This window comes from Panicum virgatum, chromosome 2N, assembly GCF_016808335.1.
Source record: "Panicum virgatum strain AP13 chromosome 2N, P.virgatum_v5, whole genome shotgun sequence".
NCBI lineage: Eukaryota > Viridiplantae > Streptophyta > Magnoliopsida > Poales > Poaceae > Panicum > Panicum virgatum.
Window position 1 is genome coordinate 4118335 of NC_053146.1, and position 71549 is coordinate 4189883.

General features: G+C 47.1%; 5 protein-coding genes across 5 annotated transcripts; 2 read left to right on the forward strand and 3 right to left on the reverse strand.

Annotated features, from left to right (window-relative positions):
• Positions 1-3203: 3203 nt before the first annotated feature.
• LOC120662276 lies at positions 3204-5791 on the forward strand. Its single transcript, XM_039941458.1, has 5 exons — positions 3204-3551; positions 3626-3882; positions 3966-4384; positions 4603-5545; positions 5630-5791. The coding sequence occupies exons 1-4, from the start codon at positions 3215-3217 to the stop codon at positions 5534-5536; spliced, it is 1947 nt and encodes a 648-aa protein (XP_039797392.1). The 5' UTR covers positions 3204-3214; the 3' UTR covers positions 5537-5545; positions 5630-5791.
• Positions 5792-9013: 3222 nt separating this feature from the next.
• LOC120659351 (protein LATE FLOWERING-like) lies at positions 9014-10012 on the reverse strand. The gene is made up of 2 exons (XM_039937467.1): positions 9867-10012; positions 9014-9771 (listed from the first exon to the last, which is right to left on the reverse strand). Exon 2 carries the CDS (start codon positions 9740-9742, stop codon positions 9203-9205), a length of 540 nt encoding a protein of 179 aa, XP_039793401.1. The 5' UTR covers positions 9743-9771; positions 9867-10012; the 3' UTR covers positions 9014-9202.
• A 22440-nt stretch (positions 10013-32452) lies between these two features.
• On the reverse strand, positions 32453-34182 carry LOC120658682 (zinc finger MYM-type protein 1-like). The gene is made up of 2 exons (XM_039936925.1): positions 32759-34182; positions 32453-32669 (listed from the first exon to the last, which is right to left on the reverse strand). Exon 1 carries the CDS (start codon positions 34058-34060, stop codon positions 32762-32764), a length of 1299 nt encoding a protein of 432 aa, XP_039792859.1. The 5' UTR covers positions 34061-34182; the 3' UTR covers positions 32453-32669; positions 32759-32761.
• Positions 34183-38130: 3948 nt separating this feature from the next.
• LOC120659352 lies at positions 38131-39513 on the reverse strand. The gene is made up of 2 exons (XM_039937468.1): positions 38669-39513; positions 38131-38330 (listed from the first exon to the last, which is right to left on the reverse strand). Exon 1 carries the CDS (start codon positions 39259-39261, stop codon positions 38710-38712), a length of 552 nt encoding a protein of 183 aa, XP_039793402.1. The 5' UTR covers positions 39262-39513; the 3' UTR covers positions 38131-38330; positions 38669-38709.
• A 28389-nt stretch (positions 39514-67902) lies between these two features.
• On the forward strand, positions 67903-70216 carry LOC120659353 (9-cis-epoxycarotenoid dioxygenase NCED4, chloroplastic-like). The gene has a single exon (XM_039937469.1). The coding sequence runs from the start codon at positions 68076-68078 to the stop codon at positions 69834-69836; it is 1761 nt and encodes a 586-aa protein (XP_039793403.1). The 5' UTR covers positions 67903-68075; the 3' UTR covers positions 69837-70216.
• The last annotated feature ends 1333 nt before the right edge of the window (positions 70217-71549 follow it).

The following is a 71549-nucleotide window of genomic DNA, read 5'->3' on the forward strand; positions in this document are numbered from 1 at the left end:
GAGTTTCATATGTAATTAATTTTGCTAATCTAGTAGAATATTTATAAAGAGAGAGAATGGAGTTTCATGAGATCTGAAAGAAGTTTCATCCTTATAAGACTCATCCAGCAGCACGAGTTACCTAGTTTTTTTATCTAGGTAACTATGCAATGAAAACCATCCATTGAGGGGAGGATCTTTATTCTCATTAAGTAGAGTACCATGTGAGCGTGTTTTTAATAATGTACCAAAGAGTAAACAAATAGAGAGGTTTAACGAGTTTCATAGGACAAATACTATATATATTGTACTAAGACAGCTTATGTCTTGCGTGTAGTTTACAAAATAATAAATAAAATAATTCATTGTATGAAAACTATTTCACCTACTAACTAAATGACCTTTTTGCTTATGTGACATTCTTGGGAACACAAATATGAAATCTCTTGTTGAAAATGATCTTAAAATAGTCCCAACCCTCCACCTCAGCTTGTTTCCCCTCCGTTTCAAATTCTAAGTCACTACAACTTGCTTGGAGAGTCAAACAATTTTTATATTTGATCAAAGTTGTAGAAAAGGTTACAAAGATTTAGCACCAAATATATATACTATGTAAGTATAATAATGAAATTGTAATAATACTTAATTGGTATCGTAAATGTTAGTACTTTATTGAATAAACTTGGTCAAACTTGTAATATTTTGACACTCCAAAAATTGGAGTGACTTGCAATTTGAAATGGAGAGATCGTATAACATTGAATATATTGTCATGTTTAAGGAAAAGCTAAGGTAACAAGAAAGTTAACGAGGCCAGAGAGGAAAAAAAAGGAATTTGTTTCTCATGTGAAAAATAATTTATGTAATAAGTAGGAGGAGACTTTCGTGATCAATATTTTCAGGCATCTAATATCTCCTTTAATTTTACTAATCCCTGGAGATGGAATTTTTAGGGGCGGGTGATGTCGTCACCCGCCCCTAAAAATGGAGCGGGTCAACGGCTCAGTACCCGCACTCCTTTGAGTAACCGCAGTCCTTTCGTAGGAAAGGGTTACATTTTGATCCACCCCTGAAAAATAAACAAGACATTGTAGTAGTGCCCATCATAATCTTTTCCACGAATTTGAGTAACAGTCAAGTGATGGCTGATAAGTAAAGACTGGATTGCTGCCTTAAGCTCCAAAGAAGTGGTACCAACTACATGAACTGCAGCTATATATTCATATATATATAAGGAATTAATCTCTCATACACCCTTTCAAGTTTATCAACATAACACAGGCAAACAACCAATTGTTCTTTATATGATACATCACTAGATTGACCAGCTAAAATTGCATAGTGGTCATCTAGTATCCAAATAATGTGTCGGATATCTGATTGATATCAACAACTTTTCATTTGTATCCAATATTCGAGTCTGTATGCGATATCCAAAAAAATATCCAGAATATGTTGACCGTCAGTTAGAAAATACCCGCACTATTTGCAGCCTATATGCGACTGAAGGTAAGCTATATAGCTAGGATGAGAATCACTAAACCGGTGATGACTAACCATGGATCAGAACTCTGTAAGGGCGTGTTTAGTTCGTGAAATTTTTTGGGTTTGGCTATTGTAGCATTTTTATTTTTATTTGATAATTAGTGTCCAATCATGGACTAATTAAGCTCAAAAGATTCATCTCATCATTTCCAGCTAAACTATGCAACTAGTTATTTTTTTAAACTACATTCAATACTCTATGCATGTGTCCAAAAATTCAATGTGACGAATAATCTTGAAAATTTTTGGGAACTAAATAGGGCCTAAATAACCTAACTCACTTCTGATTTTAAGTACTACTGCTGGTTAGTAGGCGACATGCATTGACTGCAACAGAGAGAGAGAGAGCAGCATAAGAGCAAGTATTATAAAGGGCGGGGAATGGGCGGAATCCGACGTGGTTGAGAGAGAAATTAGGAGAGAGAAGCGAGTGAACGACTCGCCGGCAAGGTTTAAAATTTCGGTGAAATTTCGGTATTTTTTTCGTTTTCGGTAGTTACCGGGAAGTGGAATTTCGGTAAATTTCGTTTCAAAATTCAAAAATTCAAAAAAAATTGTAAAAAAATATGTAAAAAATATGATTAAAAACTAGGTGTTTTTCTGAGCAATTAGCACTTGAAGTAATTGAAAAATAAGTTGATTTGGTTGGTTAAAATCACTAAATGGTTTCGGACCCGTTAACCAATAATAAACCCGTTAAGCGTTTTAACCTACCCAACTCACCTGGGTCCGCCCCGACGCAGCTCGTCACTCTTCCAGTGCCTTCCTCGCTCTCCTCTCTTTTCCCCTTCGTCCCTTCGCCCTTCCGCCGCCGCCAGCAGTAGATTTCGGCGCGTAGCACCGAAATTTCGGCGGAAAAACACCGGATTTCGGCCGGAATGTAGAGGATCCCGCTGCTGGGAAGGCGCGGTGGCATACCGCTGCATCTCGACCGGATTTCGCTGTCTTACCGGCGAAAAAACGCTACTTCTGTCCGGATTTCGGCGCTGGCTCCGGGAAAGAAAGGTATGAGAGAGTATTTTTGTGATGGTGATGCTTGTTGATGTTGATCTAAGTTAGTTACTGCTGATATGTGATGAACTTCATGCTAGTTAGAGGAAATTGGGAAGCTAGGGTTAGAGGAAATGTTAGGATTTGTTAGTTGATTTGGCATGGAATGTATAGAAAAAATCATTCAAACATTTTGGATATGAATTGTATTGAATATTAGTGATGAATTTAATAGCCGATTCATGAACTTACACCGTGCTAGTTTGTATGATGAAAAAGAGCACGAATTGTAGATACTATGTGATATTCATGAACTTACACCGTGCTATTTTTCTGTAATTGTAGGACAATGCCAGACGTAGTTTGGGAGCATGGCCAAAAGGTCGGGGGTGGTTTCAAATGCAAGTATTGCAGGGAGGAGAAGGGTGGGGGAGGAGCAACACGGTTCAAAGAGCATTTGGCACATAAGGGGAAAGATGTGAAGGACTGCCCTTCGGTTCCGATCGAAGTTAAGCAATTCTTTAGTGAGCAGTTGGACAGGAACAAGGTTAGAGCAAAAGCAAGGGCCCGAGAAAGAGTGCTGAGGGACCAAGTAGCAAGGGGGCGGCACACTGACCTAGAGGAGGAGGGTGGCTAGGGGCACGACGAGGATGCAGAGCTACAGGCTGCCTTACACCAGTCCTGCCAAGAGTATGACTTTATGCAGCAAGCTGGGCCACGATACGAGAGGGGTGGCGGATCTGGAGCTGCTTCTGGATCTATAAGTGGTGGTGTTGGAGGCAGTGGTGGACCACAGCCTTCGATGTTCAGAAGGAGTCAGTCACAAGTCCCCGAGAGGGTTAGGGACTACCACCTAGGTTTGAGCAGTGCTCCACGACAGCAAAGGATTGATACCGGCCCATGGACTGTCAAGGGGAGGACATCAAGAGAGCTTCTAGGGAGGGCATGGGCGAAGGCGTGCCATGCTGTCGGTATTCCCGGCCGGAAAGTCGATGACCCATACTTTAAAGCTGCGATCGTGGAGACCCAGAAACAAGGTAACAATGTATATTTTGAGCTACATTACATATCCTTTATTGTGATCTTAATGCTTTCTCTTCTATGACCGCAGGTGTTGGAATCAAAATACCATCAGGGAGGGAGATAGATGGAAAATATTTGGATGAGAATGTGAAGGAGATAGAGAAAGAGATAGAGAAGTGGAAGAACGAGTGGGATGAATGTGGAGTCACGATCATGTGTGATTCGTGGACGGGGCCTATGCGTAATTCGGTCATTAATTTCTTGGTGTATAGCGGTGGCACCATGTATTTCTTGAAGTCCATCAATGCGTCCGACAAAATACAGGACCATCAATACTTGTTGAAGGTAAGTCCATGTATCGATGCATTGTTCTCACGTTGGCATAAAATATAGTACCATACGCATATCACATTGGCAATGTTGTGCAGGAGATACGAGCAGTGGTCATGAAAGTGGAGCCTCACAATGTGGTTCAGCTTGTCACGGATAATGGTTCGAACTACAAAAAAGCCTGCAAAATTCTCTGTCAGGAGTTCCCTACCATTGCATGGCAGCCTTGCCTTGCCCATACCATCAACCTTATGCTGAAGGACATAGGGAAGTGGCCGGAGCATGATGCTTGTATTCGAAGCGCGCAACGAATTTGCAGCTGGCTCTACAACTCCAACAGTTTACACAGCATGATGAGGGAAGCCATCGGTGGAGAGTTGGTCAAGTGGAATGTAACAAGATTTGGGACCAACTACATGTTCCTTGAAAGCATGTATAAGAAGAAGGACCAGTTCATGACATGGTTAGTGTCACCTGAGTTCCGACAGTCCCGCCACTTCAAAAGTGAAACTGGAAGGTACATTTACGAATGTATCACAAGTCTTGAATGGTGGGCGAATATGGAGTATGTGATCAATGATGTTGAGCCTCTGTACATTTTTTTGAGATTTGCTGACACAGACAAGACACCTAATTTGAGTGAGGTGACAATGGAGTATCAAAACATGAGGCAGACATATGCCAGCAAGTTCAGCAGTGACTACCCCCGGTTTGAAAAGATCATGGCTGTGATAGATGCAAGGTTTTTGTGAACTACAACCTCCGCTTGCGTCTGCAACGTGCTACTAGAGGGGTCGATCCATATGACTATGATCCAGTTAGCAGTTTCATGGATCTTTCTTTGTACCGGCAGTCATCAGCAATTCAAGATTGGATGAAGCAATCAAGGTCCAATGGAGACCCAGCATTTGATGAAGACTCTGACTTCACTGACACTCCATTGCCGAGCCAGATGTTCACTGACATAGGCTCTTCTTATGGTCACGATGAAGATGTGGAGACATGGGCCGAAGAAACAATTGGGGACACACATCTGGGAAAAAGGAAGACTAAGATTGGTCCCGAAATGAGAAAAGGGAAGAAACCACGCACTGAGGAGGAGTTAGGTAGTGACGATACCACACCTGAGCCTAGTGGTGGTGAGGACATTGGTGATGATGATGATGATGATGATGATGATGATGATGATGATGATGATGATGATGATGATGATTCCAGTAGCAGTGAAGGTGATGGCAATGATGGCAACGAAAGTGGTGGTTATCGTATATCTCCTACTATAAGGTTCACTGGGGAGGAGGACTTCACCCATGCAACACAAGATACAGATCATGGAGCACCTACTTCACAACGACAAACAACATCGACACATCGACATGGTCGACATGCCCCACTTGCATATGATGAAGATAGCTCCAACTCTGCCTCCAGTGGTCAGTACTACAACCCTTACAGTACTTCTCCCCCTGCAGGGGGCTTTCTGTGGCCACCACCAGGGGTGGTGAACCCGCCACTTCCGCAGGCAGTTGCAGCATTGACTTATTTGGATTATCACGGCTACCTACCATATGGAGCTCCACAGTTGCAATATCGCCCACCTACATACGTGTATTTGCCACCAACAGACGAGCCGTATGAGGGACCACCGGGAGAGAGATTTGAGGACTGAAGAATGCAGGTACTTATCCTATCAACAGAACTTATCTATACGTTTTGCTTCCTCTACTTATTCAATTTATTTCACATAAATATTTAAATGCAGAGAATATGCTACATGGATTATTCTGGACTATGTCTTTGCCTCTGTTGTATCTTTGGATTGTAATAATTCTAAGGGACTTTGGATGTATTGCGTTCTATGTGTGGACTTTGGACATGAGTTATGTGTAATAATTCTAATGGACTTTGGATGTATTACGTTGTATGTGTGGACTTTGGACATGAGTTATGTGTTAAATGGTGTATTTGTCATTGTTTTGTGGAGTTATATATATGTTATGCATTATGAACTGTCAATATACACATAATCAGGGGAAATTTTGCCAAAATTTTCAATTTTTCCATATATACACATCATTTTCTGTTAATTTGCATCATTTTACGGTGACAAAACCGAAATTTCGGTCGAAATCACCGAAATTTCGGTCGAAATCACCGAAATTTCGGTCGGAATTCACCGAAATTTCGTTTTTTGAATTTGAATTCACTTCCCGTTCGGAATTAGCGAATTTCGGCGAAATTTCGACCGAAATTTCGTTTCCGGCAAACGGCGGAATTCGGAAAAAAAACGAAAAGGTAAACCCTGCTCGCCGGACGCCGGCTGCGAGCGGGCGCATGCGCGCGCGGAGCTCCCATTCGCAGCGCTGCTGGGCCGCTTGCTGCCGATTGGCTGCCGCTGCTGCGCCGCTCGCCAGCAGCATTTAAATGCATGCCGCGCTGGCTCTTCTCCGCCCGCTGGCCGGCGTAACCATAAAACATGCTCTAATTGGTGCCAACGCAATGCGTCAGGGTGCTCCCATCAAAAGATGACAGGATGGAGCAGGCCGTGCGTGGCCGTGGGGAAGACGACGCAACGAGGCACAGAACGAAGCATGTGATCCTACTGCAGACAGCACGCACGTCTCCATAGCCACACTGTGACGCGCGGTGGCCTACAAACTTTAATTATATTTGCATGTTTGGGCAGTGTACGGAAGAGGATTCCGGTAAAATTTTTACCTGGTGGTTATTTTAACATTATATATAGACCCGTGTTACATATATTTATATATTCTTCCAGCTTGTTGAGGGTCCACAATCTCCTGAAATAAAAATAAAAGGAGAAAAAATTTCGCTACTGTACGTTGGGAAAAGCTAAAAAGCCACAAGGTTCGAATCAGTTCCTACCATCTTCAATACTTTTCTGACCACTATTTTCTACTGTAAGACATTTAATAAGTAGAGCACAAGAAGTATGTATGTATGTATGTATGTATGTAATAATCAATTTGAATAATGTTCCCGGCCTGATCATTATTCTAAAGGTCATTATGATGCCTGGTTTCAGTAGATATATTTGATTGCAGGCAACTATATGACGCTCTTTTATTTTTGAGAAGAGACCTGGGTCACTACCAGTAGTGTGCTAGCTTGGTTATGCCACAATTAAAACTTAGTGGTTGTCTTGTGCGATATGGCCAACAAATAAACGTGGATGCAAAGAGGAGACATGATCCAGCAAGCTGCTGTACCACAAGATCAAGTGACCTGCCAGAAATGAGGTCTCATCTCAATATAATTGGAAAATTCTTGAATAGTTCATGGAAGTGAAGGGCACGCAGGTCCCCTACCAACTGATGCTGAGGTTTCTGCAGATCCCAGAGGCAGACCCACACACCCGGCCGGCCGGCCGGACTCCAGTCCACATCACCGGGCCGGGGTGTTGATCGAGTACATGGGCATATAACAGCGGACAGCGTGGGTTCTAGGGTGGGCACGTGTTGCGTTCCTGGGACTGGACGTACCAAAGGACCAGCTAATAATATAATTAATCACTCAACTAATTAGCATGATGGGCTAATTTGCTTTCTCTAGTCTGATGGCAGACTAATAAATGTTTATTGAATTACAACATAATCATCTTACAACTAATAAATTTTGACATTTATTGTTTTAAATTTTTTTGTTGAATTATTGTAAGTTGATATATACAAACTAGTGAAGTAACTTAAAAATCAGCTGCATATAGTCTATATGGTGTGCCAAGATGGAGCCGAATGTTCCTTGATGGTCTCACACCTAGCTTTGTCTATATGGCAATAATATGATATGAATAAGTGAACCGACATAAATATAGTTTATTTCAAGTATCATCTCTGGATTATTCATAGGGGCTTCAAGGCGAGCCGAGCTAGCTACGCCCAATAGACCATGCATGGGATCAAGATGAGTATATGGAGGCATGTAGACACTAATATGCACTACTAGAAAAATTAGCATTCATCAATGCACATTAGAACCGGTTAATTTTCGGTACGGTATTAGTCACCTAGAGTCATTTTAGTACCGGGTCCAAACTTAAATGTCTCCCAAGCCATTTTAGTACTGGCCCAAGACACCGGCCAGTACTAAATATCGCCTTTTAGTACCGGCCAGTGTTTTGGTCTGGTACTAAATGTCGTCTTTTAGTACCGACTGGTGTTTTGGCTCGGTACTAAAATGGTCCAATCATTTAGTAACGGGCCAAAATACCGCCCGGTACTAAAAGGCGATATTTAGTACCAGCCGGTGTCTTAGCCCGGTACTAAATGATCATTATGAGTTACTTCAAAAGGAATGCATCTTCCACCCAGTCACATGTGATGCATACGTGGGATGGTAAGAAAGCTACGCACGAGGTCGGAGGTCGTGGGTTCGAATCCTCACGACCGTGCATGGGCATTTACGCGTGAAAAATTGGCGTGACTTGTGACTTTGTGATGTTTCGCGTTACCAACCGGTACTAAACAGCCCCTTTAGTACCTAGCATTTTGGCCGGCTAGTACTAAAGGGGGTTGCTGACCGGTACTAGTGTTCATTTTTCTAACAATGATAGCTAGCGTTGTTGCAGACGATGGCGGTGCTAAACTGCATGCCAAGTGATGAATGAAGAGGTGAACCGCTTCAAAAAAGATTCCGCTCAACAGTAGTTCAAATGTAGATCAAAATATTTTGTGATTATGTATTAATATACTGATGTTGCTTTTTATTACACCTCCTTAGTCTTGTGGGGCGTAAGGCTTCGGAAATGTTCTGTACAAAAAAAATGTACTTTTGAGTTTATTTGTGTTCTTGTAAATATTTACATTGTGCCGGATACTGATCTTTTGAGATAAAAAAAGGTTGCTTGCAAATGTATATATACTCCATCAGTTTGCAAGTATGAAGGACTTTTGAGTTTATTTGTCCTATCAAATGTCAAAAAATGATAAGTTTGATCAAGTCTTTTTCCTATATCAAACAATGATAAAAACGTTTTCCTTACTCTGGAACAGGGGAAGTATATGTTCAATAACATAGGATATGAGCTTCCACTGAAGCAGGAACAACTACAGTAACTGTCATCACCAATGCATGAAACTAATGGTAGTGGTAGTAGTTACTAACAAATTATATATCCCCTAGAAAGGAAATAAGAATGACCCGTATATCGATCCATTGATAATGAAGCAAGGTACAGAGACCGCAACATGAGTGATAGGTAGCCAAGATGCAACAAGACTGATTTTAATTTAACAGCTGAGATTAGCCGGCAACAGATGCGTGTGCGTGTCAAAATATCTCTGTCCTCGACCCCGAGGAAGCAGTCGTGGATGATCTAGAGTCGCAGCTCGAGGTCAAGCTCCTCGCCGGAATTGGAGGGCGCGATGGCGGTCTTGGCGATCTCCGGCGGGGCAGACATTCGGGAGGTCGTCCTCCAATTGAGAACTTCCACCGTGCCACCGCGGCCGGCCAGGGCGGAGGGCCCGGCTGCCCCCGTCCCCGGGAGCAGCACATGGTCACCGTAGAGCCGCGTGCTGGCGTCCGGCGCCGCCTCGACCTTCACGTCTATGACGCCGTGCCCGTGCGACGCGATCGGGACAGGCAACAGGCCGAGCGCGCCTGGAAAAGCGGCGTCGTCGTGGCCGGCGTAGACGTGGGGGTTCCAGCAGGCGGCGGCGCGGTCCTTCTTGTGCGCGTTCTGGTGGCCCCCGAGCGCCTGCGACTTGAGGAACTTCTTGTCGCAGAAGAGGCAAGCGAACAGACGCACCTTCTTCCCGCCGACGTACGCCATCGGCGCCGCCACCTCGTCGACCTCTTCACGGCGTTCGGCCGCCGGCGCCAGGGCCAGGGATAGGTGTAGCTCCTGCTGCTCCATGGCACTGCAAAGCTGCCTTGCTAACTGTTCTAGAAAGCACCCAGTCAATAATAAGCATCAGTAGGAGAAAACAAGTTAATATGTCAGTTCACACCGCCGACCAATCGTGCTTGGTTTTGCTAACAATGGAGATGGCGGCGGCGATTCTCTGTCCAGAAATGGGAGGGACGACGCATCGACGGGGCCGAGATGGGAGCTATAGGTGAGTGATGGCACGCTGTCCTTTTGGTAGGAGCGGATAGTTGGATACCAAGTCGGCGATCGAGTACATTTATGGGGCGAGGAACAGCACTATTATTCTTTCTCTACAGCTGCTCTGTTTCACTAAACCAAATACATCATTACTGCTAATGTTTTTGGGAGAAATCCTCAATTATTGGCCATTAATTGCAATCGCATAGCCAATGGTGTGCCATTAATTGATGAGCAAATATATATGTAATGGCAGGAAATTCATTATTTTATATATTACTAGCTTTTGGTGCTGAATTAATTAATTTGAGTAATATAAAAAAGTATTTTACTACTTCAATACCTTAATAGATTCCGGAGGGTTTGTATTTATTACATGCTTTTAAATTGTTTGCACTATGGCATCAGAAGCGCATAGCACCTCGAACAGGGCCTCGATGGAAGCCACGGAAAAAGCTTATGACGACAAGGGGAGCAGGCTGAAAGATGCATATGTGGACCTCACTGGCTGATTGTACGGCAAACAGGTAGCAACCAGCGACCCGTACGGATGCACATTGTGATTCCCGGCTCGGCTCAGCTCGGTTCGGTCCTGCTTGTAATCCAAACGAGCTAGCTCGGCTGGGTCAGCTTGCGAGCCAGGGAAGTACGAAACGACACAAGGTGACAAGGGGATGAATCACCCGATGCCTGGCCATTGTGCTGCTCCATTGATTTAGAGCTCCGTGCGGACTGCTGGAGCTCCTCCTCCTCCATGGCATGTGGATTCTGGAGATGGTACCTATGGCCCTCACTATCAAAAAACGTGTGTTTACCGTATGCCCTTCTGTTTGCCGTGTGCAACATTTTGGGCACACGGTAAATACATTGTTTACTGTGTGCCTACCAAAAAACGCACGGCAAATACTCAACACACGGCAAACACAACTTTTACCGTGTCCAAAACACACGGTAAAAAAAACACATGGCAAAGGGGGGTTTGCCGTGTGCCCAGATCTGGGCACACGACAAATCCCTCCTCTCCCATAAAATCTCTCCTCCCTCTACGGACGTCGTCCCCATCCCCTCCCTCTCCTGACGCAACCCCATCCCCTCTCTCCCTTTCCCGGCGCCGCCCCCTCCCTTCCCTTTCCCGCCGCCGCCGCCATCGCCTCCCTCCCTCAACCGGCGCTGCCCCCTCACTCCCTCTCCCTGCGCTATCCTCTCTCCCTGGAGGCCGGCGCCCTCTCCTCTCCCTCCACCTCCCTCTCGCGACTCCCCCCCCCCGCTCGCCCCTCACCGGAATAGATCGATCGGTGAGGAGGGGCGGCCAGGCGAGGAGCAGCAGCTGCGGCCAGCAGGAGCTCCAGCACGTGGTTTGTGGCGGCGAAGCTCAGATCCAGCACGGCCAGTGGCGGCGCAGCTCAGATCCGGCGGCGGTGGCGGCTCCAGCTTAGCTTCGCCTCCATGTCGTGGCCAGTCGCGGCCAGCAGGAGCTCGAGCTCAGATCCAGTGGCGGCTTATCAGCAGGGCCACGACACCAAGCTGGTGGCGGCAGCAATGACGGCGGGCGAGTGGCGGTAGCAGCGATGGCGGGCGGGTGGCGGCAGCGGCGCTGGCCAGTGGCCGGCGGCGGCGATAAAATTTCTTTTTGTTATGCCAAATTTTTTTTTTGCCGAGAGTCAATTGACACACAGCAAACACTCTTTGCCGCCTGAATAATGGACCACAACAAATTTGCCTTTGCCGGTCGATATACGCCGTGCGGGGTTTGCCATGTGTTGCACACGGCAAACCTTTTCCCGTGTGCATTTCAGCCTTTGCCATTTACCCTTGGCACAGAACAAAGAACCCAAATTCGGTAGTGCTTAGGCCGAGCACCTGTCTCGCTCGAGGAAGGTTGGAGGAGGCATGGACAACTGGTGTGGTAAGGATTTGGCAAGCATCAAGGACAAAGGGAGGCCTAGGGGGTGCGGCATCAGGACCAGGTGAGAGAGGAAGGTTGGACGGGGCGACATCAGCATCAGTTGCAGTGGGGATATAGATGGTCATTCAGGCTACCCAGCCCGACCCAGCCCAAGCCCGTGCTGGCTCGGGCACAAATAGATTGGGCCAGGCCCGGCACGAATAGGCTAACAGGTCATGTCGTGCTGTCCATCGTGCCACATCATCGGCCTAGGCACGAGCCCATTTCGTGCTGTGCCGGGCCCGGCTCGGCATGGGGATTTTCTTGTGCCCATGCCAGCCGAAGCCCGAGCAGTCGAGGGAGGCTGCTTGCGCGCCGCTGCGGCACCTGCGTGCGATGATGCGGCCTCCTGCGCGTTGCTGCGCCTGACGTCGCTGCACCTTGCATCCCGCCGCACCTGCCGTCGCTGCCTTCCGCACCCCGCAGCGCCTACCATCGCCGCGCGTGCTGCCACGCGGCCTCCAGCGCACCGCTGTGATGTCCCGCCCGCCATCGCCGCACGCGCTGCTTCGACCTCCTACATGCCTTCGCAGGCCGCGCGCCACCGCGCCGTCTCCACCTCTTGCAAGCTGTTGGGAGGGATGTGGGATGGGAGATGGAGGATGACGTGCGTCCATGCGCCTGTGTTGGTGGGTTCAAAGATAAGGTTTGGGATATTGTGTGTTGGTGGGGAGAAGAATAGCCAAGGAGGCCAAGATTATTCATGTATGGGCCGAAGTATGGAGGTGGAGATGGAGGGGTAATGGGCTGTTCCGGGCTATACTCTAAAATTCATGCCAGGTTGGGCTGTCCGCCGTACCATGGTGATGCCCCAAGCACGGCTTGAAGTATCGGGCTGGGTTGGCTCAGGCATGATGATCAACGGGTCGTGCCGTGCTTAGACCGGGCAAAAAAATCGTGCCTCGTATCGGGCTGTCGGGTCTCGGACTTTTTGTACATATATATAAGTGGGGAGCGGGCTAGCAATGGGAAAGGAGGAGGCACGGAGGGGGTTGGCGTTGGCAAATGGCTGGTGCAGTGGGTAGCTGGTGAGGGGTTGGGGGGGGAGAGAGAGAAGGTGGTTGCGGGGCATCGGCACCTGGCAATGCTAGAGCAAATTGAAGGGAGGTGCATTAGTCTTGTGGGTGTATAGAGTTGAACTGTGAGGGATGCATATATGCTGAAAAATTAGATTTAATCACTGTTTTTGCAAAATTTCGTGGGTGCATGGGCACCACCTAATCACTACCTACCTTCGCCCACCTGGCATCACTAGAGGAGTCGATGATGGGAACAGATGAGCATCACGTGGTGGTAGGGAGAGGATGGAAAGCAGGGGCTGAATGAGCTCTAAGGTTTGATCAGACTTTTGTTAGGCTTACTGAGCCGCTAAATTGGGATGGAAGCCTGCTGATGCATGCGGCTCGTTAGAGCCACCTCGAACTCGCTCGTTCTACTAACGAGCAAAACGTTCTGCTCGGCTTGTTAGCAAATTGCATCGAGCCACGAGTATTCACTACCGGAAATCTCAAGATTGTCGAGTGTTTACATGTTTGCCGAGTGTTTTATTTCAGACACTCGGCAAACAATCTATTTACCAAGTGCCAACAAAAAAACAATCGGCAAAAAAAGCACTCAACAAATAAGGTTGTTTGCCGAGTGCCTAAGGGTTGGCACTCGGCAAATAGGTGTTTGCCGAGTGTCAATGGGTGGGCACTCGGTACACAACCCATTTCTAAATTTTCTAAAAATTTTAAAAATAGCAAATAAAGTCTAAAAATTATGAGATTTGGCAAAATGTCATAATATCATATGTGTAGGTTGTGGAAAAAATTGAGGAGATTTCGCACACTTTGTCACATACGTGCTTACAAACCGATACATCTCCGAAGAAGAATCATAGAGTTGAGAAGGATTCGATAAGATTTGAAGTCAAATTGATGGTCGAATTATTGTTTGTGTTCAAAACTTTTTGTATAGGCAATAGACAACATAAATTTCTTAACGTGAAATTTTGGTGATTTTTCAGGTCCATTTGGTATTTTTAAATTTTTTTGCCGAGTGTATTTTATTTGGCACTCGACAAAGCCTCTCTTTGCCAAGTGACATAAAAATACACTCGGCAAAGCCTCTCGGATGAATTTTGAATTAGAATTTTTGGAGTGTTTCAAATGACCTCGGATGAATAAACTCACAACATCAAAGTTGTAGATCTAGAAAAGTTAAGAAACGTTGTAGTTCACAACTTTTTTATTTGAATTCATTTAGGATCTCGAATATGTGTTTGAATTTCTCAAATTTGAAATTCAAATTTTGCCAATGACCTCGGATCAAAAAACTTACAACATCAAAATTGTAGATCTCGAAAAGTTATGAAACTTTGTAGTTCAAAATGTTTTTATTTGAATTCATTTAGAGTCTCAAACAAGCAATTTAATCTTAGATTAGTATAATATGTGGGGAATCAAAATGGTATCTAGACATGTGATGCAGGGGTGGAGTGGTAGAGGAGGCTGCGCGAAGCAAGAGGTCACGGGTTCGAATCACGGCAGCCGCGAAGCAGCGTGAATTGGATGTCTGGTGTGGTTACCAGATAAAAATAAATTTTTTTGCTATTTTTAAACCCTGTTTTTAGATCCGGTCTCGAAAAGGCAAAGACTTTGCCAAGTGCTCGGAAAAAACACTCGGCAAAATCGTCTTCGCTGTCACTAACTTTGTCGAGTAGGCTTTGTCGAGTGTTACACTCCGGCCTTTGCGGAGTGTAACTAAGTACTCGACAGAGTAATGGATTCCGGTAGTGATTTCATGCCCGCTCTAATTAGAACCATCCATCCATAACTAGTTGCCATCAATTAGGTGATCTTGCATCTCGATCGATTTGGCCGTGGTACCTTCAAATCTTTTGGGAATGACTGTCGTGGGCGACCAAGAAGATCGAAACGTAATGGATTCTACACAAACAATTCTTTATATCTAGAGTACTTCCATTTCATTACATCTGTACATGGCATTAAAAATGGCAACGGGTAAAATCCGCGCGGATATCCACTTCATAAACCCGTATCCGCGTGCTAAAATCTGCACCCGCGCCCACACCCGCAACCCGCAACGGGTAGGAAACGATACCTGTACCCGCTATCTGCGGATACCGGCATACTCGCGGGCACGCCTGTATACCCGCAAGCTTAAGAAAATCAAGCATACAAGCACATTTTTAATAGCATATAAATATTAATATATCAATGAATGCACCTCTATATCTCATCACTAATAAATTACAACATAATAAACAACATGTCAACACCATTTATGTGAGGAAATAAATAAATCTTAGCAATTAAATGAACTAGTCTCATACATAATACATTACAAGAGTCATTGCTTGCGGGTTTGCGGATTCGGGTATCAATTTTTCAAACCCGTTTGTGGATATCCGTTGGGTTTAAAGTTGTACCCGCGCCCGTGCCCGCGGGCACAAACTCATACCCGTATCCGCGCCCGTCGGGTTTGGTATCCGCGGGTGCGCAGATATTTCGTACCCGTTGCCATCCATACATGGCATTTTTGAGATAGCACGTTATTTAGAAATATTTGCTCGTTGATTCCACTCTCTGTAAGAGTCTTGGTCGTCCTTTGGTCCAAATAAATTTGTGACGAAATTATCAAGGCCTGCTGTGGAATATGGTGAAATATTATTTAATGCGTGACACATGGCAGTACCAAATTCAGAAATTTTCTGGGAGCTGAAAACACTCACAAAAACAGCCAAAGCCACCAACGATTCATGACATCCAACTCGCATGAAAATTCTATCAAATATTAACTCCAATAAATAGGTAGAAGTACATTTCAATTCTCAAAAAGGTATATTGTTGCATACAAATTATATTTCATAACAGGGAAGATGAGCAGAGCGGGAGTAACAGGGTGAGAGCTGCGAGGAAGTAAAAATAAAATAAGCCCATAAAGTGCATGTACTGACTATTTCAGTATTTTGTGACTGTTGTTGATCCCTCTCATGAAAATGGCACGCCTCATATAAAAATCATTTTCATGAGAGTTATGCAACACCTCCATAGAAATAAACATTTTCAGGATTGTCCACGTAATTTTCATGAGAGTTTTTTCTCACACTACTAGAAAAGGAGGCATCAGTCCACCTTCTGTTAGTACCGGTTGCTTAAAATCCGGTACTAATACCAATTTAGTACCGGTTCTACAGCACAGTGCCCCCCGAGGCCATTTAGTACCGGATTTTAACACCACCCGATACTAAACCGGTTGGTGTTATGATCCGGTACTAAATAGCTCCCCCAGCCATTTAGTACCGGGCCATAACACCACCCGGTATTAAATGGCACCCGGTACTAAATGGTGTCATTTAGTACCGGGTGGTGTTATGATCCGGTACTAAATGGTTATGGGTAGGTACGCCTGTTTTGATTACTTCGAAAGGATAGCATCTTCAATGCACTCACATGTGGTGTGTGGGTGGGATGGTAGAGGAGACTACGCGCAAGACCGCACGTCAGAGTTTGAACCGCAGCACACCCACATTTATTCGAATATATTTTTTCCAAGGGATAGTACATTTAGGACCGCTGCAATTGGTATTTAATGGACCGGCCAGCCGGCAGCACCAGCTGGGGCAGCCGGTACTAACGACGGTAGGCGCTTGGTCCTAATGTGACTTTTCATGTAGTGTCATGTTCATGAAAATAAACGTTTTCATGAGGATTGTTCATTACTCACATGAATTTTCAATTTATCAGGTGAAACGAACCTTTTGCCACTAACACTCATGTGGAACAATTCCCGAGTTTTGAAAAGAGTATGTACAACACAGTTTTATGTAACACAATTTTATCTAGAGGAAACATCTCTCCTCTTTCTTTCCAAATCTAATATATGGCACCATGTAACTCTCAAGAACTACCTAGTTAAATTGGAGCAAGCAAAAGCAAGAATACAGGTGTCGGTGTTTACCGCCAAGTCTGCTCAAGGATACCCTTAGCAGTAGGGTTTGTAGGTAGGGATCGACTGTTCTAGAACTCGATGGTACAAGGAACACAAAGATTTAGACAGGTTCGAGCCGCGAGTTTACGTAATACCCTACGTCCTGTATGGTTTGAATTGCCTTAGGTATTGATGTCTTTGGAGGGGGTCCCTGCCCGTGAAGCGTCTCCTCATCAGAGAAGACTTAAAATTGATGCAATATCAGTCTCAGGAGACTGATAACACTTTTATTACATCAGATGGTATATTACCGTACAACTCTGCGCGGAAGTGGGCAGTGAAGCGCCACTATCGCGAGGATAACAACTAACACTCATACAACGATATTGAGTACGAAGAGGGGATCATCAGAGTCTTACGCCATACGGAACTTCCTGCGGGTGACCCTATCCACAGGCAAGGTTGGGTGCAGGACGAAACCTCTACTCAACGTCTTCGGGAATGAAGTCTGGATCTTCCTCTGTAAAAATTAAGAATGGGGTGAGTACAAACGTACTCAGCAAGTCCAACTACACCCACAGAGGGGGTATAAACAGAATATAATGCACGGGGTAAATCAAGGTTAAGGCTAGGGTTTCATTTGCGGAAAGCTAATTTTTATGCAGGGGTTCATTTGAAAGAAAGGATTTTCAAAGCAAGTTTTCTTGTACCGAGTAACACGTAGTGTTGATCCACACAGGATCCAAGTTTTAAGTTGCTACTGGACTCCTCATCCGTCGTAGCACACGGCACAGCTGCCGGACACTTTTCCAAAACAACTCACGCCAACCCATCCATTCCCGGAAGAAACACTAGTTATGTGATCACACCGTAACTCGCCTAGTACCGTGGGCACGGCTATTCGAATAGATTTTAACTCTGCAGAGGTGTGCAACATTACCCACAAGCGAGGTACCACAACTCGATCACCTTAGTATCGGTGCAGATCCCAACAAAACCATTACCCACCTTAGCCAGACCTGACTAGCCATCACGGGATCCACCAAGGGGTCATGGACCTATCACAGAGGTTTTAACCGAGGCATAAGTCACACAGAGCTAATCCTTTCTCCTTGATCACCTGTTGCTCTTAGCTCTCCTGATGGCTATCAGACTAACTAGTGGGGTTTATGCTAAGCCGTTGCCCATACAACGGTCGAGTGGTTTGCACGATGGTTGAGTTAGGTGAGATGGCACACCAACTCGGTCCTTAGTTGTGACAAGATGGATATCTCCCTTCCTTGCTCAACCACACAGGTACGAGCACATCATTCGGCAATTCACACAGAAGTGCCATCCATCCCGTCTAAATTTATCTTTCGAAAATTTTACATTTTCCCTTCCGACACACTCACACTTTTTTTTTGTATAAAACAAGTTGTATCGTGTTTAAGGTCCTAAGCGTTCTAGCATCGATTAACATCCAAACAGATCACATTCAGACATTAATCTAGGTGGCCAAGGAAAAGTTATAACAAATCAAGGGGTGGCTATCCAACCATATTTTTAGCAGGCAAAACATATGCAGTTTTGTAAATCCGGCCAATAGGTTGTGTTTATAAAAAACTAGGACAAAATATGCATCAAAGTATGGGATTGAACTTGCCGCTCTCGAAGCCTTCCGGGAAGTCCTGATCGAGGTACGATCCTTCGGGTTCGGGGTCGCGGAACTGGTCCTCGTTCACTCACTCACAGTACTGCTCGTCGACGGGTTCTCCCTCGTTCACACCGTGATCTACGATGCATACACACACACAATCAAGAAAAAGAAATAAAAGTTTTATCATTGAGCTCGAATCGAAAACAATTAAGATATGAAGATAGGAGTAATATTTTTGGGCGATTTCCTAATGGCATGGCCAAAATTATGTTAGGAATGATGTGGTAAAGTTTTAGGTCGATCGGAGATTGTTTGGTGCATAAAATGATAGGTTGCAGGGAGGTTTAGGGGTTAAACCGGGATTAGGGGCCTATTTGTAATTATGGCAAGGGCTTGATTATAATTTCTAGAAAGATCAGGGAGGCCATAGAAAATAGGTAGGGGTCTATTTGTAAATAGGTCACATAGTGGAAGGGTTTGTTTTGGAATATAATAGAGGGGAGGGTTTCTTTTGTAAAATGGTTAGAAAGGGTGGAAGGACTCTTTAAGAAATAGAAAGAAAGGGAGGGGCCTAAGGGCAAAACAGCCCTTCATCCCCTACCTCTCGACAGAGAGCAGAGGAGGGCGCAGGGGGGGCGCTCCTGGCGCCGGCGGCCCAGGGCGCGGGAGCGGCCGGGGAGGAGGTGAAAATGGAGAGGAGGCCGTGAGGAATCTATTCCCCCCCTCGATTTGGGCCGAGGCGCGGCGAGGAGGCGGGTGCTACGAGGGCAAGCGGCGGCGGCCACGGCGGCTCTGGTCGGCAGCGCAGCAAGGCCGGGGAGGAGGGGCGGCGTGGCTTGTGGTGGTGGTGGCCGATGCGAGGGGCCTCTTTATAGGCGGAATAAGGCGGTGGAGCAGGGGGTCCGCGGTGGTGGTCGGCCGGCAAGCTCGGCGAGCGCCATTAATGGCGTTGGGGCCGGCTTGGCCACTTGCGGGCGTCGCGGGGTGGCGTGGGCATCGAGGACGTTGTCGTGCAGGAGAGGACGAGCACGTGGAGGAGGGGGGCCGGTTGTTGTGCCTGTCGTCGCACTGTTCACGAACAGCGCGGCTCGGGCGGCGAGGCAGCGACGTCGTGCTCGACGGCGGGCGGCGCGGCGAGCACAGGTGACTGGACAAGTCAGGCAGCGACGAGCAGCGCGGCGGGCAGGGCGTGCGCGCACTCGGGGCAGGCTCAGGGGCGTGCGCGTGCGCGGGTAGGAAACAGGGGAGAAGGAAGGAGAAAGAAGCAAGGAGAAGGAGGGAGAGAAAAAAAGAAGAAAAGAAAAGGGAAAGGAGGAGGAAAGAAAAAGAGAGAGGAAAAAAAGAGAGGGGCGCGGCGGGATTCGCGGCGGGCGGTCGCGCGTGGGCGACAGACAGCCGAGCGGCGCGAGATGGGACGGCGGCGAGGAAAAAGAGGGAGGGGTACGGTAGGCGGAAAAAAAAGGAGAAGAAAAGGTGGAACGACGATTGAAATCGGGTGTCGGCACGGCGAAAATTTCTAGGAAGGAATTAGGGTTTAGGGTTAATTGAGCTCAATGATGAAAAACTTTAAAAAAAATATTTTAGCCCGTAATTTATTTTGGTAGATTTTTCGGGATGTCACAAACCTACCCCACTTAAATTGAATCTCGTCCTCGAGATTCGGCTGGCTTCTAAAGAGATGGGGAAACTCTTTCTTCAGAGCATCTTCACGCTCCCATGTAGCTTCTTCTATTCCGTGTCTGCTTTACTGAACTCTGCAAATCCGTACCTCAGAGTTTCTTGTCCTCCTTGTGACAGTGTCCAGAATCTTGACCGGTATCTCCTGATATCGCAGGTCCATTTGTAGATCTATTTCTTCTTCTGGCACATGCTCTTTCTCCGGTACTCTCAAACATCTCCTTAGCTGGGACACATGGAATACCGGGTGTATATCTGACATTCCTTCGGGTAGCTCCAGTCGGTATGCTACGGCTCCGACCTTCTTCAGGACTTGGTACGGTCCAATGTACCTAGGGGCCAACTTTCTTTGTACTTGAAATCTTCAGGTTCCCCGAATAGGTGAAACCTTAAGGTAGACGAATTCTCCCGGGTTGAAGCTTATTTCTCGTCTCTTCTTGTCCGCGTAGCTCTTCTGTCGAGACTGGGCGGCCTTCAGCTTTTCTCTAATTTCGGCCACTCTTTCTTTTGCTTCCTTTATGAGTGCGGGTCCGACTAGGGCACGTTCTCCAACTTCTGACCACATCAGGGGAGTTCTGCATTTTCTTCCATAAAGAGCTTCGAACGGTGACATGCCCAAACTTGCTTGATAACCATTATTATATGAAAATTCCACATAGGGCAAACTCTGCTCCCAATCCTTGCCATAGGTAAGGACACATGCTCTCAACATATCCTCCATAATCTGATTTACCCTTTCTGTTTGACCATTCGTTTGTGGGTGATAGGCGGAGCTGAAATTCAATTTGGTGCCCATGGCTTTATGCAAACTTTTCTAAAATCTAGTGGTGAATTGGGTCCCTCTATCTGAAACAATTCTGCTGGGCACACCATGCAACTTTACTATGTTTTCCACATAAAGCTTAGCTAGCCTTTCTCCACCGTAATTGGTCCGCACGGGTATGAAATGAGCTGCTTTAGTGAGTCGGTCCACTATTACCCATATGGAGTCATGTCCTTTCTGTGTTCTGGGCAAACCCACTACAAAGTCCATTCCTATCTCATCTCATTTCCAAACCGAGATAAGTAGGGGTTACAACAGTCCTGCTGGCTTCTGATGTTCGGCCTTGATTCTTTGACAAGTATCACAATGGGCGACAAACTGTACAATATCCGCCTTCATTCCCTTCCACCAATATTTTTGTTTTAAGTCCATATACATCTTGGTGGATCCTAGGTGGATGGAGTAGGCTGAGTTATGGGCTTCATCCATAATTATATGTCGGAAGTCTCCTTCCTGGGGCACACAAATCTTATTTTTTATACCATAAAGTTCCCTCATTATCCACCCTAAAATCCGGTGCCTTATTTTCTCCAGTCTGCGTTCGGATTTCCATCAAGTCCTTGTCCGAACTTTGTGCCTTTCTGATTTTATCCTCCAGAGTGGGTTGAATTCTCATGTTGTGAATGGAACCCCGAGGGACAATGTGCACATTCAATCGTGCCATTTCTTCCTGCAGATGGGCATCCTTGGGTTCATAAGATTTCCGGCTTAAGGCATCGGCCACCACATTAGCTTTGCCACGGTGGTAATGAATTTTCACATTATATTCCTTAATCAGTTCTAACCACCTTCTTTGCCTGAAGTTCAAGTCTGGCTGGGTGAAAATATACTTCAAACTCTTATGGTCAGTGTAGATCTCACACTTATTTCTAATTAGATAATGTCTCCAAATCTTGAAGGCACGCACTACGGCTGCAAATTCTAGATCATGTGTTGGGTAATTCTGCTCATGAGGCCTAAGTTGGCGGGAAGCGTATGCAACAACTTTCCCGTCTTGCATCAGTACACACCCTAATCCTTGTCGGGATGCATCACAATAAATGACAAAATCCCGATGAATGTCTGGTAGGGTTAGTACTGGAGCGGTTGTCAACCTTCGCTTCAATTCCTGAAAACTCATTTAGCAGGATTCTGTCCAGACGAACTTCTTTTCCTTCTTAAGTAGTTCTGTCATCGGCCAGGCTATCTTGGAGAATCCCTCAATAAATCTTCGATAATACCCAGCTAATTCAAGAAAGCTTCTGATTTCACTAACATTAGTTGGTTGCTGCCAATTGGAAACCGCTTCGACTTTCTCAGGGTCGACTGCTACTCATTCTATGGTCAGAATATGTCCAAGAAAAGCCACTTTCTCTAGCCAAAATTCACAGTTGCTGAATTTTGCATAGAGTTTGTTCGCTCTCAACTTTTCCAAAACTACCCTCAGATGTTGTTCGTGCTCCTGGACACTCTTCGAGTAAATAAGTATGTCGTCGATGAAGACTACGATAAACTTATCTAACTCGTCCATAAACACCTTGTTCATGAGATTCATGAAATAAGCAGGTGCATTGGTGAGTCCAAAAGACATCATCGTAAACTCAAACTGCCCGTAACGGGTGACAAAAGCTGTCTTTGGAATGTCACTTTCTCTAATCTTGAGCTGAAAATATCCTGACCTCAGATCAATCTTGGAGAAGTACTTGGCTCCTTTTAGTTGATCGAAAAGGTTATCAATCCTGGGGAGGGGGCACTTATTCTTGATGGTAACTTCGTTCAGTGCCTGGTAATCTACACACAACCTCATACTCCCATCCTTCTTCTTGACAAATAGGACTGGGGCTCCCCAAGGTGACGAGCTTGGTCTGATGAAGCCAATTCATTGTAATTGTTCCATTTGCTTCTTTAATTCTGCCAATTTAGAGGCTGCCATCCTATAGGGTCTCTTGGCTATAGGAGAGGTTTCAGGGACAAGGTCGATGACAAACTCTATATCCATATCTGGTGGCATTCCGGGAAGTTCTTCAGGGAAAACATCTGGGTATTCGTTTACTACCGGGACTTCTTCTAAGGACTTGGCTTCCATGCTAAACACCATCGGGTCAGATCCACTTCCCCGGGTATGGCAGGTCACGCATACTCCTTCTGGGTTCGTTAGGTGTACCACCTTGTCGGTACAACCTATGAGACCATTGTGTCGGCTTAACCAGTCCATTCCAAGGATCATGTCTATTCCCTTAGACTTAAGTACTACTAGGTCTGCTAGAAATTCTACCCCACTTAAATTGATCTTTACCCGTAGACAACCTAATTGACACTTGATGTCACCTCCAGGCGTCCGGGTTAATAGTGGTGTTTTTAGTAGTACTGTAGGTATATTGTGTCTTTCCACAAAACTTGAGGATATGAACGAGTGTGATGCTCCAGAATCAAATAGTAATATTGCAAGAGCTGAGCTGACTAGGTACTCACCGAGCACTACGCCCTGAGATCCTTGAGCCTCCTGCAAGTTGATGTGGTTGACGCGGGCTCGTCCAAATGACTGCTGGGCTGCCTCATCTTCTGACTGTTGTTGTTGGTGTTGTTATTGTTGCGGATGGGCACTCGGTTGGCACCTGACAGAACTGGCCTTGGTCCATTCACCGTGTTGGAGAAAGCTGATGTAGCAGGCTTGCTCTTGGCATATGGGCAGTTGGCAATGAAATGCCCTGTCTCACGGCAGTTGAAACAGGCCCTAGCATTGCTGTTGTTGGTGGCGACCTGGCTTGCATTGCTCTGCGGGGTCTTCATGGTGTTCTGGCTCCTGAACTGTGTGTTAGGGGCCTGTGGGCCTGTCACCTGAGACTGGGTCCTATACTGCATTGGGGCCTGAGATCTTGATGCAGTATAGCTAAAGCTTCTTGGTTTTTGAAAGCATCCTGCTGGCGGGCCTTGTTTTCCATTAACTTGCGCTTGTTATCCTTTCTTTCTTCAGCTTTGGCCCTTTCTGTGAGAATAGCCTTGTTTATCAAAGTATTGAAGTCGGGGTAGATCAGAGGGGTAAGCAAGGTCTAGAGTTCTGGGTTCAATCCCCCCTTGAACATGTCCTGCTTCTTTTCATCATCGTTCACTTCCTCTGGTGCATATCGGGCCAGTTCCATGAACTGGTAGGTGTACTCTTCTACCGACATGCTTCCTTGCTGCAGTGCTCAGAACGCATCCGTCTTGCGTTTCATGGTGACCGAGGGGATATGATAGCGGCGGAACTCCTTCACAAATTCCTTCCAAGTGATGGTGGAGGTATCTTCGGCAGCGGCACAATAATTCTCCCACCAGGCTAAGGCAGTTCCGGTGAGTTGATGGGCTGCCAGAAGAACTTTGTCTCGATCCTGGCATTCGAACGGCTCGAGCTTCCTCTGGATCCCACGCAGCCAGTCGTCTACATCCAAGGGGTTGCTGGATTCGGCAAAGGTGGGTGGCTTGGTCCCCAGAAAAGCTGTCAGCTTGTCATTCATGGTCTGCTCTCATGGCCGCTTGTTGACGAGGGCATTGGCCAGTGTTTCCATTAGGAGGGTCTGGTTGTGTATTATCTGTGCTAGGTCTCCGAGGGGTGATGGTGGTGGCAGTGGTACTTCTCCTTGATTTCCTCCTACGTTCTGGCTCACTTCCTGTTCTTCCCGAGGAGGGTTCTGTCCATTAGGCTGTCCTCCCACGCCAGTGGCAGCAGGGGTCCGATTTCGGGAGGCTCTCGTACTGCTTCGAGAAGCCATCTGTAGATTAGGTAGAGTATTTGTGAGATTGGGATTAGGATTAGGTGATGTTTAAGTTGTTTAATTCGTATTTTTGAAAAGACAGAATCTACCTTCTGCCGAAAAGCACACAAACTAACAACAAACACACAAGCTAGCAAGCAACAAGCACAAACAACTTTATTACAGCGAGGGGGGTACAACACTGGGGCAAGGCTAAACGCGTACTACATGTCCAGGTGCACGGTCACACTTAAGGGTACAACTTAAGCCAAATTGGCTGGGAGGGTACAACACTAGGGTGGCGTCGGGCATTCTACTCGCGGGGAGAGCCTTCTTCCGGGGCGGAGCGTGCTTCCAGGGGAACGGACAACTCGCCGTATTCTAGGTTTCCGTTTTCTAGGGGTTGCGCAGCAGCTTCTCCTTCAACGTCGGTAGTAGACCCTACAGGGTTCTCGGGCGGGGCTTGTGGGGTTCCCAACAGTGGCCCCCATCCTATGACGGGCGTCCCGAGTAGAACGTGGTCTTCCCCAATTGCTGGGACTGGCGTTCTACTTCTGGTCCATTCTTGCATACGCCGGTCCAAGGCCTGCCTGAGGCTCTCCTGGGCAACCGCTTCGCTGCTGACCGCGGCTGCGGCTCTTGCCTCGGCTTGGGCTGCCCGGATCTGTTGTAGTCTTACTGCGACCTCTGCTTGCTTGGATCGATGGGTCCGCTCCCTCAGGATGCTGGCTTGCTCGTCAAAGAGCTGATCCAAGGAGGCTAGGTAGGTAGCCACTTGGTACAGAGGGTCTTCTTCATGGCGGCGCCATTCCAGGCTTCTCATACGAGCTTCCCAAACTGGGGTTCTAATGGCCGGAGGAATGAACCTCATTGGTGTGGGGGCGAGGTGTCCTTCAAAAATCCGGCACAGATAACGGAGCGCCTTCCTGACGGCCAAGGAATAGGTGTCTTGGTGCCTAAACCCTGTAGCGGTCACTCGCCATGGCTGAATGTCGGGTAGCGGTCACTTCTGGTGATGACCAGGATCACCCTGCAGTGGAGGGTACCATGGTGCTCGTACTCTCTGCTGTAGTACCTTGGGCGTTCCGTAACGCCAAGGCTTTCCAAAGCATTGATCAAGAGGCTGGGGAAGCCAGGTGCAGCTTGGCAATTGCCCTGGGTCCATCCTTCCTCGGCCATCTGAAAACAAAGATAGGGTGAACAAGCTTGCACAAATATTTGGATACAAAAGGGATAGATTGTACTTATTATTACAACATGGTCGGGTACAGTTTTCATGGATACACGATTATTAGGATAGGGGTTCTAGCTTGGAGTGCTACTCCAATTATGGGGACTCTTCCTCGATCTGGATAGGGCGCTTCTTTAGTGGAAGACACTGCTGCATCACACCATCTTCGGTCTGAGTACCTCTATCCCAATGGGTCTCTTCGGGTTCTTCCTCTATCCACCCACCTACTCCTCTGCGAGCCTCGTATTCTTGCCATTGGGCTTGGAGAGCGGCTAGGGAATACTCGGCTCGTACGGCTCTTGTCCGTTGTTCCTCCATTTCTTGGATTGCCTTTTCTACCCTGTGGATTTGTTGCTTCAGTTGTGCCGCCTGTTCGCGGTAGAGCTCATCCAGGACGGTGAGGTAGATGGATAGGTGGGAGACCGTATCTTCTAGGTCTTCTTCTTCTCTTCCAAGTCCTCTCATTCGGGCAATCCATGAGCGTCCTATTCCTTCAGTAAGCGGGAAAAATCTCATAGGAGTCCGCTGAAGATGATGCTTGTAGACCACACGCAGACGTCGCAAGGCTTTTCGGGCGACTTTTCGGTAGGTGTCTGGGAAGCGAAAGCCAGTGGTGGAGATGAACCAGGGGTCTACGAAGAGGGGGTCATCAGAGTCTTGCGCCATACGGAACTTCCTGCGGGTGACCCTATCCACAGGCAAGGTTGGGTGCAGGACGAAACCTCTACTCAACATCTTCGGGAACGAAGTCTGGATCTTCCTCTGTAAAAATTAAGAATGGGGTGAGTACAAACGTACTCAGCAAGTCCAACCACACCCACGGAGGGGGTATAAATTGAATATAATGCACGGGGTAAATCAAGATTAAGGCTAGGGTTTTATTTGCGGAAAGCTAATTTTTATGCAGGAGTTCATTTGAAAGAAAGTATTTTCAAAGCAATATTTCTTGTACCGAGTAACACGTAGTGTTGATCCATACAGGATCCAAGTTTTAAGTTGCTACCGGACTCCTCATCCATCGTAGCACACGGCACAGCTGCCGGATATTTTTCCAAAACAACTCACGCCAACCCATCCATTCCCAGAAGAAACACTAGTTATGTGACCACACCGTAGCTCGCCCAGGGGCGTCCTGGGCACGCGGAGCGCGTGGGCACGGGCGCTCGGGCAGGGCGTGCGCGCGCGCGGGGCAGGCTCAGTGGCGTGCGTGTGCGCGGACAGGAAATAGGGGAGAAGGAGGGAGAAAAAAAGAAGAAAAGAAAACGGAAAGGAGGAGGAAAGAAAAAGAGAGAGGAAAAAAAGAGAGGGGCGCGGCGGGATTCGCGGCGGGCGGTCGCGCGTGGGCGACAGACAGCCGAGCAGCGCGGGATGGGATGGTGGCGAGGAAAAAGAGGGAGGGGTACGGTAGGCGGAAAAAAAGGAGAAGAAAAGATGGAACGACGATTGAAATCGGGTGTCGGGACGGCGAAAATTTCTGGGAAGGAATTAGGGTTTAGGGTTAATTGAGCTCAACGCTGAAAAACTTTTGAAAGAAAATATTTTAGCGCGTGATTTATTTTGGTAGATTTTTCGGGATGTCACAGTCCGCCCTTATATATACGGGGGGACAGAGTTACATGGAAAGTCTTAGCCGAGTATAGTTGGAGTCCTACTACAACACAATCGGGTAGTTTCTTTTGTACTGCAGCTAGTTCTATACCTATTTGGGTAGTTATAACGGAGGTAAGGTACATCCATGAGCTATCTCTTACTCTAGAATATTCTATGTCTGTAAGCAGTCCCACTGCCCCGGGTCTGACAAGCCCCCGAGCTCTTCGTAGCCGAGTCCTGCAGGCGTCGAGTACTTGGCTGGGCGTCTTCGAGTACTTCAAGTAGTCAGAACATCCTTCTGGTTGCTTCTGGTTCTTCTTTCGGATACGTCGAATAGTCCTTCAAGTACTTCTGTTTGCTTCGAGACTGTGAGGTGCTCAAGTCCCGAAATCTTGATCATATATGGTGCTCGAAGTACTTGCGCTCCATATGGAGTAGCCCCCGAGCCTTAGGTTGAATCGTAGAATCAAGCTGAGAGTCACTTTAGTCTTTTTCTTCCTCTTTATTTTTCAAAAAAATTGAAAAATAAATCTCTGATACATATATTCCGCAGCCCCCGAGTCTTGAATTTAAATCCCTCCATTTAGATTTAAGAATCAATGTAAACTCGTGGCAAAAACTGAAAACTTCCCTGAGAAGGAAAGAATCCATTGGCATCCCAAATATTCACAAAATTGCCCCCGAAGACCGTATAAAGCCAGTTGAAAAATTCCAAGGGTTTTACCCCTTGAACTCCTGGCCGCCGTCAGACTTAGATTCACATTCGCCTCTTCTCAGTCAAAATCCAAAAGCCCCTCTCGTAGCCCCCGAGCTAAAACTCGTGACTGTGAGATGGCTCCCAAGAAGAAAAGTCCAAGATTGAAGAGGAAACAATCGCCAATATGTCCATAGGTTGGCGTAAAAACAAAATGTCTGAATCACTGGTCCGGGAGTTGGAGAGTATGGGTCTCCTCCAAGAGCAGGGCGTAAGCCAATGGCGCGCTAGTGAAGGAGAAGATTACCCTATGGAAGGTACCCTTGAGACCATTATGTTTCGCGATTTTGTAGAACGTGGTCTCACTCTTCCCGTGTCAAAGTTTTTCTATAGACTTCTTCAATTGTGGGGAATTCATCTTGCCTCTTTCGATTTTCACTCACTTCTGTGAGACTTTCCTTGGAATTCTTCCTCATTTCCATCTTTTTCAACATTTCTTCTTCCTTGTTCCTGTCCCAAAAGCCACTAATCCCGCCGTCGTTGGAGGATGTGAATTGGTACTCCGTCCGGAAACTCGAAGCGAGTACTTGGCTTATGATCCGGTGAATAAGGGAGCCGAATGGAAGAAGTTCTGGTTCCATGTCGGGAACTTTGAATCTCCACTTCCAGAAAGGGTTGCTGGTGCCCCGCAAGTCCAAGAAAGCTGGTCAAGTAAAGGACCTGGTGGCAAGCAAGTTGAAGCCATTCTTCGTGCGATTGCCATTGTTAAGAAGAAAGGAGTCACTGGAGATCATGTGGTCTTCTCGATCGACTGCTCTAGAACTCGATGGCACAAGGAACACAAAGATTTAGACAGGTTCGGACCGCGAGTTTGCGTAATACCCAACGTCCTGTGTGGTTTGTATTGCCTTAGGTATTGGTGTCTTTGGAGGGGGTCCCTGCCCACCCTTATATATCCGGGGGACAGGGTTACATGGAAAGTCCTAGCCGAGTACAGTTGGAGTCCTACTACAACACAATCGGGTAGTTTCCTTTGTACTGCAGCTAGTTCTACGCCTATTCGGATAGTTATAAGGGAGGTAAGGTACATCCATGAGCTATCCCTTATTCTAGAACATTCTATGTCTGTAAGCAGTCCCGCTGCCCCGGGTCTGACAACAGGTACCAAAAACTACTAAAAAATAATTTGTAGCAAATCTCTATTTTTTTAGGGGCGGGTCAAAAAGTAACCCGTTATTACAAATGGAGCAGAATCACTGTAGCTTTTGACCCGTCCTTGAAAATGCATTTTTAGAGGAGGGTGAAGCGATAACCCGCTCCTATAAATGAGCCCCATTTTCATAGACGGGTGATGGATTCACCCACCCCTAAAAAGAGCATTTCAAGAAGTAGGTGATGCTACCAACCACCTCTAAAAATTGTGGCACTTATAGGGGTGGGTCTAAAAATATATTTTTTGGGGGCGGGTGATGGCATGACCCACCTCACAAATGGTACCACGCAAAATAAAATTCATAACTTTTTCATATGATCTCGGATGAAGCCAGACGTTATATCAAAATTGTAGAGAATAACGAGATCTAAAATTTTGTAGTTGATAATTTTTTTCATTTAATGGTTCAAAAATTCATTATAAGCTCTCTAATATTTATAACTATAGAGTATATTATATTACTCAAGTCATACTTTGATATTTCTACAATCTTAACCTTTATATATACTAAAATATAATTGTCATGTTTTTTATTTCCATAGTTCACAATAATGTAGAAGTTTCACTTTTTTTATTTTGTTTTGCTATATGTAAAGATTTAAATGAATGGATAAAATAGAAAAAATATGTTTAGGGGCGGGTGGTGGCATCACTCGCCCCTAGAAACGGATTTTTAGGGGCTGGTGATTTTCAGACCCAAGGCAGCGGGACTGCTCATAGGTGTGGAATATTCTAGAATAAGGGATAGCACATGACATGTACCTTATTCTATTGTAACTAGTCGAATAGAAAAAAACTACCTGACAGACATTGGGTAGGACTACTTAGGTAGTATTCGGCTAGGATTTTCATATAACTCTGTGCCCTCATATTACATAAGGGCGGGCAGGGACCCCTCCAAGACATAATCTACTCTAAGGCAATACAAACCACCAACAGGACATAGGATATTACGCATCTCGCGGCCCAAACATGTCTAAGCTTTGTGTTCCTAGCACCATCGGTTCCAGATCTCGGCGAAACCCTACCTGCAACCTACCACCTTGGGGTATCAGGTGGGCTTGGCAGCTAAAAACCTATAGTGATGACGTCACTAGCCCCTACAAATTAATTTCAAAGTTAATATAAAAGAGTAGCATAGCCCATTGAGTCACAAGTGATTGTGTTGTGTGGTGGTAAGGAGGTACACGCGAGGCTTGAGGTAGACGATTCGGTTCCCAGGTGATGCAATTGTGCATATTTTATCAAAAAAAATTATTGCTCGACACTACAAGGCTAGTGGTCGCCGATTGGCTGGAATATTTTTTATTTTATTATTTTCAATTTTATTTGGATCTTTTTATTTTCTAGATATGGATTTTTAGGGGCAGGTCATGGCGTGCCCCGTCTATAGAAATTGATTTCTAGGGGCGGGTCACGCCATGACCCACCCCTAAAAATTATTTTGAGCGGCGGGCGTGTCACCTGCTCCTAACACTAGTATTTTTAGCTACGAAAACTAGGGGCGGATAAAACCATATGATTTTACACGCCTCTAAAATTTTTTACTGTAGTAGTGAAACATCATTTTCAGAGGTGTATATATACCAGTGTTCGCCTACATGGGCTACATGGCTGTGTATACGGCGTGTAAATGTTACTCGGTGGGTATGCAGTTTAGGCCTTAAACAGCATATTACACGTTACATGGTATATACAGGCTACACGAAGTGTACACGGGCTAAACAGGCTACACGGCACAGGAAAAATGTTCAAAACGGTGAGTTGCACACTGTTGTAATGTTTAGGACAAAGAACACACTGATCAAAGGTCTTCCTTAAAAATTCAATTTAATTATGCAAAAGTGGATGCAAAACTCCCCAATAGTTATTCTGACTTGAAATTATTTTTGACTTGCTATTATTTTATTTTTATTTTCTAAACATATATACATGTTACTATTCTAATATTTGTCAATACAGTACAAAAATGTGTAATCCGTGTAATACCGTGTATATGCCGTGTACACAGTCTACACGCTACACAAAACCATACCGACCGTTTAGCGTTTACCATTTAGGTGAACATTGGTACATACATCTTCCGGTGCAGATTAATTACCATCTACTCCCTCTTTTCAAATTGTAAGTCATTCCAACTTTTTTGAAGAGTCAAACTATTTTTTATGTTTAACCAAAATTATAGAAAAATTATAAAAATTCATAGCACCAAATAAATATACTATGAAAATATATTTAATGAAGAATATAACGATATTTATTTAGTATCATAAATGTTAGAAATTTATTGTATAAACTTGATGAAACTTGAAAAGTTTTAACTCCCCAAAAAAGTTAGAATTATCTACAATTTGAAATGGAGGGAGTAACTAGGGAAAGGCAGGCATATAAGAGCAACTCCAAGAGCTTATATATGTAAATGGATTTGCTTAGGTAAAAAATAGAAAAAAAACTAAAAAAATGAATCCAACAGCTTATGCAAACATCCTCATTCTATCCCACTATGCATTTCCAATCTCCCGGAAGGCAAAAAAAACATAGCCCGCTCCGTTCGGCATCCACCTGGCGCGTCGCCCCTCGCCCCTCGGCCTGAGCTGCGAGCTCCTCTCCGACATCTGGCGGCGGTGGCCGAATCGGCGGTGACAGTGGCTGAATCGGCGGCGGCTGATTCGAGGCCACACAGCTCTTCGCCTCTTCCCCGGCGCGGACCTCCGGCGGGGTCGAGCTCCCATGGCCAGCGAGGTCGAGCTTCGATCCCCCTGGCCGGCCGGATCGAGCTCCCCATGGCCGGCGGGGTCGAGCTCCCCATGGCCGGCTGGGTTGAGCTCGGCTCCCATGCCCGGCCACGTACCACGGCGTCGACGACCACCCCTGTTACTGGATATCTGCGTTGCTGCTTGGGTGGACGCGGAGCTTGCGGAGAGGTTGCTGGTGACGGACGACGCCGGCGCCGCGCTCGAGACGGTCGGCAACGAGGCGCGGCGGTGCGGACCGCAGCCGGGCAAGCAGGGGCGAAGCTAGAGCTAATGGGTGGGGGTGCCCAACTTCATCAAGACTCATATGATATTCAAATAAAGGATAATGTATTCTAATAATGGCAATGCCAATTTAGTCAATACATACAATACGAAAACTAGTAGAGGCTAGAAAACAACACTCACCAGTCACAATCTGTAGTTCGTAGCAAAATAATTAAATAAACACGACATTGATCACTTTAGCCAAAAACCCAAAACGTTGACAAAAGATGTTCCATATAGCAAAATATATAATCGAACCTAAAGAAAAAAAGAACAAATAGGTCAATTATTTAGCAAAGAAAATATAGGATTGTCCATTGAAAGTTAAAGTAGATGCACTATATTACCTCTTAGAGATCATATTTACGCCCTTTTCCTTCCATTGTCATGAAACGATGAACCACAGCCTCATTGCTAACTTTCTTCATTTCTTCTTTCTCTATGTAGCAAATAAGTCTATGACTTAGGTGTTCATCACCCATACGATTAGACAAACTTGTTTTCACAATCTTCATGCTGGAAAAACATCTCTCAACTGTTGCTGTGGCGACAGGCAATACTAGCACAAGCTTCAAAAGTCGATAGACTAATGGGTACAAACGATATTTCCCTGTCTCAACCATTTTTTGAGAGAGCTCACCAATAGTGTTTATGTTGGAGAATCTGTCATCTGCTCTCACATCAGCAATATAAAGGCGAAGTTGGTGGCTAAGGTCCCTCAAATCATCATTGCTAAAATCATCAGGATACAGTTTCGCTAAGCTCATCAAATTCTCCCCATTGAAAGCTTGAAATGATTCTCTTGGATTGAAAGCGGCTGAGCAAACAAGCAATTGAGAGGTTGTCTCACTAAATCGGTTATCAAGCTCTTGAACTAACCAATCAATAATGTCATTAAAGCAATCCACTGCATAGTGATGCTTGTTTGTAATTCCTGATTTTTTTCTAGGCTGTCGAGGATCAATATATGTACTTTCCATTTCCACTCTATCTATTTCATGCAAGTCACAAAACTCATTCACTTCATCTAATAGTTTGTCCCAACCATCTCTTCTAAGATCATGTAAATGGAGTCTAGTGGAATGCACACATCCAATGGCATTCACAATGTCTTGATCCTTGCGTTGCAATGCTAATGACAATGTATTTGTGGCAGTTAAAGTAGTCAATAAGAGATGCAAATAGAAGACAAAGTCAAAAGATTGGAAGTATACCAAAAGATTTGATGCTTGATCTCTATTCTTCCAATCTCTATCATCCTTTTCAACAACCTTTAGCACTTCAACTATTGTAGGAAACATGTTGACTAAACTTTTTAGAGTTTTATAATGAGAACTCCATCTTGTATCTCCGGGTCTTTGAAGACATTGCTCTTGATTTAACCCTGTCCCAGTCTCAAGTTGCCCACAACCTAAAGCCTTTTGTCCTTGCTCATAATTGATATCTCTAATCATGTCCCTTCTTTTAGCCGATCCACCCACCACATTTAGTAAGATAGAAATCATGTTCAAAAAATTGCTAACACCTTTATGCTTTCTCATGGTTGCCACAATAACTAACTGAAGTTGGTGAGCAAAGCAATGCACATAATAAGCTGCTTTACTATCTCTCAAGATCAAAGATTGCAAGCCATTCAACTCACCTCGCATATTGCTAGCACCATCATATCCTTGGCCTCGACATTGCTTTAAGCTTATTTTAAACTTTGCAAGAAGAGAATCAATGGATGACTTGAGGTGGGAAGAAGTTGTTTCAGTCACATGCACAAGGCCAACGAACCTCTCTTTCATAATCCCACATTTGTCAACATACCTCAAGACCACAGCCATTTGCTCTTTGCAAGAAACATCTCTTGACTCATCAACTAGCAAGCAAAACACATCACTCCCAAGTTCTTCAAGGATAGATTGTATAATCTCATTTGCAAAACATTCAACAATGTCCCTCTGAATTTCTGGAGCAAGCAAACAACTATTTTTTGTAGCATCTGTAGTCACGGCTTTGTGTAATATTGGATCATGTTCCGCTAAGCAATCATAGAACTCCTTGAAGTTCCCTCTATTGTAGGATTCTTTAGACTCATCATGGCCACGGAAAGGCAATCCTTGCTTCAACAGTAGCCTAGCAGTGTCAATGGATCCATTTAACCGAGTAAAGTACGCCCTCTTAGCAACTTCAGTGATCTGATTGTATTGTACATCTATATGTTGCTTTCTATTTAACAAATCATCACACTTCTTCATTGCATTATAATGTAAGCCACCAACCTCACCCATATGTGATCTTAGCCTTTCTTTCCTATGAAAACCATTCCAACCATTTACCACAAATGCATCATATCCTGCATCTTTCTTTTCTCTAAACAAGAAACAATAAAAGCAATATGCTCTCTGCGTTTTCTCACTGTATTCAAGCCAAGGACCAAACTCATCAAACCATTCTTGCATAAATCTCCTTTGCTTATCTTTCTCTCCAATATTTAGAAGAGGGAAATTTATTCCGCGAGGTTGACAAGGTCCATTCTCCAAGTATTTTCTTCTCACTTTTTCTCTCAGGTTAGGATGATAAGAATCAATTTCTTTCCTTAAACCGGGGTCATATTGAATCTGCTCATCCCAATTGATTTCATCTTCAGCCGGACAGCTAGTTTTCCGCTTATAATATCTCTCCATAATTACCTAAAATTTATTCATTTGCAAAATTAAATTGCAGCTCATAGTCTAACCTAAATACCTAATAAAATCCAAATGAAGAAAGCGATTGAAATTGCATGATTCATGATGGTCACTACTCACCTCTGTTTTGCGGCAGGGACACCTCGAGAGACGAGAGCAGCAGAGATGCGCGTTGGGCAGCCGGCCGCCGGTGGCCTCCTGCCTGGGCGCCGCGCGCTCAGGCCTGTTCCTTCTCGCGCAGTTGCGCTGGCGGAGGGGCTCAGGGGCGGACTGGCGCTGGGTGCCTCGCGCCTGCTCGCGTGGCGGGCCGGGCGGCCGGGGCTGCGGCGCCGCGCGGCCGCTGGCGGGGAGTCGGCGCGAGCGCGCCCTGCGCCCAGCATCCTGCGAGGGTTGGGAGTTTTTTTTTGACACCACGAGGGTTGGGAGTTGGGAGTTTGGGACTGGGAGTCTTCGAGTCGAAGGAAAGGAAGTGATGTTGCCTGTTGGGTTTTGCCTTGCTTCTTGGGCTGTTGGGTGGGCCGGGGGTGCCTTGTATTGGGCTTGGGGGTGCCAATAGGGCCAAATTTCAGAGTCTCTAAAAGATTTTTACAAATGGAGGGGGTGCCTGGGCACCCACAGGCCCTTACTGGGCTCCGCCCCTGCGGGCAAGTAGTCCACGACGCTGGAGATATTACTGGTCTGTTGGATCTCCATCCATGAAAAAGCTAAACAGATAGCTAAATAGAAATTTAGCTATTGTAATTTGAACAAGCTCTTGGAGATGCTCTAAAGATTGTGGTCATCGTGCCACCCTCTAAAGTAGGCAACCAGGGTTCAAATCCTTGCGGTGCCATTCTCGCTAGAATTTCGAGGGCAGGCATTGGTCAAGCACATCATAGAGAAACTGATCCCTATCATCCTGCGACGTATGGAGCTATTCTAGCCTCTGGCTCATATAAACGCACGCCCTCAACAAAACGAAGCTGCCGCTCGCCATCGCTTCCCATGCATCATCTTGGGTCTGTACGTGCAAATATTATCAAGTGTTGTGAGCCTCTCTTGCTTCAGTCATTTATTTTTCAGCACTCTCCGAGCTCGTCAACTAGCTAGCATATATAGCTGGAGAAGTGGAGAGGCATTCGGGAGCACTGTGCGAGGCTGATCACCGGCCTGTACAGCGTCCACTCCCCCTGTCGTATGCGAGAGAATTTATGCTTTTTACCAGCCAATTTTTCAAACAGTGAAGAGAATCTTTTTTCTAATTCTCCCTAAAAATATTTTTTTAATTTTCCTGGCAAAAAAAAGGAAAAAGATTTTTCTTGAAGGAAAATTAGAAAAATGATTCTCTCCTCTGTTTGAAACTACAGTGTATATTTTGATTTCTTAAGGCAAAACTTCACTGAAAATTGCTCCGACTAGTAGATAACTCAGCGAATAATGAAATGAAAGCTGAGGCAGCCTTGCATAATTTGTCCTCGATCCAAGTAGCGCCAAGCAACTAACTGTGCCCACTGAAAAGGGGAATCGAAAGGGTCCTGCAGATTAGCAGAAAACAACCAATAATATACGCCCAGTGTGCACTGACATGATGCAGGAGCACATCCGATGGGCATGTGATTCGTCCACGATGTACAGTTTGTTTCACAGGGAAGCTAGCATCCAATAACTGACCAGCAGTACTAGTGAGCCAGAGAAAAGGGCCCTTGGCCAACCGCCGAGAGTGATATGTATGTATGTATGCCGACACGCCTGTTCAGTACTAGTAGCACACAGGAGATACCGGATCAAATACGTATACAACGTACGTTGTGTTGTTTCGTTAGATCAAGGCTGTGGGACCAAGATCACTCATTGTTCTTAATATTTCATTATCATTTTTTTACATGGGAGCTAGCTCGCATGTAGTTAAACTAATTAACATGTAGTATCTAAAAAGATAAGTATTCGAGAAATGAAGCATGCCGGGGTGAGAGTAATTGAAGTACCGAACCGCATCCACTGTACGCCCCCACTGTAACCAGGTCCAAGACAAGGGGCCGTTTATTTCCCAAAATTTTTTGCCAAAATTTTTTGTCTCTTTTTTTTACATATGAATGGAGTATTAAATGTAGGTAAACGACAAAACTAATTACACAGTTTGAATATACACGACGAGACGAATCTTTTGAGCCTAATTAGTGCATGATTAGCCATAGGTGCTACAGTAACCCACATGTGCTAATGGTGCGGTCAAATGCCTCAAAAGATTTGTCTCGCGGTTTCCAAGCGGGTTCTGAAATTAGTTTTTAAATTAGTGTCAAAAAAAATCCTTCCGACATATGGTCAAACAATCGATTTGACAACCAAAAACTTTTATTTTGGGAACTAAACGGTGCCCAAAGGTTTCTTGTCGGGTTGGGCGGCAGCAGGAAGAACATCCTAGAGCGTAGCTGCGTAGCTCAGTTGGTTCGCTCGCCAGGTGAGCGTGCTGCCGGGCGCGGGTTTGATTACTGGGAATCGCAACCCGCGTGCCTCACCGGGTACTGAGGTGGTGTGCGTGTGAGCTGATGTGTGTGCATGTGTGAGGTGGTGTGCGTAAGTCTCGATATGATGCGTTCTGAGACTTCTCAAGCAGTCTCGTCTGCGCTGAGTCCGGTCAGCGTGGGCGCCCAAAAATCTTACATGAGTCCCCAGTGCTCCTGGGTGCTTCCAAAAAAAGAACATCCTACCTGCCTACCATAGCAATTTGGTGGAGGGAGAGCTAGCTGTTCTTTGTCCGCACTGTCTTGTGCGTGTCCTAAAAAAAACGCGGCCGGAGGGGTGAACGGACCCCACCGTTTTTCATTAAGAGGAAGCAACACGGCTTCTCCCGGCCGCGGAAAAATCCCCGAACCCTGGCCTATGCCCGTGAGGGTCAAGCCTTACGGCGAGCACAGCGAGGAGATTTTTTTACCCACGGGCGGAAATTCGTCCCAACTGGAATTCGAACTCACGACCTCGTGGGGACGACCATACCTCAGCTCCTCTAACCAACTAGACTAGAGGAGCTTTGGTCTGTGCGTGCCCTAAGTGGAGGAACGATCGAGTTCAAGGAAAAATCAGCAGAGCTCTTTGCCTTCTTGCTTGCTTGGACAAGTCAGCAGCAGCTATCTGTGGAGCTGGCAACAATGACATCAGCTTCAAGCAAGTGATGACCAGATAAGCACACACACTGCATCTGCAAGCTAACTGTACTCTTGGAGCTCCTCTCCCTCTCAGGATTTGTTTAGAAGTAATCAAGTAGTACCTACAAAATCACGTGTAATTTTCTTTTAAATGGGAGATGGAAGCAAACATCGTCAGCATATCAATAGCAGTATGCAGTTGTGTATCACCATATCTGTCCATATGCATGGTAAAGTATAATGCACACACCATATCCAAGCAAGCAAGCGAAACAATTTACAGGGTCATCATGGATCAGGGGCAGATCCAGCGGTGGGTTTGGAAAGGTTCGAGCTCCTACTACCGCTCAAAATCCCATGGAATCTCCCTAAGCCTCTCCTACTAATTTGAGAAGAAAGGAGAGAAGGGGAGGTGTGAGAAGGAAGAAGAATAGGAGCCCCCTCCTGAGCTTAATCCTACCTCCGCCACTGTCATGGATGATCCAGAACGCCGCGCGCCCGTTACAGCCTCAGCTCGAGGTCGGGCTCCACGCCGGCGGCGGTGGAGTCCGGCGACGCCTTGGGGGCCGCGGCAGACGCCTGCGTTCCCCTTGTCCAGTTGAGCGTCTCATTGATCGGGCCGGCGCCGCCGTGGAGGACCGCTGGCGGCTTGTGGCCACCGGTCCACCTCTCCAGCTCCAAGCTCAGCGCCGCCGCGGCGGCGGCCCTGTAAGACGCCTCCCCAGCCCTGGCCCCACTTGCGACCGGCCCGCCGCAGTGCGGGGCGCCTGCAACGAACATCAACGACGTGGCCGGAAGCGCGCTGCCGGCAGCGGCGAGCGCGTCCAGCTCCACCGCAGCGGCGTAGGAGGTGCCGCTGGCATTCCAGCTGCGGCTGCCGGCGACGCGCTCCTTCTTGTGCGCGTTCTGGTGCCCGCCCAGCGCCTGCGACTTGAGGAACGTCTTGCTGCAGAACAGGCACGGGAACAGACGCGCGCCGCCGCTGCCGCCGTCGATGAGGCCGCTGCCGCTTGTGTCAACAGAACAAGGTGCACCACCGCGAGAGGACTCCATTGTGTATCTACAGGAGCTGCTACTCCAAAAAAAAATGGTTACCTGCCGTGCCCAGGAGCTACATGCATTCTGCTGCTAATGGAAGTTGAGGATTCTCTATATGTTTGGATGGGAAATCGGATCTGGGTGGCACCAACACAAGTGGAGCAGGCAGGAGACTGAGGGGCGATACGATGTGGCCGTGAGTGGATGGATGAGCCACTTTACGGTTTATAGAAGCAGGCTAGGCACCTCAACTGCAGTATTGTTGGAGATTGCTAGCCTAGTTTTTTTTTCAACTGCGAGCACGTATTTTATTAAGAGCAGAAGAAAAACAGTTACAAATTTGAACTGGTCTTGCAGAGTTACACTGCAGGCTTTGCCGAGTGCGGCACTCGGCAAAGTCCACATAGTGAAAAAAGCGACGGCACAAAGAACTTTACCGAGTGCTTTTCATCGCGCGCACAGCAAAGAGTTTGCCATGTGTGACATAGACACTGGGCAAATATTTTTGAAAAATATAGGAAAAATAAAAAAGTCCGTCAGCTGCACTAGTCGACCGCCGCTGCCACCACCACCAGACCACCATCGCTACTGCCCTGCCACGCTGCTGGTCCTCATTGGCCCGCGTCGCCGAGCCGCCCGCCGCCCAGATCCGCACCGCGCCGCCCTGCCTCCGCATGGCCGTGCCATCCCCTAGTCCGTGCCGCACTGCTCTGGTTCACCCGCACGCGTCGCGGGTCGCTCCGCCCACACACATCGCTCGCGTGCCGCCGCTGCTCCTCTTCCGCTCGCGCACCGTGAGCTGCTCTGCTCCGCCGTCGCACGCACGCTGCACCGAGCCAGGTGGAGGAGAGGGAGGGGCAGCCAGGGTGGAGACAAGGGGTGGGGACAACAGAGAGAGGCTGCCGAGGTTGGAGCTCCTGCTAGCTGGCCGCGGCCGCCACTCCTCGCCCAGCCGCCCCTCCTCACCGGTCAATGCGAGAGGGAGGTGGAGGGAGAGGGCCGGGGAGGGAGGTTCCGGGGAGGAGCTCTCGCCGGTCTAGGGCCCGACGCCGCCGCTGCCACACACATCGCCGTCGTCGAGGAGAGAGCGAGAGAGAGAGACGGCTTTCATTTGGGAGAGAGAGCGGGATGATCCGGCTCATGATATTTGGACCAATGGAAGAGCTCCATTTTATAGCCTTGGAGGTTGAATCAATTGCCGTTTACATTTAATTTGATTCAAAATATTGCTTGAGGTTGGACGGTAGGAAAATTTTTGAGGTTGGAAGTGGGAAAAAACTTAATTTTTTGCTGAGCGTAAAAAAAAACACTCGGCAAACTATCATTTTGCCGAGTGCCAAAAATAATACACTTGGCAAAAAAAAACTCTTTGCCGAGTGTAGAAAAACACTCGGCAAACTCGCATCTTTCCCGAGTGCCAAAAATAATACACTCGGCAAAGATGTCTTTGCCGAGTGTATTTATTTTGCCGAGTTTTTTTTATGACACTCGGCAAAACCTTCAGTCTGTAGGGTTAAGATTACACATGAACTAGTGCGCGACGTAGGGAAAGAGCTACTGCCTGAAGCTGCTTATGACCCAGGTTGCAACCAAGCAACGATTTCACCTGCGGTGTCATCTGACCACCATTGTGCAAAGCAGATCACCTGCGTTGTCAGGGTAATTGTGTGCTAGTAGTCTAGTCGACCAAGTATCTTACTTCTTATCTTATCTTATTATTGTTACTATTGCAGATTTTTAAAGCCTCCACATAAAACCACCTAAAATTCTAGATGGACATTCTAAAAAATAGAGAAATTATAAAATTTCTCACAAAAATCAGAAACATCCGGCTATCAATCCGACAATACTAATCATAATAGTCATCGGATCTATTATATTTTCTAATAAATTACCCACCTCTACCATTATGAAACACGAGCCATATAAAGAAGTTGCATTTGGGATTGGAGGAGCTTTGGTTTTGTGGTAGCTCCGATCATTTTTTAGATAATGGAATTTTTCGATCTCTACAATTTAGTGTACACAATCTTCAATTATTATATTTTTTCAGTTTCAATAGCTATATTAGCTCCGATCCTGGTAGGGCACGCTGCCCAACGAAGAATGCTTGGTAAGAGCAGGTATTATAAGAGACTGGGAGCCAGCTGGGATCCGACGTGGGGAGGAGAGAGAGCATGAGCGGGCGGCTGCCGAATCGCCCGCTGGGAGCTGGCAAAGACGCTTGCGCTCTCACCACAACGCATTAAAAGTGAGGGCTGCGACCTGCTGAGCGCGGGCTCCCAGCCGGTAGCCAGCTGGGACTATAAAACTTGCTCTAAGCCCAAGAGGTGGAGACCGCGGTCCACTTGCAGCGAAAAACATCCGGCCTGCCCAACTGTAGCTGCACGTTATGAACTAAGTGTCCCACACAAGCAAGTATCACCATATTCGCTGTGCTGGTGCTGGAGGCTGCTGCTAGAGTGGTGTGAGAGAAAAATACTGTTAGCTGGCTGGTGACTAAAAATTACTGTTGGAGTGGTACGAGAAGTAAACACTGTTGGCTGGCCTGGCCTGAAAACGCCATGGCTGCATGGCATATCGTCAGCATGCAGGGTTGCCGGAAAACGCCACGGGAGTCACAGGACACAAAGCTACTGTGGTAACATAAAGCAACAGGATGCAAGCAAAACCAACCCATGCATTACTTATTCGTTATTCCCAGTGAGAGAATATATATGTTTCGGCCCAAACCTACTGCGCTGGGCTGGGCGACGCCCACTGGTCCGGGCCCAATTTCACGGCCATGGGCTGGCCCGGGCCTGCCTACCCTACCTCTCAATGCTTCCGGCCGGCGAGGCCCGTACTTCGTACGGAGCCTGCTGGGTGAAGCCCAATTTGTTTGGCAGGCTCAAACGTGTGCTTAATTGGTAGCGTGGCGGCCCGGCCACGCATAGCACGCTGCATCGATCGGATGGCCCGCCGGCCGGCGCCGACGCCGACGCCGAGTGCTAGGGATCGATCGATCAGGGTGCAGTGCATACAGTTCAGGTGGGTGATCTCTGCCCTCCGATCCATTGCTGCCTCATTAAAAAAAAAAGACATCGCCAACAATACTTTTTGGCAAAATTAAGAAAAAGGCGCGTGCATAGGGAATCGTGGGCGCCCGACACCTGGCGAGTCTCACCGGGGTCCAGTGGCGGGCACGCGGGCGCCATTTGTACAGTTTTTTATCACTGTTTTTTCAATTTTGTCTTTGGTTAGTCTTCCGTGGTTTTAACTTCTTTTTTATTAATAGAAAAGGGGCACACTCTGTGCTCGTTTCATTCAAAAAAATTAAAAAAAAAAGTCGACGAGCACCAGCAGGCTAGCTCCATGCATCTCCGACGATCCTTTTGCGATGGTGGGCCGCGCGGGCCATCCATGGATACAAAAGGGGAGTCAGCTACGCGCGTGTACATACGACAACGTGTACGCATTGCATGCAGCGTATATGTAGTCAGTCTGATCGGGTCAACGGACTATACTCCTGCTGCTACTTTTAGACTTTTTCATATATATGAATCGAGTTACCGAATACTCCTGCTGCTACTTTTAGACTTTTTCATATATATGAATCGAGTTACCGAATTACTGAATGACGTTCAGTAAAGTGATGTTCAGCAATCGCGCGCAGCGATTATTCCTGAAATTTTGTTTAGTAACTAAAGCTGGAGAGAGGGGCTTGGATCAGCGAGTAATCAAGCAGCAAGAAATATCTGCAGGCGGCGGCCGGGCGGCCGGTTGGCTGCCTAACCTAATACGCTAGCTGCTAAAGCTTTGTACTCTAACCTAGTCACGTACGACGAAGTATGTGTGACTCGACCATCATTGACCTAGCTGCTAGTGATGTGCTTCATCAAGCGTTCAGCTCGCTAGTACTAGCTAATAATAATTGACCGGCCGGCAACGGGCTAGAGATGGATCCAAGTCGTCGATCGATCATGGTGGCCGGTGCTGCGCGTGTGTTGTACTACCGTAGCCGTCACCGTCAGGCAGGAGGATGCAGGAAGAGGACGACGACGACCGGGAACCTCCTGCTGCAACGTGGACGGCGGCAAGGCCGACCGACCATTCCCGGCCGACAGGAAGGAGACAGGCGATGGACACACGGTCCCGTCCCCCACCGGAGCTGACCTGACGTGGTGCAGTGCGCCGCCAAGTGGACCTGGCCAGTCGTCGCCGCCACTAGTCGCACCACCAGCTCCGCATCTCATGCATGCAGCGAGCGCTGTCCTCCGTTCGCTTGGATGTCTTCCGATACGTCTCTGCTCCTCCGGCGGTCCGGCATCGGTCCACGCATACATCAGCAGACACGTACAGCTTCAATCAATCAACCAATACAATCTAGGGGAGTACTTCCTCCGTTCCAAATTATAAGTCATTCCAAAAATCTTGGAGAGTCAATATTTTTCAAATTTGACCAAATTTATACAATAAGGTAATGACATTTACTATACTAATTAAATATCATTAGATTCTTTGTTAGTTATATTTTCATAGTATACCTATTTGATGTCATAAATATTTGTATTTCTCTCTATAAGTTTGGTCAAACTTTGAGATGGTTTGACTCTCCAACATTCTTAGAATAACTTATAATTTGGAACGGGGAGAGTAGCAGATAGGACAGTGGTTGGTCAAATACTCAACCTGTACTCAGCAATCAGCAGAGAATCAGCTAGCATGCATGCGTGCCAAACGGCGAAGAAGGATGCATGCATAGCTAGCAAATAAAGCGTGATTGCTAATATATCCATCCATTCCAAATTGTAAGTCATCTAGGGTAAAAATATTTCAAGTTTGATCAAGTTTACATAAAATATTACTAATTAAGTATCATTAGATTCTTCAATAAATATAATTTATTAGTATACCTATTCAGTGCTATAAATTTTTGTAATTTTTTCTGTAGTTCTGATCAAACATAAAAATAATTTGACTCTCAAAAAGATTAGAATGACATACGATAGTTTGAAACGGAGGGAGTACTTTTTTATATAAAAAAATAGTGCTCAGCAGCCACACACAAATAATTTTACAGCATTAGCTCACATGCAGTTAACACAAATAAAAAGAGAGAAATCATATATAAGCAAAGTTGTGCATGCATAATGCATGGCTCTGCTATACCAGGAATATACATGCATCAACAACGTGGCCGAACTATGTCTGTCAGGAAGATTCCAAAACCAGCCGTGGATGTACATGTGGCAAAGTGTGGCACACGTGTCAAGGCAGGAAGCTGCCAAATGGCGCGGCTCTAGCTCTACAAAGTGCGGCCGCCACCGCGCGCACCGTCGGCATCGGCGTCTTCGACCGGTCCACGGCAGCAGCTAGCGACGGCGCCACCACCTGCATGCAGATCAGTGGTCGTCTATATATGGTGCCTCATCGGCTACAGGCAGCCCGCCACTTGTCGCCGCTCGCTAGCTGACAGGTGTTTGAATGAGCCTAGTGGTGACACTGACAACTCCTGGTCCTGCGTGTAACTGACCGTATCCTATACGTGTGTTCGTGCTGACATGATGCATTTACACACGTGCACCAAAAAAAAACATCACACGCAACTACCTGGGCAGCAAGATTTGTCAGTCAGAGGGATTGTAGTCTAGCTATGGATTGTGCTAGCAACTTGTACGTAAGGTACACTGGATCTTGTCCAGATTCCTGCAGGCCACCGCGGCCAAACTGCTTCCATCGACCAACGAAGTCTTGATGTGGGCTACTAGCACAAAGCAAATCACCTTGTTTGGTTCACCCTAGCACATCTAACGCTAAAAGAGAACCTTGCATGTATGGAATATTAAACGAAGTTTATTTACAAAATCTATTCACAGATAGATGCAATTTTGTGCATGAATATAATGAGCCTAATTTATCCATGATTTGCTATAATAATGCTACAGTAATCATCCTCTAATTAGATTCGTCTCGCGAAGTAGCGCAGAAGTTATGGAGTTAATTTTATAAACTATATTTATTTAATTCTACTAATTGATGGTCAATATTTGCTACAGTAACCTAACGCTACTAAACCAAACAGGGCATGCAGTTCCAGATTCCCAGCTCAAGTCAAGTTATTATATATATAGTGTGTGCGTAAGCGCACTACCAGCAGCTACTGTCCAGATTCCCAGCTCAAGTCAAGTTATTATATTAGAATATCAGCTCAACAAGGAAAAATTGGCATGCATACTGCATGCACTTTTATTTATCTTATATACTCCCTATGTTTAAAATTGTAGATTATTTTGGAAAATCAAGATATATAGCTTTTGTTATGTATCTAGATAAACATTATATCTAGATACATAGGGAAAATTATATATCTAAATTTGCAAAACGAACTATAATTTGAAATCGATGGAGTATATTGCATATCTTTCATCCTCTTTTTTTGGCATCTCTAATAGTCTGTGAATTGTGTCTAACTTTTGAAATCATACAAAAAAAAGAGAGAAATGCTACACAGGCGAAAATTAAAAACAACCATTTTCAACGGCTGCATACTGTTTTCACTCCCATCGTCAAACCGGTGGTGCTTCTTCCACTGATCTTGTTGCGTGATCTGACAGACTTGTTGTTGGACACACATTGACCACTCCCCGTCATTGTGAAAACAGAATGTTATTAGTCGATCCTTAGAGGAATTCATAAGCTAGAAGCCAGTGCATGCATGTACTAGCTAGCTCATTGACGAGGCTGCATGCATGCATACCTTTGTTCTTGTGCAAGTCAATGGTAGCTAGGCTGCAGCAGGCCGGCTCTGGCTTACTTATTAACCACCGGACGATAGATCCACTAATTTCTAGTCAAAAAGCATTGCAAGGAAGCTAGCTAGCTACTTGCTTGCGTTGCCTGGATGCATGCAACAAATCCTCCACTTTGACTGTAAGGGTGTGTTTAGTTGGTGAAAAAATTTGGGTTTTGGTACTGTAGCACATTTCGTTGTTACTTGACAAATAATGTTCAATTATGAACTAATTAGGCTTAAAAGATTCAGCTCGTGCTAATCATTTAGACTATGTATTTAGTTATTTTTTCAACTACATTTAATACTCCATGCATGTGTCCGAAGATTCGATGTGACGGGTACTGTGTAAAAAAATTTGGGAACTAAACAGGGCCAGTGCGCATGCATATGTGGTGACGTTTTGGAATGCAACTAGCATTGTATTGTACCTTCGATCATCAGTAGTCGTCGTAGTACCGTGCAAAACTCTGGCTAGTTCTCCATGCGTGTGTGCTGCTCTCATGCCTAAGCTAAAGATGCCGGCCGCCCATGCAAATCGATCGATCTTCTAAAGATGTCGTCCAAGATATATCCATCTCTGGCGGGGTCTTGCATTGGTCGTCGTCGTTCCTTTTTCCAAACGTACGTTGCACCACAGCCACAGCAGGCAGTGTATGACGGCGTACGGGAACTAGCAGAAAAGTGTCGGTGATTCATGTGCTGATTGTAGAAGCATTACATTGCTAACTCTACTATTAGGATGTCGACACGGTCTCTACCATCATTCTGCTTGACTAGCACCATATATGAAGTGTGTGTATGGGTGGTAATAGGCCATGGCCCTAATACTTTATTTACAATTCTACTTAGTACTTAATTTTTTTAGCTCAAAATTGTATAAGATTACGGAGGGCGGGCCTGGTGCAGTGGTAGAGTCTACCGTCTGTAACCGGAAGGTCCCGGGTTCGAGCCCCAACCTCTGCACATTTGTGTGGGTAAGGCTTGGGGCTTAAAATCAACCCTTCCCCAGACCCCGCACAGTGCGGGAAGCCTACGGCACTGGGTACGCCCTTTTTTAAAATTGTATAAGATTAGAGCCCGGTCCTTTTAGAGCCCGCCTCTTATATTATCTAGACTAAAAATTAAAGCCATTTACCACCCCTAAGTGTGTGTGCGCGCTCTTAAATGGGAGAGCTGCAAAAGTGTTTTCTGCATAATAACTTAACAAGTCTAGTACGGTCGATCTCTACCAAACTTTTATTAATTTTTAACATTGATGGGTAAAAGGAAAAAGTTTGACTTAATTAGGACAAAACTGGATTATTGATCGAAGGAAGTAGAAAGTACTGCAGAAAGTGGAGCCAAAACCGCTTACACATCAGCACCAACATGAAGCAGCCAGACCGTGGTCGAAAAACCATGCTGACAGGAAAATAACTGATTATTGCGAGTTTTAGAGTTTGGTATTTCATATCTGTAATTGATGAGCCAAGAAAATTCGGCTCTCACCGTAGTAAAGGGAGGAAAAACACAGCTTTTATTTTCTATTAATTCCTAAGCTTTGACCATCTAGGCGACTAGGCCCATTGGGTTCTGCAGCCCGCTGGGCCCAACCCATGGGCTTACTGCAGCAGGCCTTATTGACTAATAAAAGATTCTGATGATACTGATTAATCTTATTCTTAGTACACTCGTGGGACCCACGCAAGCACCGGCCGGATCGGATTACGCGGGAAATCTAGAGGGGTGCGCGCATTCCACGTGTTTGAAATGGACGTACGTGTCAGCCTGTCAGGCGACCACAGGCCCCCAGCTTGCATTGCTAGCTTGCCTTCTTCTTGGAAGCTACCAGCTTCTTTTCAAGTTTCTTCTCGCCGGCCGGCCGCGTCGCCTCCCTCTCCTCTCCGACGCTTGGGCTTGGCTGGAACCCAGGAAGCGGCAGCTCAGCTGATAGCTCCACTCCAGCACTACACTCGGAGCCGGTCGTAATATTCCTCCACGTGTAACCATCGCCTGACGTCATGATGTCGTGGCCGCTCATTGTACGCTGCCTGTCAGCAGGATTAGCATGCCGGGATTCTGTGAGGCCGACACACCTGCCAGGTACTGTTGCTCTGAGAGTGAGGTGAGGGCCAATGAAACCGGTCGTGACCTAACCTAACCTGATGGCTACCGTATCCACACGTAAACGTGCCCTACCTTTTTGGCCTAGGACGACCCAGTCGTATGCAAATGCAACTGCTTCTTCTTTTTTTTAAGACCACCAGCAAGCATATTTATGGCTAGCTGCTTTTACATGTCCGTACTCCATTCGTTTCAACTCGTTTTGTAAAACGTATTAGGATTTGAAAAAAAATGGTCCTAATAATATTTGAGAAGTATATAGTACCTTATGATCATCGCTCGATTTCTGTTGCAATTTATATACTACCAGTAATTAGTTTCTACGAAACCAATAATGTGAAAGGAATTGGGTGCTCGTAGCCTAATAGGGAGAGGGGGTGAATTAGTCAAACTAAAAATCTTAACCTCAAGTTTCAACTATTTGCACATAAATTAAACTAAGACATGCTATCTAGATGTGCAACTAGTGTTCAACTAGAGTGAAACCCTCATCCCAAAGAGTTATGCAACCTATAGCCAATCCTATCAAGATTCTACTCTATGAAAGTAAAGCACACAAGATTGCAATAATTAAATGCGGAAGCTTAAAGGAGGGATGAGAGAAAGCAAACTCTTTGACACGAGAATTTATCCCGTGGTTCGGTTAGCCACAAAGGCATACCTACATCTACGTTGTTGAAGTAATCACAAAGAGTATTGCTTCTCGGACACCAAGTCTCTTTCGTGAACACAATCACGGTCACTTTGGCCCCGGGTTCCACTAAAGAGCTTCACCAAGAAGGGTGGGGGTCTCCACGTCCCCCGCACAAAGATGTCGTTGCCGCTCCACACCATGCTGGAGGGTCGATGACGTTGCCGACGAGCCACCAAGACTCCAAGTGGCCGGCACACCGAGTATAAGATGTGATTCTCTCCTAGAACCAAGGCACAAGTCACACAACCTTGCTCACTCACTCATTCAAGAGCTAATCTAACACTAACACTCACAAAGCATGTGCTAAACCTAAGAATGTGATCAATAAGCACTTTGGTTATTGGCTTGGAGGTGTTGAGGATGTGTGTGGGATTTCTCTGAACTCCAGCAAGCCTCAAATGACCGGGGGAACCCATATATATAGCCCTCCAAATTGATCTAGCCGTTTAGAGCCGTTACTGCTTTTTTCTGTGCAGGGGTCGGATAATCCGACATGTTCACTATCCATGGCATCGGATCATCCGATCTCTCTATATCCCTAGGTATCTGTTGCGCTACTGACAACTGACGTGGAGGCCGTCGGATAGTCTGACCCATTACTCCGACGGGGCGTCGGGTCCTAAAGGCTTGATTTGAATTTCAAGACAACGTCTCTAGTCATTGATCCGACCATTACTCCGACGCTCCAAATACCACACGTCGGATCGTCAAATCCTGAAGCAAATTTTCCAACTCGAGAAACAGGCTCTCTGCAGAATCACCCGAGCCTTTGTCCGACCTTGAGTTTTCCTAGCGTCGGATAATCCGGGTGCTACCCAATGTGTTCGGATTATCCGACCCCACTAAAAACTTCCTATTCCTTTTGGCACTTGTCCAACTCTTCGCAGCGACTTGATATCTCTACGGTGGATTGGACGCTTCGTCTCGACGGAGGGTTGGACGCTTCGTCTCGACGGTGCATTGGACATCTCGTCTCGACGGCGCATTGGACGTCTCGGATATGGTTTGGACGTCATCCAAGGGACCTAAGAAATCCTATAAGTATGATCTCGCAAACTTGTTAGTCCCATTGATTGCGTTGTCACTCGATCACCAAAATCACTCGAAATGGCCTAAATGGGCCATGTTCGTTACATAATGTCGAATTGAAAGATATATATGTCAAGCACTAAATGCACTGTTGCTCTGTTAGTCAGAATATACTACACTAATTCTGATAGATTTCTCAAAGTCAAGTCATTTTACAAAATAAAGGAACTATACAACCGTCCTTTTCATTTTTGTATTGAATCTTGAGACCTAAAAGCAATGTAAATCGACAGAAAGTGCAGGTGTGTACTACTCTGTTTCTTTCGATCCTTTTCCCACTGATGATGAACACAGAAATATTGCTCATGGTATATTTGTTTGCCATGCCACCATGGGGACTGCCCTCCTCCCCATCGGCGGAGCCATGTATCGGTCAACATGGGCCATCGCTCACCCCCCCCCCCCGGTCCATGCAAATTTCTAGGCATATGTATAGGATTACAGATGCCTGAGTTACAGAGTTGTAACAGCTAGCTAGTCAGGCTCATGCCATGCCATTTTGTTGTCGGTCAAAACCCACCGGCGAGTAGTGACAGGCAACACGAGAAGCCGGGAGGCTGCCGGGGCGCTGGCTGGCACCGGTCCCTCGGTCAACGGCCCAGATCCTGGCACACGCCGTCGCTTCCAGAGATGCAGGGCGTGCCACCTGATCTATACCCGATCAGGAGGGTGCGAACGTGCCTTTGACGATTTGCCTACAAGCACAGACACGTGTAAACATTAGTCCGAGCCGTGGTCGGCTCCCCGGGACGACTGTTGCATCGGCTTTAAAGAGCCGATCGAGTCCTGGTGTCAGATTGGATCTGCATATCCAGATGGTAATGGATAAAGCAAATAACTGCAAAAACTGCTTCAATTAAATCTAGCTAATCTAATCCACGACGGTAAAAGCTTCACTGCTAGATCGGAACATCCTACACGTAGTTAGGCCTAACGAGCGTAAAAGATAACCGAGCCTTGACCAGAAAAGAGGCCTAAGAACAAGCGAAAACCGATTCCCGGATCAATCCCTATTAAGATCAAGGCAAAGCATCTAATACGTCGCCGGATCGTCCAACCCGTTTGCAAGGCCTAAACTAGCAGATATTACGCTAATTCTTAAGTATAAGAACTAACCATAATAGATTAGATCTACTAGATAAAAAAGGAGCATAGTGTCATCTCTACGCGACTAATTCCATGCAATGAGAATTAGTATAAGATTAAAACATGATCGCGCAGAGATGACATGATGTTCGTAGATGATAAGCAACAAAAGCACAATGAATCTACTAAAAATCATACTACGAAAATCAGGATAACTAGCACTACTCGCCATCAAAAATGCTTCAGTACGAGTAATACCAAGGTAAAAGCAAGAACAACGCTGCCCTGATCGCAAGGATCGATCAGGGCAGCATGACGCTTACTTGGACGAAACCCTAGAATTGGGCGTGGCGGTGCGCCGAGAGTTGTTGTTTGAAAAATGTGATGACGTTCTCCTTTGACAAATGTCATAGAGTACATATTTATAGTCCGGAGACTTGGACAACAATCTAAACTAACATGTCCATATCAGACTCTATCTCTAACTCAAACTGAATTAAATCTAAAGAAACATGGCCCACATGGCCCAAACGCTCACGCAGGAGCCGATTCGTAAGCCTCCTTTAATTTCTTCATTAAGCCCAACTCACTCGCGGCCCATTAATTAACCTGTTAATTTATGGCGATAACACATACCCCCTGGTTTTGTCAATGATAATTCCAAAACCACTTCGTTGCTTCATCTTCCCATTGATGCTCATTAAAACGCACTATAACCACCATGGAAGACGCAACGTCTCTGCAACTAGCTCCTCGTGGAATGTGAAAGTGCCGATTCATCTTCCATTTTTTTCCTTATTTAATCTCACCCTGAACCGACTCCTTTCACCACAAATTCATCTTCCTCCCTCAGCCAACAGCGCAGAAAACCCCAACTTCCTGTAGCCATGGCGATCTCCTCCTCCTCTGGCTCCAACTCAATCGACTCTCCTATCTCCCCCTCTTCCTCGAGTTCCTCTGCCTCTTCCCTCGACCCCATCTCTGAGAGCCGGGAACCGACACCAGAGTATGATCCGACAGCGGCGCACGAGGCACTCGGTCCTCTGCATTGGGACGCAGAGGAGTTCGACTTCGAAGTCGTCTCCGAGGACGACGAACCCAAGATCGACGACGAAGACCTCCGGCTCCTGTTCCAGGAAGAGCCGAAGGAGAACAGCGATGATTGCTTCTCCTGGGACGGAGCCGACTCCTCCTTGGAAGAAGAAATCGACTCCTCCTCTGTTGAGGAGGACCCGATGAACGAAAGGGCCTTCCGGTTCCTTGGCTCCTCCGAGGAGGAAAGCAAGGAAAATAATGATGGCGGCGGCGGCGGCTGGAGCGGCGACGACAAAGCCAGCAACGGCAGCAGCGCTGACGAGAGCAGCGGCAGCGATGACGACGGCGACGACAGCAGCGGCGGAGACGTGCCGGCGCGAAGCCCCAAGCGCCGTAGGCATTAGGCACCTACGGGTGGTAGGAAGTACTGTAGCATAGATTGAGCCGAAGGATTCGTTCCTTTGTCAAATCGGCCATTTCCCTTGTAAAGACTTTACCTTTAATGAATAAAGTTCCTCATCTCTTAGTTTCTTGCTCAGAGAACCCTCCAAAAACAGATGGCACCGCATCGAGCTTTACCAATAACCAAGAGCCGACGGAATTCAAAATTGGAAGCAACCAGTATAAGAACAGAACATCACCTCCACTTTGAACCCAACTCGAAACAGATATTCCAAATCCGAGCGCAATTCGAGAATCCCGCTTCATAAGTTTGAACAAAAACTCACAACATCCAAAACTTGAACCAGAGCCCGCAAAACAACCAAACCCTAAGTTAGTAGATCTGAACCATGGCGGACTCTGAAGCTCAAACAGTGACATCTCCAAACGTTGATACGACAATCTTCGGCCTGAAGGTAATATTCAGCCCATCCTTTCAACTTTTTTCAGCTCATCAATCCTTCGAATAAATTAAACTCTGAAATATGACACCATATACAAATTTCTGAATTTTTGAAACTCCAGGCTTCAGACATCCTTTTGCTGCATCCTTCCAATCTCAACTCCTTTTGTCTTGATCCACGAGCTTATGAAAATCCCACGGATCTGATCTCCTGTGAAGCGAATAGAATCCCTTTCATGAGTCAAGACATCAATTTAAATTTCTGGGCCGACTGCTTAAGAGCCTGGCCTAATCCACCTGAAAGCTGGATTACATGGTATAGCAGAGTAGTAAAAACCTATATGCCCTTGTGGCAAGAACTGAACATAGCTGATGCACTCAGTCTATCATTATCCACCCTACATAAAGATGAAAACCTTATGAAGACCATCGGCTATTTCTGGTCCGACGCTCTGAACTGTTTCCTCTTTGGTCATGGACCCATGACCCCTACTCTGCTAGATGTTACCATGATTACTGGCCTAGACATTAGGTCCCCTAATCCTGCAGCTCACAGAATGGTAGAAGTCCCCTTCAAACTTTCATCTAAAACAAACTGCACAAACTGGAGCACTTAGATGAACCAGCACATGAAAATGAAAGGTCCAGTAGGTAAAAAGGAACACACAGCCTTTCTAAATCTTTGGTTAGAACATTTCATCTTCTGTGGTCCTTCTTTAGCCCCAACCAAGAATTATCTTCCTTTGACTTACCATCTGGCCCATGGCAACCGCACCAGCCTAGGCAACCTTTTCCTCGGAGAAACATACAGATGTCTCCATTTGATGACAACTAGTTTGCTCAGCCAAAGGAAACTCAGAACTGGAGGCCCTTGGTGGTTCATTAAGTTATGGGCACAACTCTACTTCCAGCACCTGATTCCAAACTTTCAAAGTCTAGCCAAGAATTCCTTCCCTGACGAGAATGGCAAGCCAATTAGATGCACCAGCTATGGCCAAGCCCTATTCAGCCTCCCTGGCAGTAAACTGAACTCAACAGATGCAACAAAATGGTTTAGAATTTTCTACAATGGCCTAGAGAATCCCCTCTACTTTCCATTCACTGAATCTGAAGCCTTTGAGAACCCAACTACCTTCAGGCTGGATAGCTTTGCCGATGACAACAGCACTCGGCATCTATATTCTCTAATGATCCGACCTGGCTTCCTTCCTGTCGGCATAAGCACTTCCAACAGAATCATCAAACCAAGTTATGAAACCTATCAACCAGTCATAGCAGCTCGGCAATTTGGCCTAGGACAAGTCCCTCCCCACTTTCATATTCACCACTTGGTGGAGAGTAGAGCCGATCTACCTGACGGTCTTACCAGTTCAAGATGCTACAACATGTTTGACAATCTCCACATTCCAATACCAGCCGATCTATCCTTTACTACCTCGTCAACCGGCTTTAACACATGGTGGGGAATGTGGAAAACTCAGGTATTCAGAAGAGCTTTAGGCCCTCTACTGCAACAAATTGATCCTGAATATACAATCCCCGAGGCAGAGGTACTGGATCCATGCACCTATTCTTTCTAAGCCTTCTATTGCTTTACTTGGCTAACCTTGCTCACCTTGTTTACAGCAACAAGATGGTTCAGAATCCATGACCAGTAACGGGGAGCCATTCCACTTTCTCCCAACCGCCCCTGATGTTCTTTTTTGCAAGGGATCACCGCCAATGAAGAAAGTGATAATGACTGTTCAGCCAGACTCATCCCAGTCGGCCTCTAAGCGGAGACAAATCTCTGGAAGTGCTGCCCCCCCCCCCCTCGAGTCCCAACTAAGAAAAGGAAGATCTTCACACGACGAATCATCAAGAAGATAACACAGCCTCCCTCAGATCGATTAGAATCCAATACCAACCAGGTAATTCACTCTCCGAAACTTTTTCTGAAAAATTCCTTTCTTATGCACATGTACTCTGGTTGATTGTAATCTTTCCTCCAGGACACAGCTGAAGACAACCTTAGCACTGGAAGCCCATCACAACAGAGAATTGCCGCTCTTGAAGTCGATACTGGAACAACTGAAGTCCAAGAACAGCGAGAACCACCCATCATCCCAGCAGAAATTCGCAGTGAAGAAACTGCAACAGCCGATGTCGCTGTTGTTGCCCCAACTGAGCCGATCACACTCGGACCGACCATCGCTTCTTCCTCACAACAGGTAACACCGTATGAGCCGATTCTAAATCAACCGATAACTTTGTTGATATACCTTGCTCCCAAAACTAACTCTGATATCTCCACAGGGCTTCAATATTTCAGATTTGCTCTCCTTTGACCCGGCATCAATGGGTCTGATCGCCCCTGGAGCGAAGGTACCACCACCACAGCAGTCGATTGACCTCGCGGATCAGGTTCAACACATCAAAAATCTGCTATCTGCTCCAATCAGTACCCTGGTCGATGACTCCAGCGAAATACAGAAAGTCCTCGAGTAGATAGAATCCCAACTCCCAGAGTCACTTCGGGTCAAGCTCTGGCCAGCCAGCCATCTTCCCTTCTTTCGGGCAGAGGTGAAAGTAGCGCAACAGAGGATAGAACTAAGGCATTCTCAAATTCCTCTGAAAGCCGACATCGCTGAAAAGTGCAAGATGCTAAACCAGAAGAAGGCAACTCTGGATGCCAAAGCCGATACCTCAGCGAGTACAAGGCGACTCAGCCTCCTAGAGAAAGAACTGGCAGAACTCGAAGAAAAAGTCCGCACCACACAGAGACTGATCCAAGAGGAGAAAGCCTCGATTGCAAACTCCAAGCAAGAAGCCCAAGAAATAACCGAGCAAATACGGGCAGAGTTTGCAGAAATCAACACCTTGAGTCAACAGATAGTAACGGGCGATGACAAAGACGACGAAGCAGTCATAGCAAGAGCCGACGCCATACGCGCAGAAGTCATCCATGCCATAGAAGGATTCCTGAACTAGTAGAATAATTCAGAAAACATTTAATATTGCCTGTTAAACTGAAACTCGTATCTATTAAAAACATCTTAAGTCGATGGTTACACATCGGCTGCCTTGCTTCTCATATAATTTTTACTTGCTGGCCAACTCAACGTGTTGGCCTCTCTCACTTTTTCTTTTTTTTACTGGCCAACTCAACGTGTTGGCCTATCTCATTTTTTTTACTGGCCAACTCAACGTGTTGGCCTTTTATAATGCAGCCAGATGGATCTCATCGGCTCTTGTTAGTCGCCTTCCCACAAGCTCGGAAAATATTTCTTGAGGTGTTGGCCATTGACGGCTACAGGAAACTTGACACCATCTAATTCTTCAAGCATGTACGCATTTCTAGGCAGGACCTGATCAACCTTGTACGGTCCATGCCAAGTAGGAGACAACTTACCATGCTTCCTGTCTTTAGTTCCCAATGGTAGCACTGCCTCCCAAACTAGGTCTCCAGCCTGGAATTCTTTCGGCTTGACCTTTTTGTTGTATGCACGGGCAACTTTAGCCTTGTTTTCCTTGATCTTCTCGAGTGACCAAAGTCTTAGCTCTGTAAGATCCTCCACATTATCGCTCATCAAGGCTGCATACTCTTCAGCCGATAGATCATTCTGAAACTCAACACGTCTTGATCCGGCTGTGATCTCCCATGGCAACACAGCGTCTTGACCGTAGACCAGATGGTATGGTGACGTCTTGATGGATCCGTGACACGAAATATGATATGCCCACAAAGCCTCTGACAACACCTCATGCCAACGCCTAGGATATTCATCGATCTTCCTTTTGATCAGCTTGATAAGTCTCTGGTTGGATGATTCAGCTTGTCCATTAGCCTGGGCATAATATGGGGATGATCTGATCATCTTGAACCCCGTGTCATTGGCAAACTTTCTAAATTCCTCCTATATAAAGACCGATCCTCCATCGGTCATAATGGTTTGAGGAATCCCAAACCTATGAATGATGTGCTCTTTAACGAAACTGATCACATCTTTCGATGCCACCGACCTCATCGGTACCGCCTCCACCCATTTTGTGAAATAATCTCTGACAGCTAACACCCATTGGTGACCTTTGCTAGATGGCGGGTTAATCTGGCCAATCATATCCATGGCCCAACCCCTAAACGGCCATGGCTTAATGATAGGATTCATTACTGATGCCGGCACCATCTGAATCTTGCCGAATGTCTGACATGCCTGACATCCCTTGTAATATTTAAAGCAATCCTCAAGCATGGTAGGCTAGTAATATCCCGGTCGTCTAATCAGCCATTTCATCTTATGAGCCGATTGATGAGTACCGCAGGCTCCTTCATGAACCTCATGCAAGAGCCGATTCAACTCCGAAGGCCCCAAATATTTAAGCAGCAGTCCTTCCAAAGTCCCGTAGAACATGTCGTCCCCTATCAGAACATACTTCATAGCTTTGAGTCTTATCCTTCTGGGTGCCCCCCGAGCCGAATCCTTCAAATAATTGAAGATATCGGCTCTACAGTCTCCAGGTTCTAGAAACTGAACCTCTACATCGACCCCATCGGCTGTTTCCTTGTATCCGGAAGCCATCTGTGCCAAGTCATTGGCTTCACTGTTCAAAGTCCTTCGTATCCAGTGGAAATTAATGTACCTGAATTGTGACATCAACTCACGGCACTGCATCCATATCAGAAAAAGAGGCTCACTCTCACATTTATATTCTTCCGTGAGCTGAGAAATCACCAGTTTCGAATCCCCAAAATTCCACTGCTTCTGCACCAGCTTCTAAGAGTAATTCCATCCCCTTGCGAATGGCCTCATACTCTACTAAATTATTGGTGCATGGAGTAGCCATCCTGATGGAAAAAGACTAAGTCGCCCCACGAGGCGATACCAAAAGAATTCCTACGCCGCACCCATCATCACAAGCCGATCCGTCGAAAAACATGGCCCAGGCACGTACAAAAAGTGCAGACACATCAGTGTTGACCCTGTCTGCAATGAGATCCGCCAGTGCCTGTCCCTTGACTGCCTTTGAGGTTGATATCGTATATCGAATTCTGACAACGCAAACATCCATTTTCCTAGTCGGCCTTTTAGAATAGGAGCCGACAGCATATGCTTGATTTCATCCGATTTACATATGACGATCGTTTACGCTGAGAGAAAAATATGTCGAAGCTTTGTACATGTAAAGAATAAACAAAGGCAAAGCTTTTCAATCTCAGGATACCTGGTCTCGGCGTCCAACATGCGCCTGCTGAGGTAGAAGACAACCCTCTCCTGATCGTCTTGTTTCTGAATCAGAACCGAGGCGATGGAAGTGTCACCCACGGACAGGTACACATAGAAAGGCCTGTCTTGTTGAGGCGGAACCAATACTGGAGGGTTCGACAAATATTCCTTGATTTCATCAAGAGTATGCTGCTGTTCTGTCCCCCAGTGAAACTCATCCTTGGACTTGATCTTCACCAGACCCATGAACGGCTCGATACGCCCAGACATATTGGAGATAAATCATCTGACAAAGTTGATTTTGCCGATGAGCTTCTGTAACTCCTTCTTCGCAGTAGGCGGCTTCATTGTCTTTACCGCTTCTTGACTCTTCAAGCCGATCTCGATTCCTCGCTCATGTACAAGGAATTCAAAGAACTGACCGGCCGATACGCCAAAGGCACATTTCTTTGGGTTCATTTTGAGCCCAAACTTTCGAGTCCGCTCCAAAACCTTACACAAATCTTCCAGATGCCCCCCCAGCCGATGTGGACTTGACCACGACATCATCAATGTAGATTTCTACCAGCTTGCCGATGAGATCATGAAAAATGTAATTCATGGCGCGTTGATACGTTGCGCCGGCATTTTTCAATCCAAAGGTCGTAACCAAGTACTCGAACAAGCCGACCGCGCCTGGTACTCTGAACGCGGTCTTGCTTATATCCTCTAGGGCCATGAAGATCTGGTTGTAGCCAGCGTTACCATCCATAAAGCTCTATATTTTGTGATCGGCAGCGGTGTTGATCAATGTTTCTGCTAGGGGCATCGGATATTCGTCCTTTGACATCGCTCTGTTGAGGTCTCTGAAATTCACACAGACTCTCCATCGGCCATCCTTCTTCTGTACAGGGACAACACTGAAGATCCATTCTGCATACCTACATGGTCGATGAACCCTGCGTCCAACATCTTTTGCACCTCTTTCTTGACCTCCTCCAGGACTTCAGCCTTCATCTGTCTTGCTCGTTGTTGAAACGGCCGAAATCCTTTCTTAAGTGGGAGCCGATGTTCGACGATGCTTCTATCCAGACCAGGCATTTCAGTATAATCCCACGCGAAACAATCCCGGTATTCCCTCAACAGTGCTATCATTGGCTCATGTAGGCTCGGGTCTAGCTTCTTGCTGATAAATGTTGGTCATGGCTTATCCCCGGGACCGATATCAACTTCCTCCAAATCGTCAGCTGATGTAAACCCGTACCCCAACTTGACGTCACCTGTAAAATAAACTGTGGACGCAGGCGACTCGTCATCATCTGCCACGTCGACAGCAAACACGGGGAGATGACAAAAGAAAATTGTCGGCCGACCACACGGGCCGGCCGTCTCAATATTACCCCTCGAAACTGAATGCTCATTAACTAACCAACTGCCAGAGCAGGCTAAAGTCTGTCCGCAATTTAACAGTTTTGACTCTAAACAAGAATTGTCTATTTTTTTGGGGCCGGTCGCAGGGACTGGCCTCTCTAAACCTGCTAGGCTCCGTAGCGTGCCAGGTTGTATTTATTCTGTGAGGCCAGTGGATAAGACCAGCCTCAATCCGTTTTTTGTCGCTTCGATCCGATCACAGTCTTCCAGCGCGATCCCTGAGATCGGCTCTTGCCCTTCCGCGTCCCAGGCGTTCATGTTTGCGAGCGAAACCTCGCTGGAGTCATCTGCACGGACCACCTCCACTTCATCGCCATCCCATTGGACCAAACACTGGTGCATCGTGGAAGGAACACAACAATTGGTGTGAATCCAATCCCTCCCAAGCAGCACTGTGTACGTACTCTTACTGTTGATGATGAAGAACGAGGTTGGGACGGTCTTGCAGCCAACTGTCAACTCCACATTGAGGACGCCCTGTGCCTCCGACGGCTGGCCGTTGAAATCATTGAGCATCACGTTGGTCTTGATAAGATCAGCAGCAGAACGACCCAATCGGCGCAGTACTGAGTATGGCATTAGATTGACCGCGGCGCCAGTGTCGACCAACATCCTGTTCACAGGCTTGCCATCAATGAGACCCTTGAGATATAATCCCTTCAAGTGCTTGTAGCTTTTCTCCTTGGGCTTCTCGAAGATGATCGGCTGTGGGCCAAGATCCAGCCGCGCGACGGCCAATTCCTCCGGTTGGGGCGCCCGAAACTCCGACGGGAGCACGAACACCATATTCACATCAGCCGATGGCTTTTCATCAGCTCTTGGCTACTTGGGGCGCCACTCCCTCCTTGGAGGTCGCCTTTCCACCCTTCGCGGGTGCCTGACTTGCTCCGCGAGATCCGGACGCGCTTTCCTCAGCACGTCGAGGTACCTTGCTTCTGCCTCCTCGAGATTGCGTAAGCGCTGCACTCTGCGCTTCTGTGAGCGGCTGAGCCCGTCAGGACACCATCGTGGATGATGATACTTATCTTCCCCTTCTATCTCAAGATCATCCCTGGATGGCCGCTCAATATGGTCGCCGTGACGTGATTTGGGCCCCAAGCGCTGGAACACCGACGTCTCGCCTTGCTGGCGTCCCCGAGGCCTGCACTCCAAGCAATCATCGATAGTAGGCAATCGGCTCATGCCGGAATTCCAACAGTACCTGAAGAACGGGCAATGCCAGTGGTCATGTATAGCATAGCGCCTCCCCAGCGTCCTCCCTGTGCGGTGCTCATACTCCTCCTCTTCCGATTCATATCGGCAGCGCAACTTGTACTGATACTGGTATTTTTCCAGAAGCCGATTGGAAGCTGAGAGTTGATTGCGGATGTGACGCACTTGTTCTTCAGTAACATGTTGCTGCTCTGGCTCGTCTTCATCCTGGGGCCGTTTGCCAGAAGTGGCCTCTTTCCTCTGCTCGTCACGGCGACGCATGGGTCCCGCCATGTTAATTTGGAATGCCAAGTTCTGGCCCTCAGGTCTAAAATCCGACAGCTCCACCACGTTAGCTTGTGGGAATGGTTGACTATCCACCTTCATCGTGTGTTGGGCCAGAATTAATCGGCCTTGCTCGATAGCCGATTGGATCTACGGACGCAACTCCTTGCAGTCATTCGTGGCATGGGTGAACGAGTAGTGCCACTTGCAGTACAGCCTCCCCTGCAGCTCTTGCGTCGTTGGTAGCTTGTGATTCTCTTGGAGCTTCAACTGCTTTTCCTTGAGCAGTAAGTCGAATATCTGCTCTGCCTTGGCCACGTCAAAATCAAACCCCTTCACAAGCCCCTTCTGTTTGACCCACTTGCACGGGACGGGGTTTGCCCCCCGGGTCCACTCTGCCACAGCCACTTCTTGTTCCCCGCTAGAATCATCAGAATCATCTGCTTGGGCTATATTCACATGGCGCTTGAATTTTTCCTGGTATAGCTCAGGTTGAGAGTGTTCATACGTCGTGAGCTTCTGTACCATGTGCGCCAGAGAGGTGAATTCCAACTGAAAAGCCAGATCCTTGATCGGCTTAGCGAGCCCCAGAACTGCCAAATCAACTACCTCCTTTTCTGTGATGTGCGATGAGTAGCATCGATTCTTAACCTCTCTGAAGTGCTGCACGTACTCCGACACACTTTCCCCTCGCTTCTGCTTGACTTGGGCGAGGTCGGCAATCCTGGCTTCAGCAGCCTCTCAGTGATACTGGGTGTGGAACTGATCTTCCAGCTGCCTCCAAGTGCGGATCGAATCTGGGGCCAATGATGTGTACCATCCAAAGGCAGAGCCCGTGAGAGACTGGTAGAAGAACCGGAAACTCAGAGGATCCGATACCGAAATAATCCCGAGCTGAGTTAGGTATCGGCTCACATGCTCGATGGAGCTGGCCCCTTCTGACCCGTTGAACTTGGTGAACTCCGGGAGCCGATACTTGGGTGGTAACGGGATCAAGTCGTATTCGCTTGGGTATGGCTTGGAATAGCTGATCGCCTTTCTCTTGGGCAGAATGCCGAACTGATCCCTTACTGTTGCGCTGATCTGATCCACACTAAGAACTCCTGGGGCCGAGGGCTTAGCACTCGACCCGGTAGCGTACTTCGCTAGCCATGCCTGTTTCTCCGCATCTGCCCCTGAAGCTCCTGTACCCACCAGATATCCCGCGCGCGTTGGACTGATGCTGTCAGGTATGTACACGCACGTGTAGCCGTGCGGGATCTCCTTAGGCGGCTCGTTCAGGAACTGGCCGTCCCCGGGATCACCGCCGATCTTGTAGACGACGTAGATCGGCGAAGCCTGCGGACCTAGATTTGTGAGCGAATACGATATTGGCGGCCTAAACTGAAGTGAGTCATCTCCCCTATGACTCCCCAGGATTGGTCCTGATGGGGAGTACTGGTTCTTGATCACCTCCTGGACGACACGATGTGCCACACGCTCGAGCTCATTCACCAGGCTTTCTGAGTGCCGATGAAGCGTGTGAGCCACCATGTAGTTCATCTCCTGGCGCAGGGCTCTGGTGCGCTCCTCTGATGGTACGGACAAGTCAACGTTGTCGAGAGTGCCTTCGGGTGAGAACCCCTTCCACCTGATGCCGTGGTTGCCGGTCCTCTCGAAAGAGCCGATGAGATCGGCTTCGAACTGAGCTTTGACCTCATCGTATTTCTACTTGTGCTCGGGGGTCAGCTCTTCATACGTGACAGGGCTGGTGATCGGCGCTTGGCTCTGAGGACCAGTCATTCCGGCGGTGGACGTTGTTGCTGATGAGTGTCCCACCGGGTGTGCGAGAATGTGTTATCGGTCAAAACCCACCGGCGAGTAGTGACAGGCAACACGAGGAGCCGGGAGGCTGCCGGGGCACTGGCTGGCACCGGTCCCTCGGTCAACGGCCAAGATCCTGGCACACGCCGTCGCTTCCGGAGATGCAGGGCGTGCCACCTGATCTATACCCGATCAGGAGGGTGCGAACGTGCCTTTGATGATTTGCCTACAAGCACAGACACGTGTAAACATTAGTCTGAGCCGTGGTCGGCTCCCCGGGACGACTCTTGCATCGGCTTTAAAGAGCCGATCGAGTCCCGGTGTCAGATTGGATCTGCATATCCAGATGGTAATGGATAAAGCAAATAACTGCAAAAACTGCTTCAATTAAATCTAACTAATCTAATCCACGACGGTAAAAGCTTCACTGCTAGATCGGAACATCCTACACGTAGTTAGGCCTGACGAGCGTAAAAGATAACCGAGCCTTGACCAGAAAAGAGGCCTAAGAACAAGCGAAAGCCGATTCCCGGATCAATCCCTATTAAGATCAAGGCAAAGCATCTAATACGTCGCCGGATCGTCCAACCCATTTGCAAGGCCTAAACTAGCAGATATTACGCCAATTCTTAAGTATTAGAACTAACCATAACAGATTAGATCTACTAGATAAAAAAGGAGCAGAGCGTCATCTCTACGCGACTAATTCCATGCAACGAGAATTAGTATAAGATTAAAATATGATCGCGCAGAGATGACATGATGTTCGTAGATGATAAGCAACAAAAGCACGATGAATCTACTAAAAATCATACTACCAAAATCAGGATAACTAGCACTACTCGCCATCAAAAATGCTTCAGTACGAGTAATACCAAGGTAAAAGCAAGAACAACGCTGCCTTGATCGCAAGAAGCGATCAGGACAGCATGGCGCTTACTTGGACGAAACCCTAGAATTAGGGGTGGCGGTACGCCGAGAGTTATTGTTTGCAAAACATAATGATGTTCTCCTTTGACAAATGTCATAGAGTACATATTTATAGTCCGGAGACTTGGACAACAATCTAAACTAACGTGTCCATATCGGACTCTATCTCTAACTCAAACTGAACTAAATCTAAAGAAACATGGCCCACATGGCCCAAACGCTCACGCAGGAGTCGATTCGTAAGCCTCCTTTAATTTTTTCATTAAGCACAACTCACTCGCGGCCCATGAATTAACCTGTTAATTTATGACGATAACACATTTTAACTCCTGCAAGCACACGCGCATGCATGACCACGTAAGTCTCGTTGCATGGGCACAATAAGCAGCAACAATCTACCCAATCTACATTTCTCCTGCTGCGAGGGGCTGGAATGTTTTCCTTTATCTAAAAGATACTCTTTGTTTTTCTGCGTCAACATTCGAGCTCACGGATGCAGTCTGCTATGTCTCTCTCCATTTTTGTCAATACAGATCTACACATGTTGACTGAATGACTTCCATTTCCTAAGTATAACATGTGCTTATTGTTAGCCTCCACTCGTCTGCCATTTAACAGCTGCCATATATATAATTGTAGAAACTGGTCCCTCCTTGGATTGATTCCTGGCTCCGCCACTGCTCCTCCCCACCACAACTCTTCACCCTACTTAGCACACCAACAGTGTGTCAGCGTATATATATACATCTAGGTATATATTAAAGTTATGCTTCTAAAAAAACACAAAATGACATATAATTTAGGGAACAAGTATTCTTCTATCGTATCCAATCTTAGCAAAATGCCATTTTTTTCAAAAGTAAAATGATGACATGGGCGGTGACGTGTGCTCCGACACACCGGGCGTTTTGGGCAAGCAAGAAAGCAATTGCGATCGCGGCAACAGTGGCTTGTCACGATCCGCCCAGCTTATTGATAATTAGCATATACTAATCTATTGATTAAACAAAGGCGTGGTCCGATTGCGAGTAACTAGTACGACGTCAGGAGCTTAGTAGCTGGGCCTACTAGCTCGCTAGCAAAAAGGTCACTGCGAAAACGGCACGATTCCGCGTTGAAACGGTCGAGAGATGCACCGCAGAAGAAACACTTTCTTTTTTCCCTTCTGCGTGTGTGCGCGCGGTCGGTGCATGGAGTGGTGATACACCGGACGCCCGGGGCCCGACACGTGCGTGGAAACGTGGACACCCTCCATTGGATGGAGATCGACGTCTCTCTCTCCGTGTGTGTGTGTGTCCGTCTGTTGCCAACCCTAGTATGATGTGCACTACTACGAGATGATCAGAGGAGCAACAATACATGCAGGTCGTGATCGATCTTTAGCTTGGACGACAGAACCACCGGCCGTTCACTTGCTTTGCTTTGCTTTTCATTCTTTTTTTTTCTTTTTTGATTGGGTCAACACGGCTTCAGTTTCTGATCAGAGCAGGACGAGGCCATCACAGCCATGGAACTGCAAGCACTAGGGAAGAACATACACTTTGGCGATGGAGCTTGATGAAGCAGAGGTCAAAAGCCTCGGAGGTGTGGTGATGAGCCGGACCGGATGATCTCTCGGCCGCCCTAGCTAAGGTTGGGCGCAAAGCTAGTAAGGGGACTTTAATTTATGTCACGCCAGGCAGAGCCGGCACAAAGTTAGTTCCTGCCGTCCAAGAACAAATACCGGATCTTTCCCTGTAATCTAAAAATATCTCTAGAAAAATGCTATTTCAGGTTTCAAGATGGAGTAGGTGGCATTTTGAGGTTGTCTGAATCAAGCATTTCAAACTTCTGTTGCGCATTGCTTTCTTGTGTTGAGTTGAGTGTGTGGACACACTGCGCGCAGACAAACAACCCCTCGAATGGAAGGTCTCCCAACACTTTCAGTTTTGAATTATGGAACTATTATAATGTATAAATGAAAACCAGGTGTTTTCGAGGCCATTTTCCAAAATTACAAATCTGAAGCACCAAAATTTTAGGTATTGGAGTTCTCTAATACGCTCTTTTGAAATTATATAAGTGATGTAACTCGTGTAAATTAAAGTAGTTGTGAACTAACTATAATTAAGGTATAGATAAACATTTCAAGTTTTTGGAGACCATAAAACACTAGATTCTTTGCATGGTTGGTAACTCAAGACCGAGTATGGACTTCGAATAGGTTGCTGCGCCGAGGTTGGGCGCATAGCCCCTCCTGGCCCCTTTGCCGGAATGCTCCTGAGACTACACTTCATCATCTTCTGGCAGAGTGCCGCGCTATACAAGAAGAGTGTGAAGTCTTATTTTGTCGTGCACAGTGCAGCCCACTCTACGCCCCCAATTTTGGAGACCAAGCAAAGATACGTTGCACTGGTGGACCAACATTACTACTTGCGAACATGTGCTACGGAAAGCGATATGATTCCTAAGTCTTCTCATAATCTGGGAGATCTAGCGTGAGCAAAATGCAAGAGTGTTTAGGAAACAAGAGACGTCAGCTACAGGGCTACTGGCCAAAATCAAGAATGAGGGGCAGCTAAGGCTCTAGCAGGAGCGAAAGACTAGTCATTTTTTATTGCGAGATCAAACTCCTTTTCTTCACTTCTTTCCGACTAGCCGGCTATACTCTCATTCTTTATCAATTGAAATAGCTAGGCATAATCTTGTACCCATTCGTTCAAAAAAAATCCTCATCTATTCATCATCCTCTCAATCACAAATCTTGGCACAAAACTGATAATACAATAAACATTGAGACATAGGGTTCGTCTACAATATAATAATTAGACTATGTTTTAGCAATTTCTAGAAAAGAAATGTGTTTATCAAAATTAAAAACTAACAACAGAAACACAATTAACCTGAGGCACTGTAGAGCCATAAACTAACTTCATATTGATCAGCACTTTCGTGGCAGAGAGAGAGAATCCAATGAAGAGGGACAAAGCAGAGTTACTGGCAATATGGTTTCTTTTCTGCGAAAACAACGCTTACATATATGCACGTAGTACACATATCTCTATTTTTTAAGGGTTAAGGGGGTGGGGGAGAGCATCCCCACCTGAAATATTTCATTGTGGCCTCTAACAGCCAGTATGATAATCAATGTTTTATGCTATTTGTCTTATAAGGCGAATTGTGGCATGGCGAAAGCTGTTGAGGTGACACTGAGGGTTCAAGCAACGAGGTACATAGTCGGTGGAGTGGCTGGCGAAAGCCTTGACAGAATCTAGCCTACCTTGATGATGATGACGTCCTTGGCGTTGTTCGCCTCCTTGGAGGCGTCGTCGTAGTGATTCTACTCCTCCCATACTTGGCCAGTGTTCGAAGTGACAACTGATGTGCAACGAAAGCGTTGCGCCCGGTGCAAGGAGAGGTGCCCACCTCCGCACATCAAGGCTCGTGCTTCCAAACTCGACGCCGAATTCCGTGAGTTCTAGTTTTTTATCAGTGGTTACGTCACAGTTGAGTCACTTATCTCTATGTACACAAGCACGCAACTCTACCACTATTAGTACCTTGAGAGACTAAGCCGGCATATTCCAATATTAACGGAGTCACTATAGGTGTCTCATTCCAAATTTTGCTATATAAATTATTAGTCTTTTTAATTTTTGTAGATATATAAATTTTGCTATGCACCTAGACATAATATATTCTAGATATATAGAAAAAAGATGTATATAAAAAAGATCAAAATAACTAATAATTTAGGACCGAGGGGCTATATATATGCGGTAATGGCAGAACGAAGATGACTACAGCGGTGTTTTACCCAACTACGATACGATGAAACCACATTCCTCAGTCCCATGAGTGAAACAAGAGGAATGGAAGGCTTGACCTAATCAATTTCCATTATCGCAACGGAGGTGCACCATGGCGATCGAGCTAGGCAGCTAGCTGGCGGCGCACCGGACATGAAGACATGGGGAAGAAGAGTTGTGTGCGGCGGCGCACTGCGGGATGACACGCGGGGACGCCCTCGAGCATCTCGACCGAACCATCCATCTCTCTAGAACACAGCCACCCCAACACGCCCGAGCCATCAGCGTCGCCGCTGCGTCCCGCCATGGTGCCACGTCGTCGGCCTCCGCCACCACTTTGACCGCCCCACCCACCTCCGCCTCCCTCGTCGCCTCCTATATAAATCCCTCCCCCCGATCCTCCACACCGCAAACCCAACCCCAGCTCCGCCTCCGATCCTCACTCGAGGTCGCCCCAAGCTCCACCGTCACTACTCACGTCCGTTCCCTCTGCTCTTGCTCCGCTCGATCAGCTGGTTCCGTCGATCATCCGACCCCAATTCTCAGTTCTCAGCTACTCCTGACCGATTTGATCAGCTTCCCCCGACCGGCAATGGCGTCGTCCGTCACTGCTCCCCCCGCGGCTCCGGCCGCCGTGCAGGCGCCGGCCAAGTCCAAGAAGCCGTCGCAGCTCAACCCCGGCACCGGCAAGGCCAGGACCGCGGCCCCCGCGCGGCCAATGCGCGCCGCTCCACCGGCGCGGCGCGGCGGCGAGGCTGGCGGCACCTCCGGGCCCAAGTGGAACCCGCTCCAGCGTCTCGCGGCGGCGGCGCTGGACGCCGTGGAGGAGGGGCTCGTGGCGGGGCTCCTCGAGCGCGCGCACCCGCTCCCGCGGACGGCGGACCCGGCCGTGCAGATCGCGGGCAACTACGCGCCCGTCGGGGAGCGCCCGCCCCGCCGCGGCGAGCAGCTCCCCGTCGCCGGCCGCGTCCCGGCGTGCCTGGACGGGGTCTACGTCCGCAACGGCGCCAACCCGCTCCACGCGCCGCGCGCCGGGCACCACCTCTTCGACGGCGACGGGATGCTGCACGCCGTGCGGCTCCGCGGCGGCCGCGCCGAGTCCTACGCGTGCCGATTCACGGAGACGGCGCGGCTCCGGCAGGAGCGCGCCATCGGCCGGGCGGTCTTCCCCAAGGCCATCGGCGAGCTCCACGGCCACTCGGGCGTGGCGCGCCTGCTCCTCTTCGGGGCCCGCTCCCTCTGCGGCGTGCTCGACGCCTCGCAGGGGATCGGGGTCGCCAACGCCGGCCTCGTCTACCACAACAACCGCCTCCTCGCCATGTCCGAGGACGACCTCCCGTACCACGTGCGCGTCACCGCCGACGGCGACCTCGAGACCGTCGGCCGCTACGACTTCGGCGGCCAGCTTGACGGCACCATGATCGCGCACCCCAAGCTCGACCCGGCCACCGGCGAGCTCTTCGCGCTCAGCTACAATGTCGTCTCCAAGCCGTACCTCAAGTACTTCTACTTCACCGCCGACGGCCGCAAGTCCCCCGACGTCGAGATCCCCGTCGACGCGCCCACCATGATGCACGACTTCGCCATCACCGAGAACCACGCCATCATCCCGGACCAGCAGATCGTCTTCAAGCTCCAGGAGATGGTGCTCGGCGGCTCCCCGGTGGTGTACGACAGGAGCAAGACCGCGCGGTTCGGGGTGCTGCCGAAGCGCGCCGCCGACGCGTTGCAGCTCCGGTGGGTGGAGGTCCCCGACTGCTTCTGCTTCCACCTCTGGAACGCGTGGGAGGACGAGGCCACCGGCGAGATCGTGGTGATCGGGTCCTGCATGACCCCCGCCGACGCCGTGTTCAACGAGTCCTCCGGCGGGGAGGAGAGCTTCCGCAGCGTGCTCTCGGAGATCCGGCTGGACCCGCGCGCCGGCACGTCCCGGCGGCGCGCGGTGCTGAGCGACGCCGACCAGGTGAACCTCGAGGCCGGCATGGTGAACCGGCAGCTGCTCGGGCGCCAGACCCGCTACGCCTACCTCGCCATCGCCGAGCCGTGGCCCAAGGTGTCCGGCTTCGCCAAGGTGGACCTGGAGGCCGGCACCGTCGAGAAGTTCATCTACGGCGAGGGCCGGTACGGCGGCGAGCCCTGCTTCGTGCCGCGCCCGGACGCCAGCGCCGGCGCCGCCGAGGACGACGGGTACGTGCTGTGCTACGTGCACGACGAGGCGCTCGGCGCGTCGGAGTTGCTCGTCGTGAACGCCCGCGACATGCGGGCGGAGGCCGCCGTCAAGCTGCCGGGGCGCGTGCCGTACGGGCTGCACGGCACGTTCATCGCCGGCGAGGAGCTGCAGCGGCAGGCCTAGCGGGCCGGCGGCGCGAGCTGCCTCGGCGATCACGAACTCGACCACCTCGCGTACATACAGACTTGTTACAGAGCACACAGTAGCTAGCAGGCTGCTAGTGACGTGGCAACTAAATTATTCACAGCTAGTTGTTGCTTAGCTTAGTACAGGGAATTTATTATTTTTTTCATTAGAGCAGTAGATTGGATGCTGATTACGGCCGTGTGGTACTTATTTTTGGGGCAGACGTACGGCGGCCGTATATGTGTATAGTACCTAGTATATATATAGATGTATATAGGATTTACAAAATTGTAGAATTTTCTGAGAAATAAAGGGATTTATGTACATATGTAACTACGGGTGCTTGTTCATATGTATGTATAAAATGGTACCTCTACTACGGACGGGTATACGTGCGTACGTGTATGTATTTTTCTGTATTTATACGCACGCTCCGATTGCTACCTAAAAAAAAATTGCATCAGATTTCCTTTTGTCGAGTTTGACTTGTGTCGGCTACCTTGTCGGAGACACCACTGTGTGAACTGACGACACGAGTACACGATCAGTGTTAGTTTAACGGGATGCTCTGTCAAGGGCAGAGGAGGTACCTTAAAAGCCACTACCACAGGCTAATGACCGTCAAGGTCGTCTTAAACAAAGTGCTACTATACAAGGATCATCTTGAAAGAAAAGGATGATATGATTATATTAATCAAGGTGCTAATCCTACGTTTAAGGCCATCTTCTAAGCAAAATAGATACAACATATACCTTCCATTAGAGCATCTCTAGCGGTCCCTAATTCCCAATCCAACTACCATATTAAGGGTTGATAAGAAAATAGTGCTCTCCTAAAAAAAATTTCCCAATAATTATTGGAACTAGCAAATAATTCACCCTAACTCTCCCTGAATAAAAGGGGATATTATTATTGGAAGGCTGCAAAAGCAAGGTGCTGGCTAATTGGCGCGCGCCAGGAGGGCTGCTGGCGCACGATCTCCCACAACAGTTGTTTTTTCTTTTTCTAGAAAGTTTGTTTCTCCGTAGCTTTCTATTTTTGGAAAATTATAATTTGTAAACACAATTTGTGCATCTAAATTTTTACACGCCTCATGTGAGATAAGTTCTCATCATAACTTTTATGATGCACACAAATTTTACGCATAACTTTTTCTAACAACTTGATGAATAAGTTTTTAGCACAACTTTTACGATACATATAAATTTAATGCATTGTTTTTTTTTCAAAATAAGTTATAGAGGATAACTTTTTAGCACAAATTATATAAAGAGGTTATCTGGAAGATTTCTCACACAACTTATAAGTACAATCCTCAGTATATTTTTTTAGTACAATTTCCACATAAAAATTGTCAAGAAAACTTCAGATATAATAGAAGGTCAAAAGAAAACGTGTAAAAGAAAAAAAATAAGGTATGCTAAAAAATAGTAGCACGGAATGTAAAAGAAAAAGAAATAAAAATCAGAAAATAAAGAAATACCTGAGCCGTCAGATTGGTGGGCGCAGAATGCAGCTCCGTTCGTGGCTGACATCCTGTGCGTGTCGTCGCATCGCGCGCTATGAAGGGCTGTAGCGCGCGACTGTTGAATTGGATTTCCGAAAAGCAACTCCTTAATAATTCTAAAATTACTATTAGAATATCTCCTAATATCAATTATTGAAAAAGAATTATTGGGAAACTGCTGGAGATACTCACATGCCCAGTT

Coding starts and splice junctions, on each gene's coding strand:
- LOC120659352 (XM_039937468.1), bottom strand. CDS start 39,261: ATGGAGTCCTCTCGCGGTGGTGCACCTTGTTCTGTTGACACAAGCGGC.
- LOC120659351 (XM_039937467.1), bottom strand. CDS start 9,742: ATGGAGCAGCAGGAGCTACACCTATCCCTGGCCCTGGCGCCGGCGGCC.
- LOC120659353 (XM_039937469.1), top strand. CDS start 68,076: ATGGCGTCGTCCGTCACTGCTCCCCCCGCGGCTCCGGCCGCCGTGCAG.
- LOC120662276 (XM_039941458.1), top strand. CDS start 3,215: ATGCAGCAAGCTGGGCCACGATACGAGAGGGGTGGCGGATCTGGAGCT. Junction 3,552..3,625: donor CGTGGAGACCCAGAAACAAG/GTAACAATGTAT, acceptor CTATGACCGCAG/GTGTTGGAATCAAAATACCA. Junction 3,883..3,965: donor ACCATCAATACTTGTTGAAG/GTAAGTCCATGT, acceptor AATGTTGTGCAG/GAGATACGAGCAGTGGTCAT.
- LOC120658682 (XM_039936925.1), bottom strand. CDS start 34,060: ATGCGAGGTGAGTTGAATGGCTTGCAATCTTTGATCTTGAGAGATAGT.